This window comes from Triturus cristatus, chromosome 1_2 (assembly GCF_964204655.1).
Source record: "Triturus cristatus chromosome 1_2, aTriCri1.1, whole genome shotgun sequence".
In the NCBI taxonomy this organism is placed as follows: Eukaryota; Metazoa; Chordata; class Amphibia; order Caudata; family Salamandridae; genus Triturus; species Triturus cristatus.
In genome coordinates, this window is record NC_140580.1 from 768,617,772 (window position 1) to 768,689,860 (window position 72,089).

General features: G+C 45.6%; 1 long non-coding RNA gene across 2 annotated transcripts in view; it reads right to left on the reverse strand.

Annotated features, from left to right (window-relative positions):
• Positions 1-70,876: 70,876 nt before the first annotated feature.
• Positions 70,877-72,089, reverse strand: part of LOC146867999 (uncharacterized) — a 1,523-nt gene continuing 310 nt past the window's right edge. The window contains exons 2-4 of one of the 2 annotated variants that reach the window (XR_014966166.1): positions 72,086-72,089; positions 71,897-71,993; positions 70,877-71,339 (exon numbers count right to left, since the gene is read on the reverse strand). The exon at positions 72,086-72,089 is cut by the window's right edge and continues 81 nt beyond it. This is a non-coding gene — a long non-coding RNA (uncharacterized LOC146867999). Of the gene's footprint in view, positions 71,395-71,896; positions 71,994-72,085 lie in introns of both variants that reach the window. The other variant, XR_014966167.1, reaches the window with a different exon arrangement.

Sequence of the window (72,089 nt, forward strand, 5' to 3'; positions counted from 1 at the left end):
CTGAGAGTTTCCTGCGTGGTGTATAGAGGGTCATATTTCTTACTGAACGTTAGGATCCTTCCCTTCTCATAATCTGAGTAATCTCTGTTCATCTTCCTTTGTTTTCTAGCCTTAATCTCTTCCTCGTACTTAGTGAGACGTTCCTTCATGGAGTCTAGGATTTTCTTTAAGGCATCATTGTCCACCATCTGTTGCAAGTAGAAAAGAGAACCCTATGTTTGGGTCTTTCCTTTTGTCCGTCCTCCCCTTTTAACTACACTGAAACACGGATTGATTTGTTTAAGTATGTGAGGAAACTGAAACTCAAAAAGTGGTTTAAACTGAAAGGACAAGAACATGTACCTGGTAGGGATATTGCCAATAATGATGTCATGGGTAATCTTATGATCAATGATATTGATAATCTTCTGGTTTTGGCTGATTTAGCGCATGACAATACATCCAATGATAGTGAGATCCACACCACTCAAATCTTGAGGGATATGGATCTCACCCAAGGGGCAGCAGCGTGCACTAATTTCAGAATTAAATCTACTTTTGTGCCCCCTCTTCCCCACGACAACATTGACACTTTCCAGGACTGTATTGCTAAATCTTTAGTAGATCTTAGATTCAGCAAAAAATACTCGGGCAGCCGCACCAACAACTTATCCTACACTCAAAGACAGGCACTCAAAACTCTAGCCAGTGACACCACTCTAGTCATACGCCCGGCAGATAAGGGGGGCAATGTGGTTATCCTAGACAGAGATTACTACATTAGTGAAGCTCTAAGACAACTCCAAGACGCTAACTTTTACATAACTATATCTTGGGACATCTATAACTTGAGTATCACAGAGATCTGGGACAAACTCACTGATTGGAAAGACAAGGGCCTCTTAGTATGGGAAGAATTCTGCTATCTTAAAAGGGACCACCCGAAACTTCCCATATTGTACTTGCTGCCGAAACTCCACAAAGATAAAGTCAGACCTCCTGGTCGCCCCATAGTCTCTTCCATAGGGAGTGTAAGTGAACACATCTCTAAGTATGTGGACCATTTCTTAAGGGAATTTGTCATATCCCTTCCTAGCTACTTGAGGGACACTAAGGATTTTCTTGGTAAAATTGAGGAATTGACCTGGGAGCCCACCTACCTCTTTATTGTGCTGGATGTCCAGTCCCTGTACACAATAATCAATCACCAACAGGGGATGGAAGCCTGTGAGTATTTTTTGATGCAAAGACCGATCAGATACAGGGAACATAGCCGTATGATAATGGAAATGATCGATTTTTGTCTCAAAAACAATATTTTTTCCTTCAATGGCGCCCTCTACAGGCAGGTGAACGGTACTGCCATGGGTTCCTGCTTTGCTCCCAGTTTCGCCAATCTATTCATGGGCTACTGGGAGCAAGAAATAACAGCTAGCAGGACCCTGGAAACCGATCTCCAAAAAGTTGTCATGTGGCGTCGCTACATTGATGACTTGTTCATCGTCTGGAATGGTACCAGAGGTGAAGCTGAGGAATTTATCATGAAACTGAATACCAACAGCTACAACATTGTTCTGTCTGGGAGTATCAATGACATCAAAACTGACTTTCTAGATGTAGGACTGGAAGTAATACAGAACAAGATATGCACCACTCTTTTTCGGAAAGCGACAGCGGGCAACAGCATCCTGCATGCCCTCAGCAGCCACCCTGATACTCTCAAATGGAGTATACCTTACGGGGAGCTGCTGAGGGCAAAGAGAAATTGCAACAATCCCGATGCCTACTTATCTGAGAGGGATAACATTGTCAGCCGTTTCCTAGCCAGAGGCTATCCTAACTGGGTTCTCAAGAAAGCGAAAGAACGCGCAGAAGGGATTAATAGGGCGGATACCCTCAAAGACAGAGTAGAGAAAACTACTGAAGATACTGCTGATGCGGTCCGTGTGATTCTCACATACAATTCTGATGCGCATAGAATCCAACGCATCTTCGCCGAACATTGGGATATCCTGAAGTCAGATGGGGTGGTTGGCAATCTGGTTCCTGACAGGCCCAGCATAACCTACAGGAGGGATAGGAACATAAGGGACATAGTAGTCAGAAATGATATCACTGATCGCACCACTAATACTGGCCATGGCCTCATGGGATTTTTCCCATGTGGCCACTGTAAAGCCTGCAGAAACAGCACATTCAAAGACAATCTGACATATGGTGGGGTGTCCAAGAGGATCACACAATTTCTCACATGTAGCACCTGTTTCGTGATTTATGCCATTGAGTGTACGTGCGGACTCTGGTATATAGGTAGTACCACATGTCCTGCCAAAAAGAGGGTGATGGAACATCTGAGGGCTATTACCAACAATGACCCCAAATACCCCGTTGCCCGTCACTTTTTCGCAAAACATGGTTCCAACATCAACGACATGAGCTATTTTATTTTGGAGCATATACCTAGGAATCCCAGAGGTGGGGACAGAACTCTTAACCTCAGACAACGGGAATCTAGGTATATTATTGATTTTCAAACAAAGAGCCCAGGTGGATTGAACATGGACGAAGAAATGTCAATCCACCTAAAACAATGAACAACCATGTAATTGTAATTGCAGCAGGCTAGTATTGGTATATCTTTATCCTCATTGGCTTAGCTGCTGCGTTACTCTTCCAGCATACAGTGTTCTCATGCTCACCTATTTACAGCAATTTTTAGCTGTTTTTGCCTCTCTGCATTTTAAACAGTCTCTTATTCCATGTGTATGTTATGCTATATAACTTTTTAGTGTGTTACTTTTATGAGCTATGTTATTCGTTGCACTGACATGTTCATTCTTTTTGTATTATTTACAGGAGAGAAGGAAGGAGCCCTTCACATTGACTCACCGGCACGGGCATCCTACCCTTTTCCTCCATGATTTCACCCTTCACTAGCTCATCACTTCAATCCTCTTCACTGACGGTTCCTTGGTAGAGCATATGAGCACGTTCTTGGTTTAAGATAAGTCCTATTGATCTAAGTCATCACCTGCACATTTCATGTGTTAGAGCAGTACTATTTTAGTATTATGCTGACCGTTCTCGTTATTTAGCCCGAGACACTAGCATAACCAGGAGGTTGCCTGGGCACTTGCCCGGTGAGTGTTATTCACATGACCCATTTTTTAGTTCACGCATTTTTCGTGTTATGAGTGTGGGGCATCATTACTATGGCAACTACTCTTCACTTTGTATGCTACCTTTACAATTTATTTGGTTCAGCAGTGTAGCGTAAGGGACTTTCCGCACTTGAGGAGGCGGTCCTTATTGCATCATTTATTATAAATTATAACTTTTATTTTCGAATTTACTCTGAGTATGCAATGTTTACGTTTATATCAATGCGATTTACTGATTTTACCATTCAAAGACGGCCGCTACCTATGTTTGAACGTAGTCCCTTCTTCATTGTGATGACCTCGTATTTTCAATGCTTTATCAAGGACTGTTTTGCAACACATTGTCACACGTGATCAAGGCTTGTCGCCGAAACGCGTAGTGTGTATTAAACTCTTGGATTATTTACCTCGTGATTTACCTGTTCATTACTGAGAGCGCACAAACTATTCTTCTTTTTGTGTGGATATTATCTTTGCTGGCGTGCTCCGCTGGCGTGTGCGCCACCTCTCAAGGGTCCCAGCAGATCCGGAAGGAGCTTCTCTGTTTGTGGATATATATATATATATATAATTATAGATGGGTAACGGTGAATTACGGTGTTGTTTTTCACCGTGGGGTTCTTAGCGACAAATAGACAATGAGAGTGAAGCTCAAGTTGGCCATGATGTCACTCAGAACACAGAGGTAAATGACATTTTTGTAATTCATTTTTTACCCATCTATAATTTTATGTTATGTTTGGCTCCAAAATCATCTTCCCCTGCTTTGAAATGCAACAAAGTGGTAAAGGTTTAATTGGAAGTCATACATAACACAGCCTTTCCTTCCTGTCCCAAATAAAAAAAAAATTAAAAAACCTTACCTGCAATTCCTAAACTACCGCAATCACCTTCCCTGTCTTCCTACCTCTCCTGCGGCTGTGATTTCTGCTGTTAGTCGAATCAGACAAGCAGCACTGCTCTAACAGGCTCTCAGAGAGCCCTTTCAGTTTGGCCTGGGTGGCCTTTATGACATCACAACAATGGATAATTAATTTTGATATCAACTGTTGCTATGAGTGGGTTATGACATTTGGAAACTAAATAAACACTAGAGGCTCTCTATGAGAGCCATTCATAACAAACTACATAAACCAATAAGAGTAGAATCTACTCATAAAGTGCCACATAATCCTCCTATCTCTTAGGCATGCACATTTCCCTTACAGTCGAGGGTTGGAAGATACTGAATTACAGTCATTACCGCACTACCCTAAAATGGGAAACAGCAAATACCATGACCGCCTGACAACGCGTTGCCTTTGCAACACAGACAGAACAACTAATGCATCTGAACCACACATTCCATTTACAACGCAAGTCGTTACAACAAAATGCTTTATGTAAAGGGTGTTGGACTTTAAAGTCCAAAGCTTTCCCCTAGTGTGGGGACTGGATTTCCAAAAGTAAATTATACTATTGGGCGCCTTTCAGGCATTCATGATTGCTTTTGTGCCAGAAGTTGTCCCTTCCTGCACAACAGCATTCATCCCTGCAACACAGACACCCTTCCTCCACTGTGCAAGGGTGTCTGACTTGCTGCACGGCTGCTGTTTGTGCGCCGAAGCAGGGGAGAAGGACACAAATGCATCGTATCTTGCAGATATGAGGCATTCCTGCCCTTTTATTTTGACGCATGGCAGCGCAGCAGGAAGGCCTACTGAACTGCCATGCGTCAAAATATAGTAAATGAGGCCATTAATGTTTTGGTCACAATATACTTGTGAACAGATATTCATAACATCATATTCATTACATGTACCGCTTTCTTCAGGGTCTATTCACCTCTAGCATGCAGACTCCTGCAGACCTGTTGGTTGGCTGTTTGGTGCTGCGAGTATGTGCGGGGCATATTATCAAGGGCTGCCGATATAATTATTGCCGCTTTAGCGTCCGTTTTCGGGCGAAAAACGGCGATAATTATATCGCAATATCATCAAGGACACGCTAGTGCCTGTTTTCCTTACTTAGCGCCCGTTTCCAGCACGCCTACCATCGCAACGCTAAAGAGATGCAAAGTAGGCGTGGCTGTCGAAACAACACGGGTAAATATCGCAAAGGCAGCTTCACGATATTACCAACGAGTTGTAGCGATAATTTTAATCGCGCTAACTCTGCCTTAACCCAGGAATTTAACGTCTGTTAAATTCCTGACTAACGCATACCTAACATGGGGGGTGGATTGTGCAGCTAAGGCCACAGGGCCTTATTATCAAGACTATCGCCGTTTTCCATGGAACATCGCTGCAAAACCAGCGATGTTCCATGGAAAACCCCGCTATCGCTGGATTTCTTATCGCCATTGAGATAAGCTTTGATAATACAACGCTATCTCGGCTATTAAATCCAGCGATAGCCGGCGATAAAAATAACAGCGCTAAGCGCTCTTTGCAATATTTATCGCAACTCCTTGGTAATATGCCCCTTGCAATGGTAGATAAACACAACAGTGCTATAAACCCAGAATGAGCAGTGCGCTTCCCTTAGTAACCGTGGGAAGTTCTCATTGGCACATCCTGCTGCTTATCCGATAAAAAACCTGATAAGACACTGGCAGGACCAACTTGGCTCCCAAGACCCGACTTTAAACATGAGAATGAATTTATTAGGGGGTGGGACACTCCAAATACCCCCATGAAACTACACCCCTGGAAATTGTGTAGCAGTCTCATGGGCCCTTGTAGGATGATGCCCAGTTTCTGGCTAATGTTCTCCTAGAGTGATTCTGAGCAAGGCCTTTGGTCTTCTACATGACTGGGCTCGAGTCCCTGTGCCCTTTGGGTGATTTTTTGCAAGTGTGTTTCCTGACTTCGCATCATTTTACATGGGTATCGAGGGGACACTGTACAATCTGTGACATTCCTTAGGCACCTGGTGTAAGTAAGGCTAGTCCCTATTGTACCCAATGTAAGGAAGGGCTAGTTCAGGCCCTACTTCTGTTAATAAAGTCCAGGCCTGAGCGCTCCCATGAGATTCACTAAGGACCTTATTACGACCTTGGTGGTCAGACCACTGGCAACAGCTTCGGCAGATAGGAGAAGGCTGCCAAGCCAGCGGTATCCAACCACCGCATTTGGGAGCATATTATCAAGCAGGGCGTTAAAATTATTGCCGCTTCGGAGGCAGAAAACTGCCGCTAAAGCGGCTATAATGGGCTTGATAATATGCCGCAGAGAATTCCCATAGAAGCCCATGTTGACACCAGAACATGGGCTTCTATGGGAATTCTCTGCGGCATATTGTCAAGCCCATTATCTCCGCTTTAGCGGCAGTTTTCTGCCGCTAAAGCAGCGATCATTTTAACGCCGTTTCTTGATAATATGCCCCTTGGAGATTACTGCCGGGCTGAGCCACATGAGCGTCCCCAAATTATCGTGAGAAGAGCAGGCAAAATTGCTGATTTACAGGTTAATAATGCCGCCCCTGGGTCAATGACCAGACAGCTCATGTTAGGAGATGGCTGCAGCGAATACAGAAGCGCTGCAGTGCGAGACTTTACCATAGACTCTATCTCTGGTTGAAAGGGGACAGGGTTCCAGGGCCCTGGCCCCGGTCAGACGTGGACGGCCGCTGACAAGCATGATTAAGGCACTCCCTCTGTGTGTCTAACCAGCCATTGAATTTAAAGGTCTTCCTGGCAACATCTGGCCCTCTAACTGAGCCCGATGTGCCAGAAAAGAATTCTTCATTTCAGGGCCAGACTGGCAAACAGCTCTGCAGGCCCCAGGGGTGAGGGTGGGGGGGAGCGGCGGAGCTGTTTGCCAGGGCCTGTTTCGGCCAGTTATGTTACCAAAGGCCGATATTGCAGGCCCCGGTAACAAAAACGCACAAAACCGACCCCCACCCTGGCGGCTCGCCAGGGAAACGCCTGGTGCCTGCTATGGTCAGTCCGGCCCTGCTCCACTTCCCTCTGCACAATCGGCACTGAGCCGCGGCGGACCGAGGAAGGAGCACTAACTGCGGCCACGGCCCGTGCAGGCAACAGCGGTGGGGCCAGTTTGGTGGGGGATTCGACAGACGACTACTGGGGAAATATGAATTAAAAAATTAATTTTCCCTCGTCGTCGTTTGTCGAAATCCTGCCCCCCTCACCCGCCGCACCGCTCTGACCAGCACGGGCCACGGCTGACTAACTGCAAAGGTAAAAGATTGAAAAGTAAAAATTAGGGCGCACTTTCAAAAGATTTAAAAAGGTCACCATACAAGTGTGCAATAAACTATCGACAAGGAGCTATGCTGAGTATCGGGACAGCGTACCTGTCTAACCTTTACAAAGCTCCATTGCATCTAGGTTCAAGCTACAGAAACACCACATAGGAATAAAATTTCCCAAAAATGTCAGACAACTTATTTCACATCAAGCAATGTGACCCAGGCCCACTGAGTCACCCAATGGACGAGGGTTGTGTGTGTAAGAGAATGGGGTGGCCTGGAGCAGGCAGTGTCCTGCCAGTGTTGATTGCGAAAGTTATGAAGCAATTCTGCAGTCTCCGAACCCCTAATCTGGGCTTTGAGCACGTGCGCATTATCTGAGCATGACAGACTCTAAGGCAAACGCCGAGTATCGAGTTACTGTAACAACACGCGAGACCAGCACGTGAGGTTTACCGACTCGGGACAGTGGTGTGCAACAGACGAGGGAGGGGACGACGCAGCAAAGAACGATGAACAACAGCGATGAAGCAAGCAGGAAAAGGAAGGGAAACAGAGATGTGGCGTGACATTGGAACGAGAACTGGAGTTAATCGTCGACGATCATTAAAGACGTTAAACACCGAAAGAAAGTGAAAATAAATGAGTGTGTGACAGAGAAAAAGTGCAAGGGTAAGCGAGCGACGGAAAAATAATACAGTGAAAGTATGAAGAGATGGAAGACCAGATTGAGGAGATATTTATGGTAGGAGTATGGGAGGACACAGAGAGACAAGGAAGGAGCAAGAAAGAGGTAAGGAACATTACTAAGCATTGGCAAAGCCAATAGGTCTCGCCTATGGGAGAGCTATCGGCTTTGTCAATGTCTTTTATCCATGTTGTACAGCAGCGCTGCTGCGCAGCATGACTGAAAGAAAAACAAGCATTGGCATAGCCAATAGGTCTCGCTTTTGGGACCTTATAAGTATTTATTTATGCAGCACAATATCCTTGGTGCAAAAACATCAACTGTTGCATGGTTAAACACTTATAAGGTCCCAAAGGCGAGACCGATTGGCTATGCCAATGCTTGTTGTTTTCCAGTATGTCATTGACGTTTACAGAGTATGTGACTTACTACAGTGATGTTAAGCCCATAATGCCCCTAAACATGACTTTCATTTTGAGTATCTTTTATTACATGAGAGCTCCAGAGATATTGCTAGCCTTTGGATGAGGACTCACCCAAATTTTGGTAGAAGACTGATTACCGATCGAGAAATGTCCTCCCCGCCCTCTCCCTTTTTTTCCCATGAAGGGTGTCGTCGACTTTGAAGAGAATTAAATATTGGAGGTTGCGTCCCTTATTTATTTTTCTATTTTATTTTTTTGTATAAGCATTGTTGAAGTTCTACTTCAATTGCCAGCAAATGTTTCTTTAAGCAACCGTGCCACCCAGGAGACCATAAGCCTGAAGACTATTAATACACTCCGCTCTCTGGGAATATCTTTCTACAGCTATCCAGTGACCTTGCGCTCTACTGAGAGTAATGGGAAGGGGCAGAAACAGGGAAAGGGTAGAAAGGTCCAGAAAACAGTATAGTCAGAAAGGTAAACAAAGTAGAGAGAGAAGAGTGGTAGAGATAGAGATAAGGTACAGAGATAGGTGAAGCAAGGAGACAAGGTAAAGAGAGAAAGTTGAGGTAGGCATTAAGAAAGTTACAGAGAAGTAGAACGGAGAAGAGGTACATAAAGAAACAGGCATACAGCGATAGGTAAGGCTTTAGAGTAAGGTAGTAATTGCTAATGATAGGGAAATCACATGTATAGAGAGGGAGAGGGGTGTAGTACACCGAGTGGTGAAGTAAAGGCAGAGGTAACTTAAAAGGAGGGATAGGTTAGAAAAAAGTGGAAGTATGGAGGGCTAATTATAATCAGGAAGACAGGTGAAGTACTGGGAGACGCATGGTGGGAGGCAAGTTAGTGAGGGCGTGGCAACGTAGGCAAAAGAGCAATAAGACATGAGATATAGACCGGCGAGTAACGAGTAGAAAGAGAGAAGAGATGTAGAAAGAAAAGAGGTCAGGTAGAAAGATTGATGTGATGTAAAGAAAGAGGCAATGTTGATACAGTGATGAGAGGCACATAGGTAGAAAGAAAGATGTGAGAGAAAGAAAGAAAGGGGTAGATAGAGAGGATGACTTATAATAAAGGAGATAGAGGGAGAGAAGAGAGAGGATCTATTGTTTTTTAAACAAATGTATTGGTTTTCCGAAAAGCCATACAAACGGCCCCATGAGCACCATAGGAAAATAGCTGGGAAGGGGACATGTATTACAATTACATACATTAGTATTCTTGCGTTAAAGAGAGGACCTATTGTAAGAAAAAGATGGGAAGGTAGATAAAGTGTGATAGAAAGAAAAGATCTAGGTGAGGTAGAGGGCACATAAGTAGAAAAGAGCGAGTTGGAGAGACAAGGTAGTGATTGAATGGTGAGGTAATGTGAGTGGTTAAGAAGCAAGAGAGAAAGGTTGGAGAGCAAGAGAGAGATGAGGTAGAGAGAGGATTGAGGTTCTGAGAGATAGTCGAAGTAGAGAGTGGTGGGGTAGAGAGAGATGAGTTTTGGGGAAATAGAGATTGTTCCGTAGAATAAGACAAAGACGAAGCCAACACAGAGGTGAAGTAGACAAGGATAGATACAAGGAGGGGAGACAGAACAGTGAGATATAGATTAATGGAACTGTAGAGACGGTTGAGGTACAGAGAAAAATTGAGCAGCAGAGGTAGGTTGTATAATAAAACCCCGCAGGCATTTACCCCACACGTCTTTACAACACAGTCAATACCCCGCGTGTGATGTTACAGCGTGTTACTTTACCATGCACGTCGTTACAACGACTTGCTTTAGGGGGCGCTGGACTTTGGAATAGTACAAATTACTATTCCAACTCCAGTCTACGCAATAGTAGGGAAGGTCTTCGACTTAAAAATCCAACACCAGTTCAATAACTCGCCCCTACAGCAAGTCGTTGTAATGACTTGCGTGGTAAAGTAACATGTGGTATCGTCGCATGCGGGGTACAGACATTGTTGTAAAGGCTTGTTGTTGTAAAGACTGCGGGGTAACGTATGTATCCCATAGAGGTAAGCCAGAGAGTAGTGACCAGGCCAGGGAGGATTTAAAGAGAGGCCAGAGACAGTTAAAGAGAGGTGTGGTAAAGAGAGGCCTACAGAAAGAGAGGTGAGGTAGACAGGGGTGAGGTACACAGAGATCTAGAGATCGGCAGAGTGAATGGGAGACAGAGAAAGAAATAGGCGGCTAGGTAGAAGATGTGAGGTGAAGGAAGCAGAGAGACATCAGAGAAAGAGTACAGTGAAAAAGAGAGGGAGAGTGTGCTAGAGAGATGTGACAGAAGTAGACAGAGACGGGTATTAGAGAAGTGTGGTAGAGAGAAGTGATTCATGAGGTGAGATGAGACACAAAAAGATAGCAGGGAACAAAATGAAGTAGGGAAAGGTAATGTAGAGACAGAATAAGAGAAGTTAAGAGAGAAAGAGGGCTAGTGATAGGTTGAGAGAGAGAAAGAGACGCCTGACTTTCCTGATAACTATTAGTAGGTCGCCAAGGAAAGTGGGGGCCCTGGGCAGTTGCTCACGTTGCCCATACTTTAAAATTGATGTAGGTTTAACCACGGTTGAAATGCATAATTCATTTGAACGTGAGATTAAAGGTCACAAGAACGTGAGGTTAAAGGTCACATGAACGTGAGATTAAAGGTCACATACACATGAGATTAAAGGTCAAGTTTTCACTGGGTGATAATTTACAGGAAGCGTGGTTTTGAGGTTTTACGTTATCTAGAAATGTCCATTTAAGGAAGTAATTTGGACAGTATATTTGGGATCGCGGGAACGAGGCAGAGATGCAGGTCCAAATCATGCAGGAGCAGATCATTTATGAGTCCGGAAAAGGAAAATTATGGCATAGCTTAGGTTACCTATTATCTGGTAATAAAGACAGTTTAAGAAACCGAGAAGCTGATAGAAAACATACTTTGACATAATTTTATACTGATATTTCTTAAGAGAGATAGATACACTCATTCTGCTAATATCCACAACTAATGACATTCTTATGCACATAGGTACAGAACACAATTTAATGAATAGTCTCTACCGTCTCCAATAAAATTGTTCCTGAAAGTCACATACAATGTTGCAACCGACAGAACACAAGCATACATATATAAACTTCTTGTAGTCAAAGATGAACATCTTTCATTCTGAAAATCCTGGTTTTGTTTTAAAAACGTGTCTTATTCATCTCAGTGCCCATGTTATTCACTACCCGTATTGTGGGCTTCTGGAAGCACCTTCTTCTATCAAGAACAAGACGGCAAAAGTGAAAGCAGGGGTGCACGCACGCGCCGGCAAACACGCGAGTGGTGCGCGCGCAGCAGCGCCAAAAGTGAAAGTAATCACGCTCCAGATGGCGCCTCGGGCGCTGAAAGCTGACATCTGTGCACGTTCACGCTCGCGTGAACGCAAGCTTTAGGCCAGCAAAAGCTAGTGGGTAGCACTTTGAAAACCCACTTACTAAATGTCTCGCCTGAGACAGCGCATGCGCTTAATCAGGCGAGACCTAAAAAGCAGTATTTCGCAGCCTGTGCTGGCCGCGTCGTAGCGCTTTTTTCATAGCGCTACAATGCAGCACAGTGCTATTTATTCATAACTTTTAGCCATGCCGCTGTTCAAAAAGGTTATAAGACATTGACAAAACCATTAGCTCTCGCATAGACGAGACTATTGGCTTTGCCAGTGCTTGTTTTAGCAGTTTATGGGCCGCTTTTATGGCTCAGTGGAACGGTTTCTCCTGTAGTCGAAGCACTCTCAGGGTCGGTTGGCCATGAAACACTATGTAAGCTTTATTCAGTGATAATCAGTGTGTTTCTTGCACTGATTCCAGCTTAATCGCAATACTTTTTTACTTATAGTGAAACAGACTTAAAATAAGGCAACGTAAATAAAAGTGTAAGAAAGTAACGAAATGCAAGACTCACAAATTAAGGTACCGGTGGTTCTGTAACACATTAATCAAGGGAAATTGTCTAGGCAGTGAAAAGCGTCCATCAGTGATGACCTGTGTCTGGGCAGGCAGTCCACGTTATCACAAAGGACTAGTTGTGACTGCTGAGTGTTTGGCTGTGCCATACTCACACTGCAAGCACATATTGGCAGAAAGTGACATGGAAACATAGAGGTATAGGCACATCACATTTATCACCAATAGGACATACAGAGGCACACTCAACAAGCTGTCTCTCGGTTTTGCAGTCACTATGACAGGCGTACTACTCGCACAGGGGAATACCCTCATATACAAAGGAAGAGTTGTGCACATACACACATACGTATAAGCATCCACTCTTACTAGTATGCTCAGGAAAGTTATTTGAGCAAATGCACTGTCACACAATGCACAGTGATACATTTACGCATATGCACACACACAAATTCATGTGCACATACGAAAACAACAGAAAGCAGCCGTATGCACAGAGAGAGAGAGACGAACATAGAGACATTAACAAAAATAACCAGTCATGTTGACAGTTTTATATCAAAACGTAAAATTTCAGTCAACAAGCAGCGACGGGAAACAGCGTTTACTACGCGTTTGGAACCATTCAATGCCATTACCACGCATCGGTTACCACGCAATGCCTTTACCACACATTGCCTTTAGAGCACAAGCTTTTACTACGAATATACCTTTACCACACATGCCCTTACAACATCAGGTAGGTATAATTAAGGTAAGTGTGAGTGTATTTTCATATATCTATCTATATTATACATAGTTCAATGGCAAGTAGTGTATGTTCATCTGATAGTGGGCCTACTACAGGACTGATGCCTATTCCCACTGATTTTTCCCCATCTAAGGAACTTGGTTTTTTAGTAGAAGATCGCCGCCACACGCTGCGGCAAACTACTCAATCCAGGAGAGGACCAAACGAAGAAATGAGAGTAGAAAACAAAGACGGAAAGCCAAAAGGAGTAAACAACAGGGGAAAATGGAGAAATACAAAGAAGAGGAACTAAAGAATGATGTGTCATTAGACAATACTGTCATTAATCTGACCAATGTGAACCTTACCAAATCTGAGCTTGTTATATTATCTAAAGGACTGTCATTTTGTCCTAGAAGTTGTTTTAGGTATGTTCAAACCAGAATCGATGTTTTCAAATTCATAAGAAAACTAAAACTACTAAAACACTTCAAGTTAAACAAAGCTTGCAGCACTGCTGCTAAAATTGCGATTTCTGACAATGTTGGATCTCGGCTGACCGCCAGTGATGTAACGCATTTAAAAACTATACATGCTCTTGCGTCAACCAGACCGGAGGAGGCATCGCCATCGTACACAAGAGCACCATTCGCATCTCGACTGACTCCATCGACGTATTCAACGCCGCCGAATACCTGCACTTCCAGATCCACACCGACCCCAAGACTACCCTCAGAGGCACCCTCATCTACAGACTGTTGCAGGGATTCTGCTTATACACAGAACTATGCGTAGAACCCCAGGACCTCAGTGAGTTGTGGTGTACCAGAAACTCACCTCAGAACCCAGAACCCAGTATCCGGCTAGCATAAGTGTCCCATTCGTTATCCGAGATTTAGCTCGGCGGTCCCAATGAAAAGACAACCCAGAACACGCGACTCAGTACATACTCAGGAATGGTGGGAATCGGAAATACCTGTTCGTATATTATTCTCACATCAGTCCACAACAAGAATCAACAGAGACACGGTGAAAATAAAAAGAGTTTATTTTTATAGACCACGTGTCCTAATATGCAGTACTTTGGCTAATACAAGCAGACAAATGATTAAAATCAAAACCATCAACATAGTTACAATTCCATAGAATATAAAAGGGGTGATCATGTTATAATGACAGTGGATACTACCACTTTCCCTTTACTAAGAAGCTAATATTATTATTAGTCTAACAGAAGGTCTCTTAGGCTTGAATAGGGGACCCCATACCTCAAAGATCAGCTTAGTGAAATCACATCACAGGAGCATCAGGAGTCTTCTCGCAGGAAGGCTCGTCTTCGGTCTGAATAATAAACATGATGTCCGTGATATTAAAAGCACCAACTTTCAGGTATGTGCAGCTGCTCGTGTGTTATGACTAAATAGTGGGTCGATCAACCTAGAGTGGAAAACATGCATTGTCTAACAACTCAGACTGTTTGTCACATCGTGTGCAGACCAAGGTCGCTTCGCAGAGCTCGGGATAGTAACAACAGATTGCTCTCGTGTGAGGCAAAACTCGAGTCAGCAGTTCGTTTAAGCAATAACATGTGAACGCAGTGTCGTGTGCAAAGGCAGTAAGATGGCTTTCTAACATCTGACGTAGTTATGCTAACTTAACAATGTATGTACGTATTAAGGGAGTCCTTACGACATGCCCCCTTGATCGAAGCACTACTTAGTATGCAAGAAAAGAGAGAACGCAGAGTTCAAGCGCGACAGAGCAGAACAAGGCGTATCCAATTTAAAAAGGAACTGGTCAGTTCAGGCAAAGTTCGAACAGGGAAAAAAACCAAAAATAGAGAGAAAAAACAAAAAACCTCAAACGTGCCGTGGGAGGTGAAAAAATGAAAAAACGCCTCACCGGGCAGAAGTGCAGACGTACAGGGACAGTTCAAGACACGTGAGGAAAACACTGTGGACGAAAGTTCACTCAATCCATAAAAGTATATGCAGCATATGTGGCCACTGCTTCCAGCAGAAAATCATTGGCACGGCCACTGAAGGTTTCAGCCATCCAGTTAAGTAAAGAAAAGGAACATACGTGTTCTTCTATCAGCGGAGCCTCTAGCACCATCAGAGGGCAACCAGCGTGTACTTCCAAGTAACTCATATTCAAGAAGTCATATGCCGCTCTCACGATGTCCCAATTACCCAGGATACCATGTGCCGCACCGCAGGCCATAATCCGAACACCAGAACAGGCAGACTCGTGAGACACTAAGGGCCTCATCAGTCGATCAAAATCCGGGTCCGGAGACACCATGTTGGTTAAACACAAATCCATAGGCCATTCGAAGGGACAATCTAGGCAGTGGAAGACAGGTTGCACGCAGGTGAAGTAGGAATACCGGAAGGATAATCCATATGCCAGGCTCAAAGTCGCCAACGGCAGGACACCATAGTAATCAAGCATCCTGTCACGAAGAAGCTGCAGACGGGACAGGCTGACGTGTGGCACAGAAAGAGCAGCCATTCCGCAAGATGAAAAGTAAAAGTAGCACACCTGCCACTAGAGCCAGAATTAACGGGACACCTCCAAAGACGCTGGAGAAAATAGAATGAAAAAATGCCGGAATCACACCAAAAATAGTTTGGAAAGAGGTCACGAGGCCCGAGCCCACAAGTTTAAAAAAATGAGCCAGGCCAGTCGTGGACGAGGCATTGAAAATTGTTTGGATCAAAGCACCAAAATGCAGGGGGAGGTCAGTATTCAAAAGCGCCTGTACCTCGGTGCGCGTATTTGCTACGTGAAGGACAAATGTTTCCCGGGAGGAAGTCAATGGCACCTCCTTTTGGGACAATAGCGCTCTTATTCTGCTCATTTTGTCGAACTCTGCTTTCAAGGTTGGAATTGAAGGCCAGATAGAAGCATCCAGCCTCCCATGCGGGGGTGGAAACAGGACGTTATTGCAGCAGACAACCCTCTGTGTTACAGTTACTATATACGGGATCCCTACTAACATCCCGCAGCAAGCTTCATTGTTTAAAATTAAATAACTACCGTTTGCAAGCAGCGTGAAAGATGGCGTAATCACTGGTACCGGGATACCTTTGAGGACGCAGGCCAAATTCGGAGCGTGTACATTACAAGCACCGTGCAATTGAATGTGCCTACATACAACAGAATGATCAGGTGACGTTGTACATTCTTCACCCTTCAGATAAACCTCAGTACCGTCCCTTGTACATCTATACGTAAAGGGGAGGGACCAGACTTCATGTATGAAAGCGGTACCCAGCTGTTCATATCTACCCAGAGCATAGTGTTTCATACAAGAGGTAAACTTAAAAAGCGCAAACGGTAGACTTATCAATCCGTGTAAGAGCCACACAGCGGAATCGACTTCCGCAACAGAAAAAGGTAACGGCTCCAATTTCTCAATATGGAGCAGGGAATATGTAGCATCTTTCATGGACATGAACTGCTGTTTGTCAGTAAGGTTAAAGGGAAGAAATAACGATGTTGTATTCAGATAGTCCCAAGGGACCTTCCCTGCCTTCAATGTTTGTAATGTCCATGCAAACTGCATAACAGAACGCAACTGTTTTTGACCATGATACAACACAGACATATCATCCTGCACAATATCAACAATTGAAGATACAATATTATCTAATGTATAAATGCGAGAAGAAAGAGTGTTAATGCTGTTATCAATAACTGCTAATACTTTTTCCATATTAGCCTGATCAATAGCTCTCAATCTTGAAGCTGCCTCAATTTGCGACAGTTTCCATACTTCGTTGTAAATAGCATACGCCCATCTCTTGGATCTGCCACCCACAGGACCTTTAACAAAATCATTCAAATCTATTTTGTCATGTAACTTTGATAAATGAACTTTGACAGATGCCAAGGTGGAAAGTCGCAGCCAGGATTGACATCATTTCCCCACAGAGTATGTAGTTACTGTATGTGACGACTCAAACCGGGGGTCCACTCGATCTTGAGTATACCCCGGTTTCAGTCCTAGAAAACGACGTTGACAGGTATCAGAACTGCTTTGCCAAATTAACCATCCCTCACTATTAAATTTCGAAATATTGAAAGACGAATTGGAAACCAAGAACTGCAAAGCAGGAAGGGACAGATCTGTGTGATTATTCCAATGTGGGTAAGCACCCAGATCCGGCACAGAAGGCGAATTTAGTTTTTTAGAAGTGGCCAATCCGAAACAGGTGGTTTGGAAGATGGTTGCATTTAAAAACAACATATGATTTGGTACTAGACAGGCACGGTGTAAAGCTTCAGTTCCCTGAACCTGCCACGGTTTGGAACCCCAAACCGACTTAAGATCAATAGTAGCCTTCCATAGATCATAACCTTTGATTGACAACTCATCCATAAAGGACTTAGAATATAGCAATTTGGTGTGTGTCAGTCTAACCTTGGAGGCAGACTCAGGCTTAACTTTAAAATAAAAGGAAGCCGGGGCTGAAACACTGAAATCAGTAAAATAAGTAAACTTATCAACTAATGTGTGTGAACTGCCAAACGAGGGGGTGGGACAATGTTCCCACTGGGTAAAATTTACAAAATTTCTAAACAAATTTGATTTATGCAAGAAGTGATTGCCATAATGTTGAAAACAATACTGTTCCGCATAATTAGCCGCATTTTCATACAAATCCTCTGCATCAAAGGCGGCATAATATTTCAAATCTGAAAACAGTGCTTCAATGGCGTGTACATCCCAATCATCAGAACGTATGTTCTGTTTAACTACATCACCCATAGAAACACGAAATACATTAGGCACATTAATGACCTCTGTAGGCCCATGAATTTGAAATTTAACTGCATCCCATGCGATTCCATCCATGACGGGCCAGGCAGTAATATTCACAAAAGTCTGGTCCCTTTTCATGATGTGGGATGAGGAGTGGGGAGCCAAAGTTCCATTGATAAGTCTAATTGTCGATCTCTCTTTGAGATAATGGCCATCCACCAAACGGAAGAAAACTACAACAAATCCAATGGACATAAACAAAAAAATACCAAAAAGCATCAACCAGATGTATGTCCAAGGAGCTATCAAAAAATGTTTCTTAAACCAGCTCACAAAAACAGCAATGTTTGATGGGGGAGTTGAGGGCAAAGAGTTAGTGTCAAAGGAAAAACGGGACTGGCCAAGTGCTGTAGATTGTAAAACAGGCGAAGGTCCACGTGTAGGATAAGCATACTCAGTCTCATCGGACAAACCACCAGCCGGTGGTATCAGCAAGGGATCAGTAACTGAACGCATCTCGATTGCAACATCAGACAAGGTGGTAGAAGCAGGAACCATCATTGAATTTCTTTGCATTGTCTGGCATGAAACTGCCGGAGTCATACTAAGAAGTATCGGCCACTCGCTGAAGTTTGACATTGTCAATAGAGATGTACCTGTTTTCTTTGCGACCAGGAAGTGGAGGTAAAATGACTGTTCTTGTACCCTGCACTCCAAGCACTGGAACTGGTGCACGATAAGAGGGGCCGAACTCCTTCTTGTTCTCCACCTTCTCACGGACCAGATCACCAACTCGGGGTAGCCAGCCGACTACTGGAATCTGAACCTCAGCTTCAGACGTGGAGGGCAAATGTTCTTTTGAAAGAGAGTCTCTGGCTTCTTGTAGAGTCTGCAAAACAGCACAGTGATCATCTACGTCAAAGGGTGCGGTCGACGCCGCAATGTCTAGACCATCAAGGTCTGGAACAAACATTCTGATTCCGAAGAGCATCATGTACGGGGTCCGCCCACCCAGAGACCTTCTAGGGAGATTATTTAGTGCACGTTGAACGTTATACAAATGGGCTAGCCAGTTCCGGCCTGTGCCTAAAACACGTGCTGTCAATGATTGCTTTAAGTCACGGTTCATTCGCTCCACCACACTATTACCCTCAGGTCGGTAGGGAGACGAAAATTTGACAAGGACCCCCAAATTTTTCATAGCCTCCTTGTAAGCCTTAGAGGCGAACGCAGGGCCCTGATCAGAATGTAAGGTACCACACGCAAAAGTTCCCACAAAGACACGCAAATCCCTGATGACAGTCCGCGAGTCAGCACTCCTTTGTGGCCACACCCATAGAAAACGTGTGCACGAATCCACTGCAACCAAGATGTACTTGTACGCAGTATCAGAAGAAAAAGGACCGCAGTGATCTAAATAAACACAACCAAATGGCTTATTAGAGATGTACAGCTGTGTCTGTGGTGGGCGCGCAACAGTAGAAGGTTTAATCTGTTGGCAAATGTCACAATCAAGAACATAAGCGCGCGCTTGTTTATATAAACCAAACCACCAGTAACGTTGTTGTAGCAGAGATATTGTAGCTGACACACCGGCGTGGGCTGACGCCAACCCCTCGTGTGCAGCCAAGATCAGTGCTGGTCTGCAGTCCGCGTTGGGAATTATTCTATCACCAACGTCGTTAATCCTCACTAACGGGACGTTATCAGGACTTAAATGATAAATATACCGAGAGGGAAAACCCTTCGGGTAATCTCCTCCCTTCTCTGTAGCAGCAATAGCTGCCAAGATGTCATCATCAATCTTACTTTTGGATCTTGTAACTGCTGCCACTAAGTATGTAGCCACTGCTGTTTTCGCTGCCTCGTCAGCTAAGCTGTTGCCGACAGCATGGACACCAAGCCGCTGGTGACCAAGAGTGTGTATAACACTTACGAGAGGGAGACGTTCTTTAAAGTCCGCCACTCGAACCCAAAGCGTTTTATGCTTAATTGTGCTACCTTTAGTGTCGCGGTAATCATTCTGAGACCAGAAGTGTAAATTGTCATTGTAAGACTGGACACAGTAGAAGGAGTCACTCACTATAAGAGTAGTGACTCGGGGATCAGCAAACTCCAGTGCAAGCACCAGAGCCCGGAGCTCCGCCAATTGCGCGGTACAATCACCCAATGACTGCGTATGCACTGCATCAGATTGGAATTCACCATTTACGAATGTACCTACGACAATTGCGCAAGCCGCTGAATAAGCGTGCTTCGATCCAATCGCGGGTTGCGCAGACCCGTCAGTGTATATGACACAATGGTATTCTTCGAGCGGGCACAAAGACAGAGGTGCCGGATGAACGAATTCATATTGCAAGTACTCTTGAGTCTGTAATGAGGCATCAAAGATGTAAGTGACGTCTGGCGACGTCAGTGTTGTAGCCCATTGTATCCACCGTGGATGCAAAGCTTTAGAATTGGGTACACTTGCTTTAGTCACTGCCTCTAAAGCAGGATATGGAGTTACAACCAGAATCTGTTTCCCATGCGACAGTGCGCGTTCCTTGAGGATCGCCATCTGCACAGCAGTCAGAACTTTTTCGACCGTGGAAAAACGTAATTCAGCAGAGGTGTACAAGTGGGATTTGTACGCAATGGGGACTGTGTCGCCCTCATTAAACGTCAAATACGTGAACCCCACGGCGCCTGGTACTATTCTAATCACCAGGTTAGTGCGGTTATCACGTGTCAGCAAGTATTGTGAAGCAAGAAGGTCAGCCTGTAAAGACTGTAAAATAGCAGAGTGTTCTAGCTGCCAGCTAGACTTCGAAAATGAAGGCTGTACCAAGGCGTAAAGCGGCTTGATACGCTGGGCATAATCAGGAATGTACGTACGGCCGAAATTCAGAAAACCCAGCAGAGATTGTAATTTCTTCAGTGTCGTGGGAGCACTCAAGCGTGCACACTTTTCCAGAAAGTGGGGGGCTAACCCCTTACCTTCATTGTTGAGCTCGTAGCCCAAAAACAACACCGTATATTCTGCGATGTGTGACTTCGCAAAATTGAATTTGTAGCCATAGTCTGCAAAACTCACGATAATATTGTCAACGCGAGACAGATGCGGCATCAGCTCATCATCCGTAAGATAGATATCGTCAACATATGAGTATGCTTCGGGGTCTATTCTTTCTAAAAGAGAAACCACGCGAGCAGAAAAGACGCCAGGGCTATTTTTGTAACCCATGGCCAATCTTGTAAACTGTTTTTGTTTTCCGCCCGAAGTAAACGCTGTCCACTGGCTACTCAGTGTGGACAGGTTGTGGCTAAAAAAGCCATTGGAAATGTCAAGTGTCGTTTTAAATCTTTTACGCACGAGACTGTCGACCAAAGCCGAGCTATGTGCATTTTGTACCGCGCAGGTCCGGCAGTGGGAGTTTAGGTGCCGGTAATCCAAAACTAAACGGTACGAGCCGTCAGGCTTCGTTACAGTGAATAAAGGGTTATTCATAGGGGACACACATGTTTCAATAACACCCTGATATTCCAATTGTTCAAGGATTGCCGCGACGTGGGGTCTCGCTTCACGACGCATAGGATATTGAGGTTGAGGCTGGGGCATAGACCGCAATGGAATCTCATGGCAGGGGGACAATCTGTCCCATCCCACCTGAGTACGATACACCGCCGGCGCAAGCGCAAGCGCCCACTCCTCAGCATACACTTCAGCTTGGTCCTTAGGCACTGTGTGCGCAAAGGACGGGAGGATTACTTCCTCCCCTCTAGGAGCCTCTAAAATGAAAGCTGGGGGCTAATCTGCCTCCACTAGGAGAATATCATAGGTGGTGGTCAGATTATCCCAAAAAATCCCTTTTATTGTACGTTGTATGTCACCCTCAATTAATAAGACTATTTCATAAAGTCTATCAGGGGGAGCCACTCTGGTGTCAGCTGTTTCCACAGTAACCGATATATCAGTTGCTGTCACCGCCAGAAATGGACGCAGAGCTTGACGGACTATGGTAATTTCCGCTGCGCTGTCCAGGAGCGTCAGCGCCCATGTCCGGTTCCGAAGCTGTGTCCGCACTATCTGAGGCATACTTTGCCGTCAGAGCCGCCACTTTCTTCTTCTGAAACGGGGGTCTTTGTCGTGCAAATTCGTCCTGCTTGCCTTTACCCTCAGTCTGTCGGGGCTGGTCACGCTGTTGTGGAGCACCCCGACCTTTGCCACCGCCTCCGCCACCGGACTGTGTAGCCGATGTTTCCTGTGAAGAACGAGGAGAGTGCTGTTCAGAAACCTGAAATCTATCAGGAGACTTTATAGCAGCACGATCGCGCAGATCATAAGTGCGTTCACTACTTGACTGTACGGGAGAGGCAGGCCGAGAGCCCTGTTTCTGCTGCTGCTGCTTCCCCTGTTGTTTAACCTGCCATTTTTGTTTAGGAAAAAAGGGCCGGTCGTCCTTACCAGACGTTTCTGCCTTACCCTGCTGTTTTAGATCGGGATTCTTTATTACAGGCTTAACTCCTAAAGAGCTACGACCCAAATCCCGATATGCCTCTGCGATTATTTTCGCAAATTCCTGCGGTTTGTCCTCCTCAGGAATTCGTTTCAGTTCATTACGAACCTGGAAATGCAAAGCATCACCCTTCAGGTTACCAATTATCATGGTAGCCACCAGGTCAAATTGCCCGAGGAGCCGCATCCCTAACTCTATCGCAGACTCCGCACCATGGTTCTCTTGAACTCTTTTGATTACGGAGGGCAGCTGCAACATAGACGGAGTGCCATAGCACTGCGCGTACGTCGCTGCAAAGACCTTGCCCCAATTTGTACAATCATCAATGTGGGGGACCAAGTCCTTAGGCAAACTAATGGTGAGGATCCTGTGTTTCTCCACAGGAGTAGTATTCGGATAAACCGCTTCTATTTGGTCAAATTTTTCAGCAAGCCAAAAGGGGAAATCATCCCTAGTTTGGGGGCGCTTGCCCATAACAGAATTGACCATAACAGGACTAATGACCACCGCGTGATGATCAGTAGGCTGTCCCGCAACAGCAGGTGCCCCCGCCTGCATATTGCGCGACACATACTGCACTAACGCCCTATATACCGTAATGAGGGCAGTGTGTAGTACACGCAGCTCAGCCACCGTCACCGTGAGGTAACGGGGATGAGGCGTAAATCCGGCTAGTACCGGCCAAGTGGCCCCTGCAATTGATAAAGGGCCCATTCTCGGCGGTATAACCACATGGGGAAGGGCGCCATTAAACCAAATAAGATGCTGCCAAGCAGATATTGGTATTTCCTGTGTCCTATACGGCGTATAGTTCGCCGGCACTGCAGCGGCAGTTTAAGAATGAAAGGTGTCATCATCCCCCACCGCTGGAATCGTCACCCAAGAGTAGAACAACTCATAGGGATGAGCCGCATCGGCTCCCACCACAAAGATGACGTTCATACCAGTGTCCGGTACCCCATACTGCGTCAAATGACGTTTTAGAGCCGCACGGCTATGCGCCGCAATATCCACCGACATTAGGACAACACACGTGAAACTATCAGTAGCACAAGGGTTCACTAACCTTTTTAATTATCAAGCTTGAAAGAACCTATATCAATAGACCTAGGTAGGTTTAAATCCGTCAGACTTGTTATCCGGAAACAAGAGTGAGGGTGTTGTGGACAAACGCGAGCACTACTAAGGCGTTTCAACTCATAGACCAAACGTTAGGTGCGCCATGTTGCAGGGATTCTGCTTATACACAGAACTATGCGTAGAACCCCAGGACCTCAGTGAGTTGTGGTGTACCAGAAACTCACCTCAGAACCCAGAACCCAGTATCCGGCTAGCATAAGTGTCCCATTCGTTATACGAGATTTAGCTCGGCGGTCCCAATGAAAAGACAACCCAGAACACGCGACTCAGTACATACTCAGGAATGGGGGGAATCGGAAATACCTGTTCATATATTATTCTCACATCAGTCCACAACAAGAATCAACAGAGACATGGTGAAAATAAAAAGAGTTTATTTTTATAGACCACGTGTCCTAATATGCAGTACTTTGGCTAATACAAGCAGACAAATGATTAAAATCAAAACCATCAACATAGTTACAATTCCATAGAATATAAAAGGGGTGATCATGTTATAATGACAGTGGATACTACCACTTTCCCTTTACTAAGAAGCTAATATTATTATTAGTCTAACAGAAGGTCTCTTAGGCTTGAATAGGGGACCCCATACCTCAAAGATCAGCTTAGTGAAATCACATCACAGGAGCATCAGGAGTCTTCTCGCAGGAAGGCTCGTCTTCGGTCTGAATAATAAACATGATGTCCGTGATATTAAAAGCACCAACTTTCAGGTATGTGCAGCTGCTCGTGTGTTATGACTAAATAGTGGGTCGATCAACCTAGAGTGGAAAACATGCATTGTCTAACAACTCAGACTGTTTGTCACATCGTGTGCAGACCAAGGTCGCTTCGCAGAGCTCGGGATAGTAACAACAGATTGCTCTCGTGTGAAGCAAAACTCGAGTCAGCAGTTCGTTTAAGCAATAACATGTGAACGCAGTGTCGTGTGCAAAGGCAGTAAGATGGCTTTCTAACATCTGACGTAGTTATGCTAACTTAACAATGTATGTACGTATTAAGGGAGTCCTTACGACAAGACCCCCGGGACCACGCGCACAGTTCTGCGAAGACATCGCCGACTTCATCAGCCCTCACGCCCTCCCCTCCGCCGACTACATCCTCCTCGGGGACCTCAACTTCCACCTGGAGAATAACAATGACCGCAACACCACCACCCTGCTGGATAACCTCGCCAACCTCGGACTTCAGCAACTGGTCAACACCCCCACCCACTTCGCCGGCCACACGCTCGACCCACTCTTCTCGTCCAGCAAGCACGTCACCTTCAGCCACTCCACCGGACTTCACTGGACCGACCACAGCTGCGTCCATTTCAGCTTCAGAAAGAACACGGTCCACCATCACCCGAAGCAGGCTCCCCACAGAAACTGGAGCAAGATCACCGCCGACCAGCTCGCCACCTCCCTCAGCCAGAGTCCACCTGTCAGGACCACGGACCCTAACACAGCTGCCCTCGACCTCACGCAGTGGCTGACCTCCTGTGCCGACGACCTCGCGCCACTGAAGAACCCCCTCACCAGGCCCAGAAGCAAGAAGGCCCCCTGGTTCACCGACGAACTTAAGGACTCCAAGAAGGCCTGCCGCACCCTCGAGAAGGCCTGGCTCCTCAACAAGACCGCCGACAACAGAACAGCACTCAAACTCGCCACTCGCAGACATCACCAGCTCATCCGCACCACCAAGAAGAAATCTCTGCGGGAACGACTGGACAAGAACGCCCATGACAGCAAGGAGCTCTTCAACATCGTCAAGGAGTTCTCCAACCCCAGCACCGGCAACAACGACATCACTCCCTCACAGGACCTCTGCGACTCCCTCGCCTCGTACTTCCACCGCAAGATCACCAACATCCACAACAGCTTCGACATTTCACCCCCGCACCCATCGGTCGTACCTTCGCACCCCGCCGCCACCCTCCAGACATGGACCGAGGTGACCCCCGAAGACACGTCACGCATGATGAACACCATCCACTCCGGATCTCCGACCGACCCGTGCCCCCATCATGTCTTCAACAAGGCAGCCTCTACCATCGCACCCCACCTCCGAGACATCATCAACACCTCCTTCAACACAGCAACCTTCCCGGAGAGCTGGAAGCACCCCGAACTCAGCGCTCTGCTGAAGAAACCAACAGCGGACCCGACCGACCTCAAGAACTTCCGCCCCATCTCGCTCCTTCCTTTCCCAGCCAAAGTCATCGAGAAGGTCGTCAACAAGCAACTGGCAGCCTTCCTCGAGACGAACGGATCCCTCGACCCATCACAGTCCGGATTCAGAGCCAACCACAGCACCGAGACCGCCCTCATCGCAGCCACCGACGACATCCGAGCCCTGCTCGACAACGGCGAAACAGCGGCACTCATCCTCCTAGACCTCTCCGCAGCATTTGACACTGTCTGCCACCGCACACTAGTCCAACGCCTCAACGACACCGGCATCCAAGGGAAGGCTCTGGAATGGATCATCTCATACCTCTCCGGCAGAACACAGAGAGTACGCCTCCCTCCGTTCCGCTCCGAGGCCACCGAAGTCATCTGCGGCGTCCCGCAAGGATCATCGCTCAGCCCCACTCTCTTCAACATCTACATGAAACCCCTCGCTGCCATCGCACGCCAACACAACCTCAACATCATTTCCTTCGCCGATGACACCCAGCTAATTCTCTCCCTCTCCAGAGACCCCGACACCGCCAAAGCCAGCCTGCACGAAGGGATGACAGACGTCGCTGAATGGATGAACATCAGCCGCCTGAAACTGAACACGGACAAGACAGAAGTCCTCATCCTGGGACCATCACCCTCCGCATGGGACGACTCCTGGTGGCCCCCGGCACTAGGCACCGCACCTGAACCGACGGACCACGCACGCAACTTGGGCGTCATACTGGACTCCTCCCTATCGATGACCAGACAAGTCAACGCCGTCTCCTCAGCTTGCTTCCACAACCTCCGCATGCTCCGAAAGTTCTTCCGATGGATCCCGACCGAGACCAGGAAGACGGTCACCCACGCTCTCGTCACCAGCAGACTAGACTACGGAAACACCCTCTACGCCGGTACTACAGCCAAGCTTCAGAAAAGACTTCAGCGTATCCAGAACGCCTCCGCCCGACTCATCCTGGACGTCCCCCGACGCAGCCACATCTCGTGCCACCTGAGAGACCTGCACTGGCTCCCTGTCAACAAGAGGATCACGTTCAGACTCCTCACCCACGCACACAAGTCCCTCCACGACCTAGGCCCAGGGTACCTCAACAGCCGCCTCACCTTCTACACGCCCACCCGCCGGCTACGTTCCGCTAATCTCGCCCTCGCCGTCGTCCCTCGCATCCAGAGAACCACCGCTGGAGGAAGGTCATTCTCCTACCTGGCAGCTAAGACTTGGAACTCCCTACCCGTCCACCTGCGGATGACCCAGGACCACCTGGCCTTCAGGAAACAGCTCAAGACCTGGCTGTTCGAGCAGTAGCAGACCCCCTTCCCCAAGCGCCTTGAGACCCTTACGGGTGAGTAGTGCGCGATATAAGTTCCATGATTGATTGATTGATTGTTGGTAATTCAGAGGACGCGGTATGTTCAACTCAACAACAACTCTTAAATTTAGGCACCACGGGCAATTCACCAGCTGTCAGCCCATTTCGTCCTAAATCTACATTCATCCCACTCATGCCTAATTATGCGTTGGATATATTTAGTGACTGTGTCACTCAAGACCTTAAAACTCCTAATAAAAAGATTCTAAAGACAGTTAAACGTCAGAATTATCAAGAGCGACAATATTCCTCCCTAATGAACAAATTGAAAACTAATAATGAAATCATTGTAACAAAAGCAGACAAGGGGGGCAATGTTGTCCTTTGGTCTAAGAGTGACTATTTACAGGAGGCCTATTGCCATTTGAATAACGAATTATGTTATAGAAAGGCCACTTTTAATGACATCAGAAAGTTAAAAGACTTCATCCATGCTGAACTTGGACAATGGAAGAGGGATGGATTATTGAACAAAGATGAACACAGTTTCTTAAAAATTGAGTTTCCAACCACTGCAGTTCTCTATTTCCTCCCAAAAGTGCATAAACAACAAGAGCCTATTCCAGGGAGACCCGTCATTTCAGCCCAACGAAGTCTATGTGAGAACATATCTAAATATGTTGACTTTTTCTTACATGGATTTGTGGAGGAACTTCCGTCCTACATCAAAGATACGGGGCATTTTCTCTCTAATGTATCTGAGACAGTGTGGCAAGATGGTTACCGATTTATTGTCATGGATATTTGCTCCCTCTATATGAGCATACGTCATTGTGACGGTTTGCAAGCAGTTACATTTTATTTAGAGAAGAGAGATATTATTTTTCATCAACACAATAGTATGTTATTACGTATGATTGAATTATGCCTATGTAACAACTATTTTTTGTTCAACCAAGAAGTGTTTCAGCAACTGCAAGGTGTAGCTATGGGGGCATGTTTCTCCCCCAGTTACGCGTGTTTACACATGGGCTGGTGGGAGGAACATGTCCTCAGATGCATTTATGACTAATTGTATCAGACTCATGTCGTACGTTGGTGGAGATTCATCGACGACATCTGTATAATTTGGAAAGGGTCAATTGAATTGGCTAATGAATTTGTGAAGCTGATCAATATAAATAACTTGAATCTTGAATTCACTGCCCATATCAGTGCTGAACATATTGAATTTCTTGATGTTGAACTATATATCCATGACAACAATATTCAGACTAAAATACATCGCAAGAGTACAGCTGGTAATTCAGTACTCCATGCGCAGAGCTCCCATCCATATCATTTACTTAAAAGTATACCGTATGGTGAGTTCTTACGTATCAAGCGCATATGTAGTACAGATTTTGATTGTAACAACTGTCAGAAAGACTCATTTCAGAGGTTTTTAGCTCGCGGTTATACCAGAGACGATTTGGAAACAGCACTAGTGAAAGCCAACACTACTAACCGCGATGATTACCTTAAATCGGTAATCAGGACTACCACCATCAAATCCACTCCTAAAAACGAGAGTGAGTGCAGCGAACCTGGTTGCATTCGATTCATCACTACCTTTAGTAATCAGGACAAGGAATTGAGAAAACTGATTTATAAAAACTGGCCCATAGTGAAAACCGACCTTACTATGTCCCAATTAGTACCTGATTTACCTCAAATCACGTTCAGGAGAGCACCCTCTATGAGGGATGCCTTAGTTAGGACTAGCCCTGAGACTACCATTACGAGCACATGGCTATCTAATCGTAAGGGTTTTTTCAAATGTAGTTCGTGCCGAGCGTGCAAGTTTGGCACTAATACTTACGAATTTTTGGGCGCTTTTGATCTAACCCCCACTGCTCTTAAAGGCTTTTTTACGTGTAAAACTGACCATGCAGTTTATGTTCTTGAATGTTCGTGCAACTTAAAGTATGTAGGTAGCACGAAATTACAGGCATCAGTCAGAATTCTACAACATTTAAGGGCTATTGTCAATTCTGATTCAAGCTACCCTGTTGCCCGTCATTTTAAACTAGTCCATAAAAACAACCTGAACGATTTAAAGTATTTTGTGATCGATGCAGTACCTAAATTAATTAGAGGAGGCAACAGAGAAAAGCGTCTTAGGCAATTGGAAACCCAATATATTCTTTTATTAGACACTAAGATGCCTAATGGCCTCAACACAGGGGAAGACATGCATACTTTTCTTTGAAAATTATTCTAGGATACATCCGTCCTTGTGTGTGTTAAAAACTGTACTTTAATGCATTGAATACATTAGCTTTCTAGATGATCAAATTTTACTAAACTTATATCTATAACTGTTTTATGGAGATTACTCCATTTAACACCTCTACCTTTGGGGTATATTTAGACTTTTCTCCTTGGTCCTGAAAATGTGTTGGGTTGATATGTATAATTAATGAACTGCTATTTTAAGGTTTTTTAATCTTGCAGTCCCAGTTTGAGTGTTGAGTTTACTTAACTTGCAATTTATCCCGTCTGGTCAAGTTTCCCTCTTTGTTTCCTAATTGCTTTTGCTGCTATACTACTTTGCCATTTGCACATGTGTTGCCTATTTTGCACTAATGCACTCGCACTTTATCTCAAGTACTGTTGTTTCTAGTAGACATTGTTTGTAGTATGGCCACTTGATTATTTAAGCATTATTCCTTTATACTGATCTGATACATATATTGTTTATTCTGCGCATTTGCACAAAAGACGACCTGTGCCATACATGGCTATATTTGCACTGATGCATTTGCACTTTATTTTGGATATAGTATTCAAACTATGCAATGTCTATATTAATGCATTTGCACTTTATATTTTTGAACTGGTTTAATTAGTATGCGTGCAAATGTGTATTTATATGTATATATATATTCTTATGTGTATATTAATGCCATTTTGTAGTTTTCAGCTTTATTTTTATGAGGGAACAAAATTACATATCTAGACAGGGAAAATTGCAGGACGGTTTACATCGAATTTCCTTTATGTAAAATATAGGGCTCTATAGGTTTACGTTGAAGAGGGTGTTCCGCATGGAGAGATCTTTTTGTTTTATTGGATCCACTATTTTGATATTTTGAATCTCTCTGGTTGACCCATAAAGGCGAATGATAATGATATGCGAGCACAATATTTTACTTCAGGGTGAATTTTGACTGTGTATCCACTATGGTACAATTGAGTTTGACTTTGTCATCCAATATGTTTCTAAATTCTAAATTTTGCACAGTTCGAGTACTTCTTCTCTTTTTATGATCACCCTCTGTGTAATTTGGAAGTTTGCTGTTTTGTATGCCGCTATTTCATTGGCTTTTATATAAGGGAGGAGTCAACACTTTACTATATATGCATTGTATGGTTCTTCAGGTGTCATGTGATCAAGGCCGTGGCAACACGGCCGAAACGCGTCATGCCGATTGACTTGAACGAATAAACCTGCTCTAAAATATATTTCTCAGCGTGTGCTGGTCTGTACCTGTTCCAGTTATCTGCTGGAGTTTGGGAACTCTTTATGTTATATATATATATATATATATATATATATATATATATATATATATATATATATATATATATATATATATATACATATACATATATATATATATATATTACCTACTAGCGATCACCACAAGGTAGTTGAGGTAGTAATAGTTAGGTCTGCTTTTCCATAGAAAGAGCGTTTTTTGGTTTGCTAATACCTTTGGCCCCGTTTGACAAATCTTCACAAAATGTTCTCCAAAAATAAGTTCATCCACATCATCATCTCCTTCTTAGAAAGTTTCGGGCTGGTCCATCAAGCGGAGGCCGAGCATAAAACAGGGGGGACCCAAAATATAAAATCCCCATGCGTTTTCCATAGACTTGTTTAGGCGGGGCTACAGCAAAAACTGCTGAACGGAATGACACCAAATTCGGCAGGACGCTAGATCTTGGTCCGCAGATTGTGCTTTATGTGATTTAGTGTAAATCCGTTCTGTAGTTTGTGAGAAATTAAGGTTTAAAAATTAATGTATATCTGAAGGGTTGGGTCTGCAAGAGACATGAGATACTCTCATAGGAGCGCCAGTTTAAAATTAGTGTGCTGTGATTGGCCACAGGAGCTTTTCCCCCCTTGGGTATTCTTGCTTCCGTGGGAATCAGACTCCCGCGAGTGCTCCGATTGGCTGCCAGAATAATTAGGAAAATGTTGCTGGCAGCTATTGCAGAACTTGGGGACTTAGTCCCCTTCCCTGAAGTTAAAGAAAGCAAAAAAACATAGGGGGCCGGGTAGGGATACCCTGCCCCCTAGGCCCCGTGGGGGACCCAGAGGTTCCTCTCCTAGGGCCACAATGTAAAATAAATTGGCAGTTGTTGCACTATCCCAGCCAGGACCACATTCTTGAATTATAAGCCATGGGGTCTTCACCCCCGGGGCCACATTCCATAAGGGGAGGGGGGATTGTTTGTGGATGCCACTGGGTGGGCACCAGGGCACCCTATATATTAAAGAGAGGGATAAGGTTCTCCAGGGGCAAAATAGGCTTGAGGAGGAGGTTCACGGCTCACTCCCCTTAATTAACACATTGAGTCTTAGGGGATGGTGTCCCCGGGCCCGGAAATGGTTCTGGGAGGGGAGCCATATGCGCCCTCCCCTTATTAAATTGATTGGGCTCCGGGAGGATGGAACCCCAAGGGCCCTAAACTGCTCAGGGAGTGGGGCCATATGACCTCTCCCCTTTCAAATACATAAGGCCCTGGGGAATGGAGTGCCAAGCGCCTAATGAGGCTCAGGGAGGGGGCCTTGTGGCATGCGTCGTAAAAGAATGTGTGGATCAGGTATACAACCACAGTGACAGTGGGAGAAAGACAGAGCAAGCAGCGATGGATGGCAGGGGCAAGCAAGGAGGGGGCAAGCAGCGATGAGGTAGGGGGTGTGGGTGGGAAAGGGGTCAAGCTTGTGCTGCTGTTAAGTTACTCCCCTACCCAACAGTTTTGCTTACTTTATAATTTACCGATCGAGATGCATATACCCTCCTGGCCACTGTTTAGATCTACATGGTTACACACTCCATTCTGGACCCCTACAAAGGCCACTACACTGCTACGTCATCTAGATCCAACACTTACAGCATGCAGAAGCATGGAACAGAACTTGAGAACCCCCCCACATTATACCTGTTTTATAGCTATAGTATTATATGTGACAATGCAACTGTGGCGTGTTGCGAAAAAACATAAAAAGCTCAATAAAAGAGTTTCAAGATGACAGTAATTGTATAATCTAGCGACACAAAAGTGAGCAAAAGATCACCCAAAGGATCTTGAAAGCAAAAGCACATACGCAAGTAGCGTGTGCGTTGCCGCAGGCAAGACCTAACATTGAAGTACAGGGTAGGTAGTAGCTAAGATTAGTTAAGCAGGAATATTGGCACCAGGCCCCAAACATGTGAAGCGCCCTCTGCAGTCTGTTTTTTCCTTTCAATCTGGTCGTTGTGGGGCTTTATTCTTTGATTGCAATAAGGCTTTTGGCAAAAACATTCCATCTGACTCCATGTCATCAGGAACACTCATTTCCAATCCTGGATATTCCTTTAGAATTCTAAGGCATTCTGGGAGTTGTAGTCTTGGTTATTTCAACTCTCAGAGACAGGCAAAGAAAAAACAAGAACAATGCTCTGTTAAACAGGAACAATTGTGATTCAAAACAGAGTAGAAAATGAGAGCAGACAAAGAAGAAAACAGAGGGTTGATGTTCAAGGGGCCTTGAAAGAGAGTTTCTGCAAATACAGAGGTGAAAAGGGTTATCATTTGACTCCATGCCGTACAGACAAACTGGGCTTGACTGGGGAACCAAAGGCAGCCCAGGCAAAAATGTGCAAACCAACCCCACTTCCTTCATCTCCTCTCCAAATCTCTCTCTTTCCATCCATCCATTCTCTCAGTCTTTCTCGTTTCCTTCTCTCATCGCTTTCTCTCTAACTTCTCTCTCCCTCTCGTGCTCTCTCTTTTGAAGCCTCACTATGCCTGCTGCAGTTAAACTTGGGAAGCTGGTGAAAGTGAGAGAGGCACCAGGTCTGCCCGTCCGCCCAAAAAAATGGCTTCCAGGGGCTCCAGCCCACCAGAGAAATGCCTGGTGGAATAAAATCTCCCTCTGGGCCTGCTGACAACAAACTAGGGTCTCATTTTTGAAGAACTCACAGAGTGCAGCACAGCAAGTCACCGTGCTGTACTGCTCTAAGTGACAGGTAAAGGGCAGGAATGTGCCGTATTTAAGGCAATACAGTACAATTCTAGTCCTTTCCCTTGAGCTTTGCGCCCTTGTGGCAGCCTAGCACCAATGCAGTCACCCTTGTGCCTGCAGGATTGTTTTTGTGCAGGAAGGGGCAACTTCCTGCACAAAAAATCCTGGTTGGCATAGTTCTCTTTCTCTGTGTGCTGCAGAATGCAGCACACAGAAAGAGGAAGTTACGCCTCCCCTGAGAAGGTGTACGTTTTTGGTGCGACCCTAGGTTTACAAGTTCTTGTAAATCTGGGTATGCATCAAAATCCATGGAGTTGCATTGGAAAACCCACACAGCGCCCTTGGAGCGCCTACCAAGGGCCGAGTAATGCAACACATCGATTTGCGCTGCTTTACATTACTCCAGATTTTAAAGCCACTCAGAGCCACGTAAAGTGGCGTTGCGTGGCTTAAAAATTCTGACTTAGAGGTTTGCATCAAGCATGTACCACATTGCGTGGTGCAAACGCGACTCACCCCTCTCATAAATGAGGCCCCTAATTTCTGATTCTGGGCTTTGCTTTTGCAGATGATTGTTTTCTCATGTGGTGTCTAAAATGATTTAATGAACTAAACCAAGACCACAAGCCTTCAGAATGCAGTAATGTGGTAAATGAAAACCTGTAACTGAAATTAGAAGTCTATGTCACATGCAGTCATATTAAATCTCTGCAGTTATAGAATATTGCTGAGAAAAGTGAGGTGATGACAGCAGTGTTTTGTTGCCAATTTATGTTTTTAGGTCACCCATTAGACTAGATGTTTTGATTTTGCTAAAATTATATATAAGATTCTTGCTCATGGCGGCTGTCATTCTGCCCTTTCCATCCATTGGTTTGTTGTTGTGTTATTGATATTTTCTTCCACCCACTGTAGCACACAACATGGAGTAAGAGGTCAACCCGCATCAGCCATTGGCTAACTTCACTGTGAGTGATGGCATTCTTTCCTTTTGTTAGCAGTATATACGCACACCAAGTAGTTGTATTCAGTTCCAGGAATCACTATATCAATGCATGCTTTTTGAGAGCAAAAAATATTTTGCCGTGAGACAATATCTTTTTAAAATAAAGGCAATGGTCCAGCACCTCCACCATTAATTACTTATTGCAAACAAAAAAAATGACAACGAAAAACAAGCATTGACAAAGCCAAAAGGCTGGTAGCCAGTGAGAGACATATTGGCTTTTCCAATGCTCCTTTAATATAAAAGTGAACATACAACTCTATGCCGGATTTGCATTTTATGAATTAAAAAATGTACTGCAAAAAATGATGGAGAGGTGAAACAGAAAATAGATGGAGTGGGATACAAGCAAGGACAGTGAAGGGAAAAAGAGTGGGTAAAATGGACGAAGAGCTAAAATTTGAAACATGAATGGAGGCAAGAGACGATAATATAATCTTGGAGGGAAGCATGATAGGACGATAGGGGGCATTCAAAGAAAATGAATCAATAGAAGGGCACAGAATGAAAAAGCACCATTTGAAGAGAAGGAAAGAGGAAGAGAAGGGAAGAAGGCAATGCTTAATTTGAGCCAGTGGTTTCCCGTGCAGGCACTTAATTGTAAACACGGGCACTTGTGACAAGCTGCCACATGGTGGTGCTGTCTGAGATGACCACAACAAAAGTCAATTATTAATTCAATACACATTAAAACTGACCGGGGCATATCATCAAGGGCTGGTGATATAATTATCGCCGCTTTAGTGTCCGTTTTCGGGCGAAAAGCGGCGATAATTATATTGCATTATTTGCAAGGACACACTAGCGCGTGTTTCCTTGATTCAGCTCCCGTTTTCTTCACGCCTCGCTTTGTATCTCTAATGAGATCCAAAGAAGGCGTGCCTGACAAAACACCATAGGAAAATATCGCTTCCCTGGCTACGTGATATCATCAACGAGGGTTAGCGATATTTTAAATCCCGTTAACTATGCCTTAACGCAGGAATTTAACGTCTGTTAAATTTCTGACTAAGGCATAGCTAACATGGGAGGTGGATTATGGTGATACGACCACAGGGTCATATCTCCAAGGCTATCTCCGTTTTGGGGGGCAACATCGCTGGTTTTCCAGCGATGTTGGCCCACTTCCCTGGTTAGCGCTGGATTTTTATCGCCCTGGAGTAACGCGTTGTTGATAGCGCGCTAACCGGGCAATAAATTCCAGCGATAGATGGCGATACATATAAAAGCGCTAAGAGCGCTTTGAGATATTTATCGCCGTCTGTTGCTGATATGCCCCACCATTACCTGCCCCCAAAACCATTCTTATAATTTTGAGGGCCTGGAATAGCCTGAATTGTCACACTTGTAAAAGTGTGACGATTAGTAGTTGTGTTGCTACTATCATTGGCCGCATGACAGGGACAATGTGTGGTGCAAGCTTCAGTGGCCTCCTGACAAGAGCCCTGGCACTTATTTATTTACAAATTAAACATTGCAGACACTCCTAGTAGATGCAGTGAAGATAGAAAGAGAGAGTTGGATGCCTCAGACAGTGAGAGAGAGAGAGACAGTTCTTGTAAAATCAACTCTTTAGAAATTCAGGCGTACAAGCATTACAAATAAAATATACAAGCATTGGCATAGCCAATAGGTCTCGCCTTTGGGACCTTATAAGTGTTTAGCCATGCAACAGTTGCATAACTAAATACTTATAAGGTCCCAAAAGCGAAACCTATTGGCTATGCCAAGCGGCCGTGCGGCCCCGAAAGTGAAAGTGAAAGTGATCGTGATCAAACATCAAAGCGGCCGTGCGGCCGCGAAAGTGGATGTAATCGTGGTAAAGCGTGGCGCGCGCGCCCGCGCACATGCACTGTAGCTCTAGGCTGGCCTGGTAGCACTTTTTGGAGCCCTCTCAATAAGTCTCGCCAGACCAGCGCATGCGCTGGGTCAGGCGAGACCTAAAAATGGACTGGATGAGCTACTCACACTTTAAAGGCAGAATCTTAAGAGCTCTGTTAGTAACTGTGGATTAAATTTCACAAGGGACCGAAAGGACTGAATGTCTACAGGGAGGAAGGAACAGGGTGAGCGAGAGTGCGGAGAGAACAAGGGGAGAGGGAAGGAAGGAGAAAACAGGGCAAAGAGGAAGAGGACAAGCCCTGCTCTGCTCAGGCAAGCTGCTGCTAGTGCTTCTGCCTCTCCCCCCCCCCCCCCCTGGTCCAGTCAGGCTCTCCTCCTTCCTCACCATGTCTCACTCACTCTCCCGACCACATACATATGGGCCCCTGGAGGGCTGCCAGCTACAACTGTCACAAAACTTGCTAAAGCAGCAACCACGGCAAAGCCACTTTCCTAAGTATTTTTATTTCTAGCTAAATAGTTTCCGTAGGTGGTGGAGTAATTTCATTTCTCTGGGAGCGTGGCCAATAAAAACCCATCGACTGTGGTGCATTGCTTGACTCTCTCTGCAGAAACAGGAGGCTCTGGTCACGAGTCCACCCTATGTGAACACGCTTCCAAGCCTGGCCGTCAGCTCAACGTCAATCCCTGAACGCACAGGACTAGAAACAGAACCAGGCAACCAATTTAATGTTCATTCACTGACAAGTCAAAGGCAAACTATATTGATTTAAACATTGGCAGAGATCATCAATTATTAAAAAAATTATTTTATTATATGTACATGCCTCAAAAAAGATAAAAAAACATGCTTCTGCTTAAATGTGGCAAACCTATGCTTCCAGTAAAATTGAATTATTAAAAAAATAATTGCAAACAAATAGCCATTACATATAATTTTAATAGAACAGCATGGATGCATACTATCAGGCAGGTGTACTTCCAAAAGGGAAAAAACTCCTTATTTGCTTTAATGTATATCACTGAAAATGTCAATCTAATTGGCACAATGAAAAGGTACTGTTGGCTTTGAATTTCTGTAACCTGAACACAAACTTTAAACAAACAAGGGTGACTAACGAAAATGAATAAGTTTAAAACATGGAAAGAAAGACGCACTCTCAAAGTATAGCTTTGGCCCTCATCCATGTCACTGAAGAGCGCTTCTTTTCCAGGTGGATGTGCACATTTGAGCAGAAAAAAAACAACTTGCTCACAGTGCAAGAGAGCCAATAGATGAAGTGAGCTCACCCATTGCTCCACACTGTTTGCTGTGGTGAGTGAAAGAGAAATAAGAATGACAGTTGAATAGACCAATGAATGAAGAGACTGAAATCCCCGCTGTGGATGTATACATATATGTATGTATTTTTATTTATGACTTTTTTGATTACATGAGGATAGCAAGGCAGCCAAAGCTCCCTCTACACCAGACCCAAAAAGCTATACAAGAAAATAGGAAGGCCACGCACGGCAATTGCAGTGACCCAATTTTCTATTTATTACGCCCTTGTCGCAGTATATCATCTCAAAGTATGATGTCTGGCAGTCCACACCCTCACACCCTCGTCAAAACTAATCCAGGATCTAACATTGCATCTCAAGCACAACTTTAATTAGAGCATCTACAAAGATGTAAGTTGAGTATTTAAACAAAAGAATAACAATATTTATGCAACATGAAGCCAAGAAGTCAAGACAATATTATGGTGTCTTTCAACCAATCTGTGAAAACCAGCTCATAGTTTCCTTACCAGCCTACACCTCAGGCTTTGGTGGGATCCTGTTGGTTGCTTCTACATGATGGCAAGACCTCATTCAGGATCTACTAGCTTGTGTTTGATCTGGCATTCTCTTTTAAGTGTCCCTTCTGGCCCGGTTGTATTTCGGAACAACGAGTTCCTCAACCCCGCATACCTAAACAACCAGGTCTGTACAACGATTGCGTCTTAACCACGCATTGCTTTACCACGCATTCCTTTACCATGGTTGTTCGTGGTAAAGGCATGCATGATAAAGGGGTATGCATAGCTAAGGTAAACTACCCTGAACCCCCACCCCTGAAAACTACCCTGAACCCACACCCCTAAAAACGACTCCGAACCCCCACCCCTGAAAACTACCCCGAACCACCCTTTACCCCTGTAAACTACCCCGAACCCCCACCCCTAAAAACTACCTGAATCTCCACCACCTCATAAAACTACCCAGAACCCCCACCACCCCTAAAAATTATCCCGAACCCCCACCCCTAAAAACTACCCACAAACCCCCACCTCTGAAAACAAACCAAACCCCCGCCATTCCCTAAAACTAGCCCGATCCCCCACCCCTGAAAACAACCCCGACCCCCACCATCCCCTAAAATTGTCTCGAACCCCCACCACCCCCCATAAAAATACCCCGAACCCCCATCATCCCTTAAAACTATCTCAAACCCGCACCACCTCCTAAAACAACCACAACTCCCCCCCCAGACCTGGCCCCAGCCCCTCTTACCTTTCCGTGTCCGCTTGCTGACGCTCCTCTTTCCCCGCCCATTCCGAACTGCGCATTTGCCTTAATCACGCCTGTGCGTGGTTAAGGCAAAGTCGTTGTTCGGGCAAGCGTAGTTACGCTTGCAGGCTTCCGAAACTCGTAGCTGCGACCTCGTTCCAGATGTTTCCCTTCTGGGCCACCGTCATTACATCACATACATTGATGGCTAATAGATACAATACTCTGCAGTCCTGTTTTACTCCAATCTCATATAAATTGTTCTGGAAAAGGTTTCTACCAAACTGTAGTATATTGTCTGTGACATTCAGTTTTGCAACCAAATGCTACTGTTGCTTCCACTGCCATATTCCATGCGTTTTATGAGTCTGCATCCTCTCGCAAATAAAAGAACTACTTGACACATTTGAGCGGTGGTCTCTCCCTCGCTGGGCCAAAGCCCAATCCATGGTTGCAATTGTTTTGTGGCAGCTAATGTTGGCTTTGGGTGTCTCACACTGCAACTGTCCACACATGCAGGGGTATCTCTATCAATGTAAGGCAAGCATACCTCTGGCCGGAGTCTTTGGATCGTGCATACAACTTCTTTCTGACCTTCATGCAACATGTCCATGTTTATTTCGGGTGAATGAGTGAAATAAAATGAAAATCCAATTTGTAAAGCACAACCATATCACCCCCTTAAGGGTTTCAAGACGTTAGGGGCCTATAGTACGATAAAGTGAGCTATTGCCCAGAGTATATCAAAATAAGGGGGGAAGGAGAGGTTTAAGAGGTTAGGTTCACCCTCCAATTGTATACATAGATAAATAAATAGCCTGAACCTTCAGGTTATAGGAACCTAACCTAGGGGTGTCAGGAAGGCACTTGTTTCCCGAAAAAACACCAGAGGAAAAGAAAGGGGCAGAACTCTTCCTTTCTTGAGTCCCCTCACTCACCAGGGTTTCCCCACGGTGACATGCTTCATCATTGGGGTCCTCTCAGTCCTCTACGGACTGAGGCGTGCTGCAACTTGCAGATTACGTAGGAGCACTAAACAAAATTATGTGTGGTGCAAGTGTCGTGGTGTGGAGTGGAATAAAGTGAATTAAAATAATCAACTAGTGGGCCAAATATATTTTATTCTTGCTCCTAGCTAATTGGTTAAAAAAGTGGGTAATATGCTAGAATAAACTACTTTAATGGGTAAGTGTACCTAGCATATGGTCGACTAGTTTCGAGCTTCCCTAGCTCTTCCTCAGGACTACACTGGGACCAGCCCAGTGCAAGTACCACTCCTAGAAGACCTGATTCCGGTGCAGAGATAAGTGAAAAAACAAACAAACGCTGCGCCTAATAAGCATGCGTTAAGGAAAATACATACGTAATGTACGTCTAGTAAAATCTGTAGGATATAAAAATACAGAAGTTAGAGGAAAAAAGGAAGAATATGCAATATTTCTATAAAATACAATGGTGGTTACACTATACACCTGTGTTGGAATATTCGTTACTAATGTTTTCTTATTGTGCCACTATGTTGCTCTCCAGTAAGTACATCCTTCATGCGGGCGTTTCGCTATAACGTGAATAAAAAGTGTTTGTGAATGCACACAGTGCACATATAATCAAACAAACAAAAAACAAAAAACATGCGTCTGACATGACAAAATACACAAAAGACTGACAATAGTACGAAAATACATACATCTTAAAAGGCAATACTGTGCCTCATGGTCGACTGGGGGGGTGTGGACACTCGTACACCTAAAGAGGAGGTACAAGTGATTTGGTAAAAAATCAGGAGCGCCGTCTTGTTTGTAGACCTAGCGCGGGAGAAAATACGAAGAACAACGATCTCCGTTAGTTAGGGGAAACGGGTCTTCCCTCAGCGGTATTGTCACTCACTTGTACTTTTCAAGCCACACTCCGGAATCACCTAATGGAGACCTGCCTCGCCGACCGCATACTGTGTGGTTGCGACCCGGGTGCCAAGTTATCTACCAGGGAGGTGATTGAAAGGAATGAAGGACTTGCCGGTTGCGGTCCTCTTTCGTGGCCGCCATGTTGGGAAAGGAAGATTACTTAATGCAAAAGAATGAATGAGGAATATAACAATAATACACTAAAGGATCATTCGACATAGGCGCCACACCAAAAAATAGAAATTGAGTTTGGGGGCATGTGGGCGCTAGGTGTCTAACCTTTGATTGAAAAGAAAATAGTGAGAGACTGGTTCAGCCATTTTGGATCGGGGAGAGTGTGTCAGGTAGTGCAATACACTCTTCCCATAAAGTCGTCGTCCTCATAGTTGCATGGGTCGTTCAAAAAAGTATCGAGTGACCCATCGGTGCTTAAATAAGTTATTCAAACAAAATCCTTGCCCGGCCATGCCAGTTTCAAAATATATTAGTAACTATGGAAGAAAAAAGAGGTGAAACGTGGGTCGCGTTTCAGAAATGCGTATCTCCGTTGAGTGATGTCATATGAAAGGACCACCTGCTATGAAGAGTATTACACATTTGTCATTGATGAAAAAAGTTGCCACATTGATATTTCCAATAGAGATAGGTTTTTTCACTATGTTCATAGAAAAAAATGTGTATTTTGGGAAACACATGGCCAGATGGTTCAAGCCATTAATGAATAAATTTACTGAAAAGAAAAACTTAGTTTGAAGTGAAATGGCCCCATGGTATATCATCATTCAGGCCGAGGTCATCTGATCGCAGTTTGAAGACCCAACGTTGTTCTTTTTCATGTAGATTTTTTTCACTGTTGGGATGGTTACTGATATGTTCAAGAATGACCCAACTGAAGTCATTCGGTGTGTGTTGTTGTTCCAAGAAATGTGTGGTCATTTTGGTGTTGTTATGTTTACATCTGAAATTACTGCGGTGTTCAATCATTCTCGTGTTCACTTTTCTTGTGGTCATCCCCACATAATGGAGATTACACACGCAAGTAATGAGGTATATTACCCCGGTAGTGTTGCAATTCGTGAATGATCGTAGATCCCATGTAACGCCATTATTGCAGGTGACAGTTTTAGTTACACTGGTGAGGTGACATACGCTACAGTTGCCACAAGGGTAGTGTCCCTCTGGGAGTGGGTGGAGTAGGCGTACAGGGCCCACAGTCTTCGTTGGGTTTGGTCTGGTATGTACCAGGTAGTTCCTTAAGTTTTTCGCTTTTTTATGACTGAACATGGGTTTTTGCAAGTTCAAACCTCCACTATTCAGGATTCGCCAATGTTTCTTAATTATTTTGGTCACTTGATCTGATGCGGTATTGAAAGTCGTGATGCAGATTTGTCTTTTTTCTTTTTTGTCAGCTATTTTTCCAGGTTTAGGTTCTAGCAGAGCATCTCGGTTATTATTGGATGCTTGTTTTTGTGCTTTGGACACCAGATGTAGTGGGTAATGCCGTTGTACCAGTTTCTCGGATAGATCTTTAGCTTGGATTTTGTAATCCTCTCGTGTGGTGCAATTGCGTCTTAGGCGCAAGAATTGCCCGAAGGGGAGATTGTCTTTCAGGCTTCTTGGGTGGAAACTGTCGTACACAAGGAGGCAGTTTCTTGCCGTGGGTTTGAAGTGTGTGGTCGTAATCAGGCGGCCCTCGTGTGCTGATATGTTGAGGTCAAGAAAAACCAACTTAGATCTACTCATGGTAAAGGTACATTTTAAAAAAGGATCTTGTTGGTTGAGCCAGAGTAGGAAACATTCAAAACCTGTTTCATCGCCTTCCCAAATGAGGAGCACATCGTCGATGTATCTCTTCCATAACTTGATCTTATGAATGTGCGGATTGTTATTATGGAGGATCTTGTGTCGTTCCAGATGATGTACGTAGAGCCCTGCCAGGCTTGGCGCAAAAGTGCTTCCCATGCTCGTACCGTGCGTTTGTTTGTACAATGAGTCATTGAATTGGAAGAAATTTTCGGTTAGAGCTAGGCGACAGCATTCTAGAACCACATGTCTGGGCGTGTGGTAAGCCCAATTGTTTTCAAAGAGTACTTCCTCTAGAATATCCAGTGTGTCCTTATGTGGTAAACTGGTGTACAAGCTTTCCACATCCAGGCTGATTAGGATGCTGGTTGTGGGGTTGAAATCTAGATTTTGAATCAGACACAGAACAGCTTTGTTGTCTTGTAAATATGTGTCAGTCGCTTGGACTAAGGGTCTTAGAAATGCGTCTGTAAATTTCGACAAAGCTTCCAAAATTGAACCAATCCCTGATACTATGGGTCTGCCGGGTGGTGTAACCATAGACTTATGTATTTTAGGGATAGTGTAGAGGTAAGGAATAACCGGTTTCTTGTTCTCCAGAAAATCTGCTTCTTTCTTACTTATCCAGTCATTGATAAGAGATTCTTCAACCAAGTTTGCAATCTCTATCCTTAGCCGTTCAGTGGGGTCATTTTGTATAGCTAGATAGTTTCTTCTGTCGTCCAACAGCCTAAGGCACTCAGTTTGGTAATCAGATGTGTTTTGTAGGACTATTGCACCACCTTTATCGGCTGGTTTAATAGTGAAAGTTTTTTCTTTTGAGAGTTGGTGAATCGCCTCTTGTTCAATTTTACTTGTATTGTGAAAAACTCTTATAGATTTCGGGTCCAGCTCCCTGATTTCCTTCATTACCGCTTTTTCAAATGCTAGTAATTCGATAGGGAGGGTATTAGGTGGTGGTGTGAAGTTCGATTCTTTGTGTAGTCCTGTGTCCGTCTTGGATATAAGGTCTTGTTCTTTGTCTTTGAAGAATACTTCCAACTTAATTCTGCGAATGAATTCTTTCAATTCGCAGATCAGTTTGAATTTATCCAACATTGCTGTAGGCACAAAACCTAATCCTTTTTCCAACACATTTTTCTGAATCGGTGTCAAGGATAGGTTGGATAGGTTCACTACGAGGCTTAGTTGCTGCTCGTCGAGGGCAGATTTGGTGGGCCCATGCTCCGTGTGTGACTCCTCACTGATTCCAGTGGCTGACCCCATTGTACTTGCTGACCACGTCTGTTTTTTCCTCTTGGGGGGTTCTTTCCTCTTCCTAAAAAAGACTGTTTTTTTTCTTGGTTCTGAGATTCCCAATAAGGGTAGGGTTGTGGTGGGTATGGTTGCTGAAATGGTGGTGGTCCATAGAAGAATTGTGGGGGAGGGGGGCCATAAGGTGGGGCGTTGTGGAATGGGGACCAGCCGAACCTTGCTTCACCCCTGTTCCTAGGACGCCCTCCTCTTGGTCGTCTGTTTCGGGTGGTGGAGTTGTAATTTCCACCAGGATCTGAAAAATCAGAGCCTGTATCCGAGCCATCGCTATCAGTGTTATAACCCGGATTGCGGTTAGATGGAGTGTAGTCATCTCTCGTAAAGGGGTACATTTTTTCTTGTGAAAAATTCTTTTGGTCTTTTTTTAGTTTGATATACTTGGCATCTTTCAAGCCGATTTCAAATTCAGCCATGCTTTTGTTAAGTTCTTCCAATCGTTTTTTTAACTCAGCTGTGGTTTGATAAGTTTTTATTCGCGTTATAGCGAAACGCCCGCATGAAGGATGTACTTACTGGAGAGCAACATAGTGGCACAATAAGAAAACATTAGTAACGAATATTACAACACAGGTGTATAGTGTAACCACCATTGTATTTTATAGAAATATTGCATATTCTGCCTTTTTTCCTCTAACTTCTGTATTTTTATATCCTACAGATTTTACTAGACGTACATTACGTATGTATTTTCCCTAACGCATGCTTATTAGGTGCAGCGTTTGTTTGTTTTTTCACTTATCTCTGCACCGGAATCAGGTCTTCTAGGAGTGGTACTTGCACTGGGCTGGTCCCAGTGTAGTCCTGAGGAAGAGCTAGAGAAGCTCGAAACTAGTCGACCATATGCTAGGTACACTTACCCATTAAAGTAGTTTATTCTAGCATATTACCCACTTTTTTAACCAATTAGCTAGGAGCAAGAATAAAATATATTTGGCCCACTAGTTGATTATTTTAATTCACTTTATTCCACTCCACACCACGACACTTGCACCACACATAATTTTGTTTAGTGCTCCTACGTAATCCGCAAGTTGCAGCACGCCTCAGTCCGTAGAGGACTGAGAGGACCCCAATGATGAAGCATGTCACCGTGGGGAAACCCTGGTGAGTGAGGGGACTCAAGAAAGGAAGTGTTCTGCCCCTTTCTTTTCCTTGGGTGTTTTTTCGGAAAACAAGCGCCTTCCTGACACCCCTAGGTTAGGTTCCTATAACCTGAAGGTTCAGGCTATTTATTTATCTATTGCCCAGAGTCACATAATGCTGAGCTGCTGCTGTCGGCGGCGATCGAACTGTGAATCCCATGCTCCGGAGTCAGCCGCTCTGACCGCTACTCCATACCTCTCCCAATGATTGACAGTGCACCCTTCAAGCCTTACGAAGTAATCTTGTGGCTTTCAGAAAGGCCATCAAGACCTATCTTTTCCCTGCCCCTTAGTTTTTCTGGCAGGCTCTCTGCTGTGTTTGTCTTTCCTGCATTAGCGCCGGGACGCCCCCTTGCTGGGGCAGCTGTTGCGCTCTATAAGCTAAGATAACATAACATAACATAACATAATCATCCTTTTCTGCTTACCTAAAACAGATAGTATAAATGTTAAAATTTTTATTTGCGTCTGCTGTTCCGGCTTTTGAGGGTCCTTTCATTTTCCTTTTCTGGTAGTGTCCGAGTTGCATTGCATTTCTCAGCTTTCTCTGCTACCTTATCTTACTGCTCTAACAGTTCCCACCTCCCTCCCATCCTCTCAAATATTCTCGTTTTGGCACCAACAATCTGGCTCTTGGATCAACCACCTAACTGGCCCTTCTTGAGTCTTACAACTGCACTCATTCATCTACTCCCTCTTCTGGAGATTGAGCTTCCTTAGTACATCCTCTCTTCCTGCCTCATCCTCATTACAGTGGCAACGGTATCATGGGCTCAAAATGGTGTGGTACACAAGACTTTTGCACATGCCAAGTGACCCAATGAAGGTCATGAATTTGTATACAACGTGCTTATGAGATGTTCTCACATGGTGGATGTGATGGACCTTTTGGAGCTTACGTGTTGGGTGCATCGACGAAAACAGAGTTTGGGGAAGGCGAGGGCTAGCATAGCCCGCGACGCCATTATGGCCATTATGGCGGTCGCACTAGTCCCCGGGGGTTTAGGAGAGGGAGGGGGGGAGGCCGCGTCAGTCAGTGACGCGGAGCTCCCACCCAATCAATCGGCGAAAGGCGGCACGTTTGGACCCGAAGCACTTCTGTGCTTCCGGTCCAAACGTCCAGGCTGCGTCCAGGCAGACCTGATATTTACACTTTTAGCAAAATAATCTCTTACAAGAAATTATATACACATAATTGCATTGAAGATCATTCTCCGACAAATCACAATTCATAAACAGTCTCTTGTTCTTGCTCCCCACAGGATTGTCCACTGGGCCAGCCAAGGGCCCGTAACCTTTTTTCCTTAACTAATGGGTTTTATTAGGGTGTTTCACATGACTCAGATTTGTCCCCCATCTTACTTAGGATCTACCTCCAGCAACGCCTGACCTCGTCAAAGTCTTCCAAGTTCTGCTACAATCTTAAGATGGGATCCACATCTACACCAGCCTCTCCCAAGACTCTCAACCCGGTGCACATCTGGAACAACGACTGGGTGATATAGGAGCCTGGATGAATATTATCTTTCTGCAGCCAAATTAATCCTAAACAGAGTACTTAGGCAGGGCACCAGTACTTTCCCTGGGTATCCCTAATATCTTTGTGCTGCTGCTGCCCTCTGCATGAAAGGTGAAACACGGAGGTAACCGGCTTGCAGGGAAGCCATCCCATTAGCCTGATTAATAGTTAAGAATTCCTTCTTTCACTGAACAAACTCAAGCGTACTCTCCTACTCTTCTCCTTGAAGAACTATGCAGTGTTCACAGGCACAGTTGCAGTTCATTACTGCGATGCCCTGTACATCTAAGATCCTTACCGACAAGCTCCAAAGGGCCCTGAATGTAGCCGTTCGATCTCTCTGCGGTCTGGCGAGAAGAAACCCTCTCTCATGGATTCCTGCACTGGAAGATATTTTGTTTAAATCTGAGGCATTGTATATAAATGCCTGCATCGGTCTAGACCCAAATATCTGCCAGTGAAAATTAATTGACATGTCTCTATGAATGAACTGAGTAGTAAAAGTAAGACAATATTTAAGTTCCTCAAATACAAGTTCAGACCCTAATGTGCAATGCACTACCATTGGGTGTATTAGATCCTAAGGGCCTCATTTATTAGACTCCTTGCGCCTCCAGGACATCACTTTTTGTGACGTTCCGTGGCGCAGAAGCCTACGTGATATTTATCAGGCAGCACTAAGCCACTTTTTTTGGCTTAATGCTGCCTGATAAATATCAGTCCCTTAAACAAAGTTGTACTGCGTTAAAGGTGCGTGCAGTGGGTGCTGTGGGGGCGTTCCCAGCAACATCCATGGCCTTTTGACACTGCCCCAGATTTACGAGAAATCGTAAGTCTGAGGCAGCGCCAAAAGCTTACGCCTCCCTAGGGGAGGCATAAGGGAGGCACCCTTGCACCATGGTGCAAAGGTGCCTATTTTGGCGCACGGCAGTCCATTGTGCGCCGGCGCAGGGGAAAAGGACAGGAATGCACCGTATCTTATAGATATGGCGCATTCCTGCCATTTTTGCCGTAGGGAGGTGCAGGAGGAAGGCCTGCTGCTCTGCCCTACGGCAAAACCTCATAAAGGAGGCCCTAAACCTTTTCTGAACTTCTTACTGGATAATGTATTATTGCTCCTGGGTCTCCGTTCATCCTTGACAAAGGCTACATTGTTTCAGATATTGTACTTACTAGTTTTGTCCCTGATGCTCTTCCTGTGGACAAAGTAAGATAGCATTCATTGGATGTAGTCTGAAGGATACATGTGTGGGCGTACGGTACAGTGAGAAGTTGGCCTGGCATATGCTGTCTCCTAGTTATAGGAGACAAGGGACTGCGGGAGGCGGCAATTTGGAGTGCGTAAAAGGGCACCCACGGGCCACCGGAGGGGGCTAGGGTGCTGGTCTTTGGCACAATTGCTGTAGAGTGGTTGGCTCAAAAACGGGCCAAAGCACAACTTCCCCACTGGTCAGGGTCGTGTACTATGCAAGAGGTGGCCGGTGTCCTGGGGTATTGGGGATCTCGGCACCCACGCGGTCCACGGTGCCCAAACTCGTTGAGCACACTCACTGGCCTCTGGGATGCGCTGGAACCCCACCTCAAGGGTGCTGGAAGTCGTCAAAGTCCGTAGGAGCAGCGAGGTTCCAACCGGGTCACTTGCAGTGTTTCAGGTGCCTGCCAAGCAGGGGGACAACTCCTTTATCCCAAGGGAGATTTCTTCCGTCAGCTGGGCAGCAGCAAGTCGAAGGTCAAGACTGTTCAAGATTAATCTGAGGCTCTGGGGCCACGTTATTCACCTTTATCCCCAAGATTAGGGGAGTGTCCAGAGTAGTGTCCACCAATGAGTGGTGAGGCGGGAAAGGTTGGCTACACCCTCTCCCCTTTGTGTGTTTCCCGCCTGGGCGAGGGGCAGGATGCCCCTGAACCGGTTCCAAGCGGTGTATGCAGAATGAGGGCTCTGCAGCTGCCTACGTGCAACTCTGAAAGGACATTTGGTGCACCCACCCTGTTCCAATCCACATTATCCTGTCTGGGGAGATGCTAGCACCTCCCTGCCACAGGAGCCCTATTGTCCAGCTGGCGAGGCTGGGATTTTCCCCAGCAACAGCCAGCCAGAGTCATGTGGGTGGCGGGTAGTAGCCATTTTGTACTACATGTGCACTTTTAAATTGGTGTCTCAATTCTGCCGCTTTTCCCATATCGCCCCTCTAGCAGGGGGGAATCGTACCCTCATGCCCATGGCTGGACTGGGGGTATGATTCCTACATGTTTGACACCAAACACGATATGGTTCTGTGTAGCCATTCTCAAGTTATCACGCTATCGCGATAGACTTATAATGCGGTTAAGAGTATATGGTATGGCTACACTACAAACAACCCAGCAATGATTTTACGAAGGTTGCAGAGAGGCCCTACTCAAGTAGGGGTCCCCCCTCACACATATCTCAGCACCCTGCCCTGTAGGATTAGCAAGGCCTGCTATAGGGGTGACCGATGAGAGTACATGTGTTGTAATGGGGTGGGATATAGGGTACCTATATCCCTGTAAGGGGTGCTAGCACCACCTTACCCAGACTACAGTAGTGGTCTGGTGGTGTCAGTTTGTCTGGCTGTCCCAGGGTGGCACAATAAGTGCTGCAGCCCTGGTAGGCCTACTGAGGGACCCATGCCCTGGGTACCGAGGGTACCATCTACAAAGGACTGTCAGGGCATCCTCAGCATCCAATTGGTTTGTACCTAGGGTACTTCACATTAGTTTTAGGGAGAAAGCAGATAGGCTGGGGTCCTGGATAGCAGGAACCCAGCCAGACTAGTCAAAAACCACTCAAATACCAGGCAAAAAGTTGGGGGCAACCATTAGTCAGATACCACCTTCCTACATAACCCCCCCCCCAAACGAAAGGAGATAAGGCTAACCTTGTCCAGATAAGCCTTTATTTCCTGAGTGGCCATATAAGGAAGAACCTGCACTAGCATGGTTGCTCCCTGTCTCATGGTCCACTTGGGAAGTCCTATCCCAAGGGGTTCTAGAGTTTCTCCAAAGTCTAGGGGAATTACCTGTATTGGTTTTTGGTACAGAGGTGGGCTGGTGGGGTGTCTGAGTCTGGAAGTGAGGCCCTATTTGGGAAGGTCTCACTCAACCTCCTCAGGTCACTGGTCACCATGGAAGCCTTTCTACCCATGACTGTGTCATATCTGGCCCTAAGGGTCAACCTCTGGCTGCCTACAGCTGGGGGTTGGGTCCCTTTTGTTGGAATAGTGGAGGGCACTGGAAGGTTTGGGGCAACTATGCCCCAGGTTTCCCTGTGCACAACAACATCCATGTGAGGGGTACCTATACCTAGGGGTAAGGGGGATCCCTCAGTTTGTAGAGGAATATTCACCTGGCTAAAACTATTCTGCTGGGTGTCCCTAATTTGCTGATGAGGGGGTTCCTCTGGGCAGGGGCCCATTAAGGGTCCACTGACCTCCCTGACCTCTGCAGCCCTGGGCTGACTGAGGCAGGGTAGAGAGGGGCAGGATACCTGCTGCAGACTGGGTACCACCTTGGAAGGGTCCCCTGCCATCAGAGAGGTGGCCAGGCCAGGCCTGTCCACTTCTGGGGCAGTTACTTCACAAGGGGCAGGATCAGTTCCCTGAGAAACTTGACCCTTACCTTTAGTCTGGTGGGGGGTGGACTGTTCCTCTTCCCCTATGCTCTCTGTTTGGGTGGAGTGATCCATAGTTTCAGGCTTCAATCTTTTTACTTTCTCCTGGGGTGGAGGTGAGGCCTTCAAGGGCTCATCCACTCTCTCAGGGATGCCTACCATTTTCAAGTGGGCCTTGTGATCTACCTCAGCCCAGGCTGAGATTTCCAGATCATTCCTCAGTAGACAATCTACAGGCAAGGTTGGGGACACTGCCACTCTCTTTGGGCCAGTGACCCCTCCCCAGCTGAGATTTACCACTGCCATGGGATGGTCTGTCCTAATTCCATCTATATTGGTCACCTGGTAGCTAAACCCAGGTAAAAGCTGTTCTAGGGGCACTAGCCTCTTGGTCACCATGGTGACACAGGCCCCTGTATCCTTGTAGGCCACAGCCCTCTGACCATTGATCATGGGCTCTTGTCTGTACCTGCCCAAGATATTGGGATCCATGGTAAAGTTGGCAAACCCCATGCCACCATCACAGACTAGAGTTGCTTGTGCAGGGGACCTGGTTAGGCCAGAGTCCACCTGCGTTCCCCAAGAAAGCCCAACTAAATTTTTGAGTGCACTCTGGTGATTACTACTAGTAGTAACAGGAGGTGTTGGAGCTGCAATGGGAGGAACATTTTCTTTATTGTCATTCTTTGGACAGCTGGAGTCAGTTTTCCAGTGGCCAGGCTGCTTACACACATGGCAATATGGTTTCTTGTTAGAAGATGAAGTATTTTGGGACCCACCCCCAGCACTGGGTTTTTGGGGCCCTTCAGGGGACTTTTCTGTTTTATTATCCCCACCTTTCTCTTTGGGCTTGGTAGAATCTTTCTTCTGGTCACCAACTTGGTTCTTGGGCCTGATCCTGGTTCTGACCCATTTGTCTGCCTTCTTTCCCAATTCTTGGGGAGAGGTAAGATCAGAGTCCACCAGGTGCTGGTGTAAGAGTTGGTTATGATAATTATTAAGAATCTGCATCCTCATTATGAGATTGTACAATCCTTTGTAATCATTAACTTTACTGCCATTTAACCAACCTGCCAATGCCTTGGTAGTCCAATCAACAAAGTCTACCCAATCTTGATCCTGTGCTTTTCGGGTGTCTCTGAACTTAAGTCTGTATTGATCAGTGGTTAAGCCAAACCCATCTATTAAAGCATCTCTCACGATATAGTAATCATCTGCATCCTCTTCTCTTACAGAGAGGAGCTTGTCTCTACCTTTGTCTGCAAAGGAGAGCCACAGGATTGCTGCCCACTGCCCTACTGGGACCCTTTGTACTTTACAGGCCCTCTCAAGAGCAGAGATCCATTTGTGGATATCATCCCCTGTCTTATAGGGGGACACAATCTTGTGGAGGTTCCTATTGTCAGGGACTTTCTCTCTAACTCTAGGGGTTTCATTATTGCCACCAGGGGTCTCTAGACCCCACTTTCTTGAAGCTTTCTGAAGCTCCAGGGACTCCCTGTCTAATGCTAACTGTTCTCTCCTGAGCTGTAGTTTTGCCTGCTCAAACTGGGTCAGTCTGCATTTCCTCTCTTGGGAGGATTCTCTCCTCTGAGGAGAGGCAGAGGTCCTTTTGGATCTCCTAGAATGGTTGGACCCCACTGAGGGGGATCTGTTCCTTCTACTTGGATCCACCACTCTCCCTTTAGGGATGGAGAGAGTGCCTTTTGGGCCATCACCTCCATGTTGTGAGTGGTCTGGTTCTTCCAGGTCAGGATCATCATCCTCTTCCTGGTCCTCATCAGAGTCCTCTCTAGGAGGGTCCTCTTCTGAGGGGTGCCCACCCAACCTATCTACCCCATCAGACCCTAAAGTCTGCTTAAAGTCTGCTATGAGCAGGATCTCCCTGAGGCGTTGAGCATTGGCACCTTTGTTTGTCTTAAGTTTCCTAAAGGTGCACATCTCCCTAAGATCAGCAAAGGAGAGATGATCATATTTGTCGACTGGAACCCTTTGGGGTCCTTCCAGAGCCTTATGGGCACCTGAACCTAAAGACATTTCTAGTGTCGTGATAGTGGTGTATCTACCTACTCTAGGTGTGGCCTACTAAACCCTTTCTTGAGTTGTAGTCAAGGTGTGCTAAACCCTCTACACACAACTCCTAAGTTCAGTAGAACTTATTGTATTCTAAGCTTGAATTTATATGTACCTTTGGTACCAAGTGGCTTTCACTTTAGAAATTCAATTTGTTATCTGGTAAAACAATGGCAAGCTTGAATCCAACTGCTGCACACCAATGTGAGAAGTTGGCCTGGCATATGCTGTCTCCTAGTTATAGGGACACCTTGCACCAGTCCAATTCGACTCTTATTGATGATAGGTTTAAGATAAACTTTAAAGAAAGCTATCCTAGTGGTAGCTGTGGAGAGCAGCCTTCAGGCTAAGTCTTGAAGGAGTGTTAAGCTTATTGTTTTACCATAATAACCTCTTGAATAACCAAATGAAAGAGTAGCCCACACAGGTATATATATAAAATATATGTATTTATTCTAGACCGAATCCCACAATCTCTTTATGAGGCTAGTGGCAAAGTTACAATTCAAACAAGCATTTATAAACACAATAAATAGCACAGGAATCACTGGGCCCCAGGGGGCGACCAAACCATATATCAAAAAAGTGGTATAAGAACCACGACAATTCTACAGACAATGCCTAGGGCATTTAGGATCGCTGGCCCCTTAAGAATCCACCCCAGAAGATGAGGAAGGGGACCCACGGGAGGCGCGTGCAGTGGAAGTAGCTGCTATCGGGATCTCTATTATAGTCTATGGAGAATGTCACGGTTGAAATTACACAGATTAAAGTCACTTCTAGCAGGAGTACAAAGTTAAAACTTTACACTTAAGCTTTTGAGGAGCCCACTACCACGAGAGTACAGAGGTACCACTGTTACCTGCCCCAGGGAAGCCGGGTGCATAGGTCGATTCTGGTGTCGGGTCGCGGGCTGATTTTCTATAGGAAAATGTTCAAAAGTGCTGCTAGCCAAAAGCCTCGATGATGCCGTGAAGATCAAAGATGTGAAGATTGTAGAGAAGAACCTGAAAGCAGAGGGGACAGAGTCTGGGTCACGGCAAAGTGACCAGGAGGCTCAAAGCAAAGAGCCCTTCGATATCGGGTGCTTCAGGTGCGAAGTGGTGTAGCTTGGATCTGCAGCCATGGGCTCCGGGAGGCTTCAAGGAAGGTCAGCTTCCAGGGGGCAACTGTCCCACAATGGATGAGGGTCGCTGCGGTGTTAGTGTCCGGATTGGATCCACTAAGCCTTGGCAACCGCAACCCACAAATAATAAACAAATCGGCTACAGTGCAGACCCACGAGGTCTGGGAGAAGCCTCCTTTGGAGAGACTGTAGAGCAGTCCTAGAGCAACCAGGGGAACTCTTGATTGTTGAAATAGACCTCCGCTGGGGCCCACAAGTCGAGAGACAAGGGACCGCAGAAGGCGGCATTTGGAGTGCGTAAAAGGGCACCCACAGGCCACCGGACGGGGCTAGGGTGCTGGTCTTTGGTACAATTGCTGTAGAGTGGTTGGCTCAAAAACGGGCTAAAGCACAACTTCCCCACTGGTCAGGGTCATGTGCTATGCAAGAGGTGGCTGGTGTTCTGGGGTATTGGGGATCTCGGCACCCACGCGGTCCACGGTGCCCAAACTCGTTGAGCACACTCACTGGCCTCTGGGATGTGCTGGAATCCCACCTCAAGGGTGCTGGAAGTCGTTGAAGTCCGTAGGAGCAGCGAGGTTCCAACCGGGTCACTTGCAGTGTTTCAGGTGCCTGCCAAGCAGGGGGATACCTCCTTTATCCCAAGGGAGATTTCTTCCATCAGCTGGGTAGCAGCAAGTCGAAGGTCAAGACTGTAAAGTTCAAGATTAATCTGAGGCTCTGGGGCCACGTTATTCACCTTTATCCCCAAGATTAGGGGAGTGTCCAGAGTAGTGTCCACCAATGAGTGGTGAGGCAGGAAAGGGTGGCTACACCCTCTCCCCTTTGTGTGTTTCCCGCCTGGGCGAGGGGCAGGATGCCCCTGAACCGGTTCCAAGCGGTGTATGCAGAATGAGGGCTCTGCAGCTGCCTACGTGCAACTCTGAAAGGACATTTGGTGCACCCACCCTGTTCCAATCCATATTATCCTGTCTGGGGAGATGCTAGCACCTCCTTTCCACAGGAGCCCTATTGTCCAGCTGGCGAGGCTGGGATTTTCCCCAGCAACAGCCAGCCAGAGTCGTGTGGGTGGCGGGTAGTAGCCATTTTGTACTACATGTGCACTTTTAAATTGGTGTCTCACTTCTGCCGCTTTTCCCATATCGCCCCTCTAGCAGGGGGGAATCGTACCCTCATGCCCATGGCTGGACTGGGGGTATGATTCCTACATGTTTGACACCAAACACAATATGGTTCTGTGTAGCCATTCTCAAGTTATCATGCTATCGCGATAGACTTATAATGCGGTTAAGAGTATATGGTATGGCTACACTACAAACAACCCAGCAATGATTTTACGAGGGTTGCAGAGAGGCCCTACTCAAGTAGGGGTGCCCCCTCACACATATCTCAGCACCCTGCCCTGTACGATTAGCAAGGCCTGCTATAGGGGTGACCGATGAGAGTACATGTGTTGTAATGGGGTGGGATATAGGGTACCTATATCCTTGTAAGGGGTGCTAGCACCACCTTACCCAGACTACAGTAGTGGTCTGGTGGTGTCAGTTTGTCTGGCTGTCCCAGGGTGGCACAATAAGTGCTGCAGCCCTGGTAGGCCTACTGAGGGACCCATGCCCTGGGTACCTAGGGTACCATCTACAAGGGACTGTCAGGGCATCCTCAGCATCCAATTGGTTTGTATCTAGGGTACTTCACATTAGTTGTAGGGAGAAAGCAGATAGGCTGGGGTCCTGGATAGCAGGAACCTAGCCAGACTAGTCAAAAACCACTCAAATACCAGGCAAAAAGTTGGGGGCAACCATTAGTCAGATTCCACCTTCCTACAGGTACCCCTAAATTTTACATCGAGATGGCGCACTCAGGAGTTGGGTGGATCGGAGACAGTGTTGACCTCGAATCACAAGGCAATGTGTCCGAGAGACAATAAACAAACAACATTTCAAAATACAATCAAAGAAAGAAAGGACCGTCTCAAAAAGTGAGTTCTAGAGTGGAATTTAAATAACCATGAAGTTTTATTATATAATTCAAAAGGGTACAATAAAGAAATAATAAAGTGCAAATGCAGCAAATCTCATTTAAATGCATAAAATTATTTGTGATGAAGGCTCTCAGTAAAAGGAACAATGAAGAGTAATAGGCAAAATCAATAACAAGTTAAGTCTCAAATGTGCAGCAAAAACAGTAAGAAATTGGGAAGCATCCCTAGTAGAGACCTGAAAACATCAGGCTCATCCCCAAATTCATCGGTTTATATAGCCATATTCTCCATTGAAGCTGTTGGCTTGTAACGTAACTGTGGTGTGAGCAAAGAATTACATTTTCCACCTATCAAATTGCAGATTTGTAGAACGTCACCAAACCCTCCCCAGCTTAGCACTAACCTACTACATGAATAATGATTGTGCCCCTTTGACCTAATGTCATCCGGAGATGTCAGAACAAATTAGTTACATAAACAGCAGTGAACCATTGCGAATGAATGTAACACCGCTTGAAGCGGAAGGTCCATGAAAATCTTTACAGCAGGCCCTCTAGCAGGCTTTCTTCGACTAGTGTCATTCAGAAGTAAACAAATCCACATTTTGCTTTACTATATGCAGCAGAAACCTAAACAGAAATATGAAACTGTGACATCCATTTTGGGCAAAGTTGGAGTTTAGGCCTAATTGAGGCATTATTAGCATACTCCAGGAAAACACACTTTAAAAAGTTGTAGCCAATTTGTTTCAACTACATTAGCTTCATGTTAGTATACCCGTGAAGTTGAGTGCAAATTAATTGCTCTGCACACTATTAATAATGCACATTTTGAATAAAACATTTTAAAGCCTTTTCACATGTTCACCTCAACCAGAATTCAAGGTGTAAGAAGTGTTTTTGAAGACTTTGAACTGAGATGTTTAATCCCTCATTAGCTACTGTGAGTCTTTGGATTTTGACCGTCACATTGCACAGCTGATGAGTATTTTGGACTCATTGTGACATCAGTTGTGTGGCATCATTTAGCACACAATATGTTGGTGAAAAACAAATGTGCATAACTGATGGACGGCAAAATGGGCTTCTTTAACCACATTAATCACATTTAAAATTGCAAACACCCATTAGGTGAAAGCATTTTGTTAATCTGTTGTATCGCCTGTTGCGAATATGTGTATGCAGGGCCACTGGAATCATGCAGAAATAAAGGGCCAAATCATGTGGCAGCATTAACAACTTTAGTTGGCAAGAAAAGGCAAATTATGCAGCTCAATGCAAGACCACCTGTGACAGTATTATTTAGTTCTTTTGATTTTCCAGTACTTACTAGTACTGTCTTGGTGATGTTTCAACTCATTATTACCACCTTAATACCTGAATACAGCGATCAGCAGCTGAAAGGACTTAGGTTAACCTTTTCCAAGGGTCTGCCATTGTGCAGATCCATGTTACTGTGCCAGTGGCATGACACAGGCCCCCACAGCCCCCGCGGTTCGGTGGGTGGGAACCCCAAGCTCCAGGGGACCTCCTTAGCAGAGTACCCTGGCTGGAGAGCTCCTGATTGAGTTTGGAGGGGGGCACTCTACGTACCTTGCATGGGGGCCCCCTCAAGTTTCGTTACACCAGTGTACAGTACTTTTCATGTAACTTTGATTCATTTGAGCTAGAAACCTTTTTTTGTGTAATCTGAAAATTAGGAAGCTTTCCGTGGATTATGTGGCAAATGCTGCAAATTGTCACGACCGCCGTCATTCCTGGAGATTCGAGTGATGCACAAGGGTTCCACCTCCCGACGCCTCCGGCTCTGGTTATGGTAACACAGAGTACCAGAACAGTCAGGCGAGGGAAAAGGAAGAGGATGGGTACCGCAGGGATTGGGAGTTCTGAAAGGAAAGGAAGAGAGAAAACAAAAGAAGATAAACCACAACAACAACCTACTCTCATTAGGTCTCACTAAATGTACTGTGGCACCTCAAACACACTGTTACATGCACAGCGTTACAACACAAACTGAGAGGACACTCCCCCTCTAATTCCAACCTTCTATTCAGTCTCTTCTCCCTCTACTGTCCCCGGTTTGCCCTTCGCCTATGTACAAAAACCCACTCAAGCGAATCCCTCCGTGATGCTCGATGGCCCCTTTCCCTATTAAGTACTCTAACACAAATGTCTTGAACAGATTTCCATAAGACGCTTAATCAGAAAATGAAAGAGAGCGCTAGAGGCACCAATGTTGAGCTCTCCTTCTTCCCTGCATACTGCGAGCATAAAGAACCAAAGTCTCGTATTTCCTATTCCTACCGCGCCTACTTTTATGACCAACGATGGATAAGGAAATGTCTTGCAAACCCTCACGCCTAATGCGCTTACTTGCCAGTAGTTGAACAGCCTCCTTCTCGCTCTCGCTCTGGGGATACCTGAATCCAAGCGCTCCAAGGCGGCGCCCTCGCAGTCCGGTGGACAAAACGTTCTCCCCGAACTTTACGATTATCCTGAGGTCTTGGAACGCGGCGACGCTTACAGCAGCGTCCCGCGTGGGAGTTCTGGGAGGTCGGAACCAAACAATCCTAAGCCGGGTGTCTCTCGGCGGTTTTCTCAGCACGGCGACAAACCCGCTCCCCTCCGATGCAGCAGACGCGAACACTTGCGCCTTCCTTGCTCGGTGACGGGCGTCGAAACCAACGTGCTCCACAATCCAGTATTACGCGCCTCGATTGGCTCCTGAGTCGCGTATTTACTCTGTTTTGGCCCCGCCTTCGTACAGCCGAGGATTCTGGTCGTTGTAGTTCTCTGACGGCTGTACGTCCGGTAGGCGCTCTTGATCAGCGCCTGACAGTATGCCCCCCTTCCATGCGCCTCCTAGGACCAGGCTTGGCCGGGAAGCGGGCGTGAAACGAACGCACCGCCTCCGGGGCGTGAACATCCGAGGCCGGTACCCAGGAGTCCTCCTCTGCCGAATAGCTCTTCCAGGCCAGAAGGTACCACAGGCCCCCTCTCCAGTACCTGGAATCCAACACCTTCCTTACTTCATACTCCACCTGGCCATCGTGGAGTATCGGCGGGACCGCCCTCCTCCTAGCCCCGACCGCCGGCTTCAACAAGCCGCAATGGAACACCAAATGGATGCGCAACGACGCGGGCAAGGCCAATTTATACGCCACTGAGCCCACACGACGAACCACGGGATACGGACCTATGAACCGAGGATGGAAGATACTGCGTAGCTTGAATTTCGTAGACAGCCACACTCGGTCTCCGGGTTGATACGAAGGCCCGTCCTGCCTGTGGCGGTCCGCCCAGGCCTTGTAGACGCCCTTGGCTCGCTCCAGAGTTGACTTGAGGCGCTCATGGAGTTTACCCAGCTTTTGCAAATGGGCCGCCAGTGTGGACTGCTCCCAGATTTCCGCGGGGAAGGCCAACGGCAGAACCTTGGCATGATAACCATAGTTCGCCCGGAAGGGTGCTTCTTTGATAGAACAATGCCACGCATTGTTATATGATAGTTCCGCCAGCCAAAGCAGCGACACCCACGATGTGCTGGCTTCCTTGGAGTAGCAACGGAGATAGGTTTTGAATTGTTTGGTTAAGACGCTCGGTCTGGCCATCCGTCTGCGGGTGGAAGCTGGTGGACATAGCCACCTCCACTTGTAGCGCCTTACACCATGCCTTCCAGAACCGTGCGATAAACTGTGGGCCTCTGTCTGACAGAGAGGTGTGGCTCACTGGTGTGGAGAGGTGTGGCTCACTGGTTAGAGGCGGCAGACCCGTAAGCAGAGAATCGGCCAGGGACCAGGGTTCAATTCCCGACGCGGCAGGGTCGTGGACCAGGGTCAAAATGGACTCGATAATTCTCGCCTCGGTTCCTACTCTAACCAGGAACACACTCAGCAACTCTGGGCATTAAGCTTGCCTCATCTCTACAACGGCCCCCCACAGACGCCAGGGATGCCTGGTTTCACCTTGGAGATACCCAGAAAGGGACCATCTCACAGGGCTAGCCAGGACGGGTTCCCCAGCGGTCTACAGCGCCGGGACGCCCCGTTGCTGGGGCAGCTGTGCGCTTTACAAGTCTACAACATTTACATTTACATTTACAATCACTCTCAGGAATCCATGCAGGCGTACCACGTGCGACAACAACAGTTGAGCTGTTTGACTGGCCGAGGGAAGGTTCTTGCATGGTACGAAATGACCCATTTTTGTGAGGCTATCCACAACGAACATGATCGCATTGCATCCCTGGTCCATCGGCAGCCCCACCACGAAATCCATGCTGATGTTTTGCCAGGGCCCAGCGGGAGTCGGCATCGGTACCAACTTGCCTTTAGCTTTCGAGCGGTCTCCCTTGGCTTGGGCGCACACGTCGCACTGTTGTATCCCTCTTCTAACGTCCTCTTTCATGTGTTCCCACCAAAAGTGTCGTTGTAGAAGCTGAAGAGTCTTAGCGCACACGGGATGACCCACCAGCAGCGACTCATGACACCACGCGAAAGCCTGGCGCTGGAGCGCCACTGACGGCACAAAGAAACGGTCGCGAAAAAACGGCAATCCACCTTTCATACGCCGGTCCACTCCCTGTTCTTCCCATTGAAGCCACTGCTCTATGGTATAGTGTGTTCGAACTGAGTTCAGAAACGTGTCCGCCCTGATCACACATATCACTTTCTCCGGGGTGATGATCGACTCGGTGACTTCCCTGTGAGGCAATTGCTCTCCGCCTTGCCGGGATAGTGAATCAGCTTTCTTGTTTTCCGACCCTGGACGAAAGGTGATGACAAAGTCATATCCTGCAAAAAACAGCATCCAGCGCATCTGTCTTTGCGTAAGGTATCTGGCCGTCTTTAGGTATTGTAAATTCCTGTGGTCGGTATAAACTGTTACCGGATGTTGGGCTCCCCACAGATAATGTCTCCATTCCTGAAACGCCTTTCGGACTGCGAGCAACTCCTTTTCCGCAATCGTGTAGTTTGCTTCAGCCGGGGTCAATTTCCTAGAGAGGAAGGCTATGGGATGCAGTTGTCCTGACTGTGCCTCACGCTGCGAGAGTACAGCTCCCACCGCGATGTCGGAAGCGTCAGCTTCCACTATGAAAGGAGCGTCGGAGCGGGGATGCTGCAGGATCGGGGCTGTAGTGAATGCTTGTTTTAACTCACTGAACGCCTGCATCGCTTCTTGAGTCCATGTAAATGGGTGTCCTTTTCTTAGCAAACGAGTAAGAGGAGAGACAAGTTGTGAGAAGTGAGAGATAAATCTCCTGTAATAATTTGAGAATCCCAGAAAACATTGGACGTCTCTCACTGTCTTTGGGATGGGCCACTCCTGTACTGCCAACACTTTCCTCTCAGCCATACTCAAACCTGCAGGACTTAGGACCACTCCCAGGAATTCCACCCTCTCTACATCAAATTCGCACTTGCACAACTTGCAAAACAAATTGTTCTCCCTCAGCTTCTGTAGGATTTGTGACATGTGTGTGTGGTGTGCGCTAGAATCTTTGGAGTAGATTGGGATATCGTCAATGTATACCACAGTGGTTTTATCTATATACTCCTTAAGCACATTATCTAGAAAGTATTGGAACGCCGCTGGGGTGTTACACAGGCCAAACGGCATTACCCTATACTCGAAAAGGCCATATCGCGTTTTGAACGCCGTCTTCCACTCATCTCCCTCTCTTATCCGAACCAGGTGATAGGCCCCTCTCAAGTCCAGTCGGGTGTAAATGGTTACCTCCTTCACCTGGTCCAGCAAGACAGGGATGAGTGGAAGAGGGTATCTGTTCCGCACCGTGTTTTTATTTAAAACGCGATAATCGATGCATGTTCTCAAGTCGCCATTAGCCTTTTTGATAAAGAACGGGGGCGAAGCGGCAGGAGAACGGGAAGGCCTGATGAACCCTATGTCTACATAGTGGTCCAAATAGTGTCGCAGATGTTCTGTCTCCGGTTCAGACAAGGCATACACTCGACAAGAAGGCATAAGTGCCCCCGGGATCAAGTCTATCTGACAATCATACTCCCGGTGAGGGGGCAAGATTTCCGCCTTACTCTCGCTGAATACATCCGTATACTCGTCATAGGCTGCGGGGAGGACCGTTTCTTTCTCTGCCGCAGTGAGAATGTGATACCCTTGGGTGAGTGCCAGAAAGTGGGTTCTGTGAGCGTTGGCGCACTCCCTTTGGCAAAACTCGGTGTCAAATCCCACCGTTTTCCTTTTCCAATCTATTGTGGGATTATGGGTTGTTAACCAAGGCATGCCCAATATCAACTCATACTGGGGAGCCTCAATGATGTTGAAGGCTACCTCTTCCACATGATCCCACAGCGGTCCAGGTTTGGTCAGTGTCAACGGCTCCGTGACTTCCGTGATGGGTCCTGATACCAGAGGTTTCCCATCAACGGCCCATACCTTTACTGGACTATTTCTCGGAAACCGCCTTAACCCAAGCCGCTTCACCAACCCATTATTCACAAAATTCCTGGTGGCCCCGGAATCAATCATCACTCTGACCTCATGTTCTGCTGGTCCCACTTGTAAATGCATGATTAATACAACGTGGGATTCCGATGCTACCGAGTCTATGATCGCCAAAGATGGCAGCTGTAGCGTACGGGTCTTGCCTCCCTCTTCCGCAGTCATAGGTTCAGGGAGGGATGCCGGCAACGTGGTCACTGCCAATTTCTTCACCCCTGCATACCCTCCTTTTTTGGGTTTTACGGGACAATCCCTCACGTAGTGCCCTTTCTTTCCGCAGTACATGCATAAACCTGCACTCCTGCGGCTTTCTCTTTCGGCCCTAGACAAAGGGGCCCGGATCGCACCCACCTCCATGGGCTCTGCCTGACCCTCCGAAGCGGCCCCGGGGTTTCTTGACCCTCTCTCGGTTTTATCAACATGGGCATACACCCGCTCCCCCTTACGTTCGGATAATCTATGGTCTAGTCTCAACGTGAGATTCATCAAATCCGTGTAAGTTGAGGGCTGAGGATCAATTTGGGCCAATACATCTTTCATGTCGTCTCTTAAACCCTGATAATAGAGGGACATCCTTTTCTCCTCTGGCCATGCTGTTTCAGCAACGAGACGGTTGAATTGAGTCAGATACGACACCAGGTCCTGTTTCCCCTGTCGAAGCTCCAACAGTTCTCGGTCCGCCGAGAAGGTGGTGGCCCTTCGATCAAACACCCGCTCGAACTCAGTTCGAAAGGCATTCCAGTCTGACAGTAAGGGATCGTCATATTTGACCAAGGGCACTGCCCAATTGGCAGCGTCCCCTGTCATATACGAAATTGCAAAAGCCACCCTGGAATGGTTAGAAGGAAAGGAAGCGCGTTTGCATGAAAAGTGCAGGGCTATTTGTGTCAGAAAGGTTTGGATTTTGTGGGGATCCCCAGAAAACCTCTCTGGGCTAGCCAGAGGTATGGGAGGCGACACATTCACCTGTATAGGGGACGAAGACTGCGTGGCATTAAAGGGATTCCTACCCTGACGATCCACCCTGTCTCTTAGAGCGGCCGTCTCTGCCTTTGATGCGGCCATTTCCTGTTGTACCAACAGGAGAGCCTGCAACACGTCGTCTAATGAGGCCATGTTTGTGCGTCACTCGAATCCCAAGAATATTTATTCGTGGGCGCGTAATTCTGTCACGACCGCCGTCGTTCCTGGAGATTCGAGTGATGCACAAGGGTTCCACCTCCCGACGTCTCCGGCTCTGGTTATGGTAACACAGAGTACCAGAACAGTCAGGCGAGGGAAAAGGAAGAGGATGGGTACCGCAGGGATTGGGAGTTCTGAAAGGAAAGGAAGAGAGAAAACAAAAGAAGATAAACCACAACAACAACCTACTCTCAGGTCTCACTAAATGTACTGTGGCACCTCAAACACACTGTTACATGCACAGCGTTACAACACAAACTGAGAGGACACTCCCTCTCTAATTCCAACCTTCTATTCAGTCTCTTCTCCCTCTACTGTCCCCGGTTTGCCCTTCGCCTATGTACAAAAACCCACTCAAGCGAATCCCTCCGTGATGCTCGATGGCCCCTTTCCCTATTAAGTACTCTAACACAAATGTCTTGAACAGATTTCCAGAAGACGCTTAATCAGAAAATGAAAGAGAGCGCTAGAGGCACCAATGTTGAGCTCTCCTTCTTCCCTGCATACTGCGAGCATAAAGAACCAAAGTCTCGTATTTCCTATTCCTACCGCTCCTACTTTTATGACCAACGATGGATAAGGAAATGTCTCGCAAACCCTCACGCCTAATGCGCTTACTTGCCAGTAGTTGAACAGCCTCCTTCTCGCTCTCGCTCTGGGGATACCTGAATCCAAGCGCTCCAAGGCGGCGCCCTCGCAGTCCGGTGGACAAAACGTTCTCCCCGAACTTTACGATTATCCTGAGGTCTTGGAACGCGGCGACGCTTACAGCAGCGTCCCGCGTGGGAGTTCCGGGAGGTCGGAACCAAACAATCCTAAGCCGGGTGTCTCTCGGCGGTTTTCTCAGCACGGCGACGAACCCGCTCCCCTCCGATGCAGCAGACGCGAACACTTGTGCCTTCCTCGCTCAGTGACGGGCGTCGAAACCAACGTGCTCCACAATCCAGTATTATGGGCCTCGATTGGCTCCTGAGTCGCGTATTTACTTTGTTTTGGCACCGCCTTAGTACAGCCGAGGATTCTGGTCGTTGTAGTTCTCTGACGGCTGTATGTCCGGTAGGCGCTCTTTATCAGCGCCTGACACAAATACCTAATAATGCAGAAAATGTAGTGGCTGCAGGATCGCATAATTGCAATCAGTGCTTAATTTGAGCTCGTGGTTTCTGGTGCTCGGCACTGGCACTTAATTTTCAATGCCCGCAATTATGAGAGTCTGCCACATGGTGGCACTGTTTGTCTAATTTAGAGAGGAACACAACAACAATTGTTTATTAATTCAACATTGCTTAAAAATTAGTAATACCTGCTGCCAAAGCCATTGTAGTAGTTTTGGGGGCCTGGGAGAGTCCAAAATTTCACAACTGTAGGAGTGTGATGGTTAGTAGTTGTGTTGTTATGTAGTTATCAGCGCTGACAGTGGCAATAGGCAGTGCAGGCGGAAGTGAGCTCTTGATGAGGGGCCCTTCCACTTATTTATTTTTTTACAAATAAAGTACTGATTGCAGTGGCCCAATGTATATGCCACATGTACTAATTTAATGAATTGTAGAATGTGATTCCCTGTTACTTTAAATGGTCAAAAGCGAGTGACAACTTTGGAATAACATCAATAAAAAGAAGCCCAAATTACTTTCACTGGAGCCTCTATCCAGAAATAAAGGTTCTGTCTCTTAACTTATGTCATGATTTGTACATATTTTTTTCTTTGGGAGTCTTGGTAATAACATTACTCTTTTGATTTTTATATAGATTGCATATGAGATATCACACAATGGAAAGATGGAGGCAACGACTTGCAAGATTGAGCCATTTGTTATGGTGGGGGCCGGGGAAGAAAAGGTATCTCTTTTTGGGGATCGACAGACGACAAAACCCAGAGGCATAGTAGTCATGTGTATTATGATTCAGTTTCCCTTTGAAGAATCACCACCTTAAATTGGTTGAAGCGTTTGCATGTCTCATTGGCCTGGAGAGCTATGAACCGGGAGTTTAGGGCCTCATTTACATCTTGGCACTATAGATACTCCATTGCAACGGCGATGGAGTATCTGTACCATCATGACTGTGGTCCTCCTTACAAAGTTATATGCTGGTGGACCTTAGGTAAAATTACTGTGGAGACTACTCCTTCTCTGCTGTGATTAAACCCCTCAGGTGGCCCTACGGAGTAAGGACTGTACGAGGCAGACCTCTAATTCTGCCCACCTAATGGGCGGAATTAGAGGTTACTTTTCACTGTCCGTCACCGCCAGGAAAACACTGCATGAAAGGGGCAGTGAAAACTGCAAAATGCTCTCCTCACCATAGAGAGAACTCCTGTTGCGAGGGGAGCATTTTCTTTCTTATTTTCAAAAAGAAATTTCCACTTCTGGATTTTCTTTTCGAAAATGAAAAAGAAAACAGTTTGGTGTATGGCTCCACAATATTGACGGAGACTTGCACCAAATTGTAAACAGCATTGACAGGAACTGCCTTGATGTCGGTTTCTGACTATGATTTTAAGAAATGACTGTCAGCTTGGCAGTCAGTAGTAGTCAAGTCAAGTCAAAGAAAGCTTTATTCGATTGCTATATCAGACAATCATAAAAGCACATAAGAATGCATTAAAAACATATCAACGAGTACATTAGTTAAATAATATCCTGCGTATGTACACATAATCTCTGGTATGTTACAAGGTTAAAAGAAACAGTATTGAGTTAAAAAAATTAAGAAATATATCAGGCAGTACATGAGTTAAAAAGTATCCTACAAATGTACACATGATCTATAGTATGTTACAAAGATTAAGAAACAGTATTAAATTGAATCCTTCGTCTGATTAGAATCGAATTAAATAAGCATACTTTTCCTTTGACTCAGAACTTCCTTCAGAAAGATTACAATTCTAAAAACACTATGCTCGTTATCTAAGTGTTGCAGTGCAAGAAGAGCAGGTTGACATTGGTGAAGCCCAAACAATTTTAAAACTGGTACTAAATACATTTTCCTTACATGGGTATAGAATCTACAAAAGAAAACCACATGTATCATAGATTGGCTGGAATTATTGTCACAGGGGCAAGGTCGAAGGTTACGAGTTCAGTCATTCATTGTGGGTAAAGTGACTAGTCTATGAAATAACCCCAACCTAAATCTGGTTAATAAAAACCTATCATATATTCCAGGTACCAAAGTCAAATAAGGTTGAAGGCTAAAAGTGGATAAAATCAACTGGGGGTGCAGGACTGTTGGTTTCAGTATCTCGGAGGACATTCTAATAGAGTCCAGCAACAGGAGGCCCTCCTTTCGTAGTTCTTTTCTTGTTATTGTCCCAATAGTTCTAGGGTTATTAAAACAGTCTATACAGCCAATTTCTTGTAAGAAGTTGCGGACGTACCTTATCCATGGGATCTTTAAGACCCCTTCTAGTTTTAAAATATCTAGTAAAATATCTCTGTTTAATTTTGCCTCATCTTTAGTCCAGAGCCTGTGCCATAAAAGCACAGGCTCAAGCTTTATTAAATCAGAGATGAAGGGAAGTCCCAGCTCCACGTGACATATACATGATGATGTACTGTTGGGAACAGATAAAATGTACCTGAGAAAATGATTTTCTATATGTTGAATAGACAGCAAGTCAGTAAACCCTCAGACCCCTGCGCCATACACTGCTGAAGAGACACACTTTGCCTTATAGATTTTAATAAGCTCCTCAGGTGGCCTTTTTCCCAGTTTCCTGGCAAAGTTAGTAAGGGCAGAGGTTGTTCTTAGGAGTACCAATTGTTTCGCTGCTACAGTGTGTGCCCAAGTATCATTATGAGCAAAAAGGATTCCCAAATATGAGAACCTCTTGGTTACCCCAAACTTCTGTCCTGCCACAAACATATCTTTAGATTTCTTGACACCAGAGCCACATCGCATACAAAAGGTCTTAGAGCAGTTTACTCTTAAACCAAGATCTTCGATAAAATGGGAGAAACTGTCTAGCAGCCTCTGAAGACCTACTTGTGTGCGGCACATCAGCACCGCATCATCTGTGTAAAGAAGGACTGGAATTGGACATCCTGCCACCTGAAGAAAGTCATTATTATCCTTCAGTAGGGCTTCCTCCAGGCCGTTGGTATAGAGATTAAAAGGGAACGGAGCCAGGACGCAACCTTGCCTGACTCAGCTCCTAATCGGGAATGCAGCCGAACGCTCACCCCTCAGTCCATAGCGGACACGCACCTTGGCGTCGCAGTAAAAACGCTTAAGAAAATCAATAATCTGAACATCAATCCCCATGACTTTTAAAATAGACCAGAGTTTGCTGTGGATAACACAGTCAAAAGCGGCTATGAGATCCACAAACGCAAAAATAAGATCCACTTCTTTGCCCTTGTGTACTTCCCCACCAAGATAGACAGATTTAAACCCTGTTCCGCCATCCCCAATCCTGCTCGGAATCCGTATTGCAGGCCGGATAGGACAGAGTTCTCCTCTGCCCAGTCCTGGAGGCATTCTAAAATAATCCTACTTATAACTTTAGTTACTGCGTCCAACAAGGAGATTGGCCGGTAACAACCAGGTTCCTGTCTGTCCCCCTTTTTAAAGATAGGGATAATAGTAGATTCCACCCAAGTCGATGGAAAAGTGATGCTGCAGCTCGCGGTAATTACCTGGACCAGAATGGGCCCCCACAAGGAAATGTTTGATTTGAACAGATCTATAGGAACCCCATCCGGTCCAGAAGCCTTGCCACCCTTCATTAAGGATAGGGCCCGCGCCACCTCGTCCAGGGTAAATAACAAGTCAGAGTAGTGCAAAAGGGACAATCCTCCTGAGCAGAAATACACGTCAACATCGGGGTTTCCCTCGCCACTATATACTCTAGAGAAATGTTTGATCCATTCTTCCTCAGCGACTGCAATTTCAATGGAAGGACCAGCCTCGCTTGCCAAGAAAGGAGCTTTAACTACTTTACAAAAAGCTGCACTGTCTTTCGTTATTGAGGCCTTATGTAAAGCCTCCCAGGCCTCGTTTTTCAGGGTAGTTTTTCTGCCCTTCATAGCTTTTTTATATTCCACTCTAGCACTCCTCACGTCCTCTAAGTTTCTAGGAGTTTTATGTAACTCCTTTTTTAAAAGGGAGTATGCCAGTATACACCTGGAATCAAACCATCCGTTCGAGTGTCTGCTGCTGCTAGCACGTTTTAGGAGGGATTCTTTTATTGCGTTGGATATCGTCTGGAATGAGACCATGATATTATCTCGGGCAGCTGATTCATTCAAACAAGTCCCGATGGCAGATCTACATTTGTCCACCACTGTCTTTATTGTTGCTACCTGGTCCACCATGGACCAGCGCAGGGAATACCCATTCAATCTCCCGATCGCTATGTTTTCTAACAGCTGGTCATTTTGATCAAATCTAACTGCTCTACTCGAGGGTAATATCACTGACAAACACAGTGGAAAGTGATCGCTGAGAGAATTATCTGAGACAGTAAACGAGTGCAACCTATGCTCATAATTACATGATGTTAAAATGTAATCTATGGTCGTGTGAAAACCCCTACCATTAAATGTCCAAGGCATGGGGTGGGTGGATGACATAATTCATTTACAAAGCCCAAATTAAGGATGAAAATTAATTCATTAAGTTGCTCTTCCAACACGCTATGCCGAAAGTGGGATGAGCATGCCCCACCTTCATTCGGAACACCACATAAGTTAATAGCATTGGTGCATAGTGCACAGTTAAAATCCCCTGCCAGAATTAACATCAAGTCTTTTGCCTTATTTTTACAGGCAGATTTCAACGATTTGATCATATCTTTTACTACATTTCCCACTTTATCAGATGGGATATTATTGTAAAAGTTCGTCACGACTATACAGTGTTTTGTGTCCAAATCCAGCATGACCATTTGGTAGTAAGGATCACTAACAAACATCGTTATTACCTCCACTTAAGCTGCAAGATATATAAGTGCATAGCCCCTCCTTAGCCCTACCACTTAGACTGTCTATCGCTGAGGTGTGGTACGTCCTGTAACCATTCATTTGGGTCGCCTCTCTTGACCAGGTTTCTTGAAAGCATAAGACATCGAATTGCAAGACAAAGTCCCACCACAGAGTATTATTTAGCTTGGAAGAAATACCCGCAATATTCCGTGAAGCGATATTACAAAGAAGTAACTTACCAGCGACGGGGAAGTTAGTAGGGGTTATTATCCTCGGTGGTTCCTTACATGTGTTACTATGTAGATGGGAATTGTCTGTACAACCCACGGGATCTGTTAAAACTACTGATTTCAGAACTGTTGTCCCTAGGTCCTCATCTGTGTGACTTTTACCAGTGAAAGTGGGGAGGGAACAACCTTTTCTGCCTCAGACAAACCTCGATTACCCCTGGCTTCGGACCGAACAGGTAGGGTTTTGAGTTGACCATACTCCCCTGATTCCAGTCAATCTTTCTTTTCCAGTGATCTCAAGACATTAAAATGGTTGCTCACTGGTACCAAGTATCTGGGTTCCCTGTTACCCATGAAGTTTTTACCTACAGGCGCATGCCATCGTGGTATAAAATGTTTGGGCGGTTGGTAGAAAAATCAGAGTGGTAGGATGTTGATGTCGTTGGGATTCACAGACCCTCCCCTTACCTCCCCTCTCCAGGATTGTATATGCCAGAGCTGGCGAACTAAATGTTAAAACAACACAGTCTCCCTGCCAATAGTAAATTTGGCAGGTGGCACCTCCGTCAGAGGGACGGAGTAATTTCCTCCGAACTCCTAATGGAGAAACTGGCCACTTGTTATAATATAAAATAGGCCCATAGGGCCAGATGTACGACCATTGGATTTAGCGCCTCGCAATTTGCGACAAATTGCGAGGTGCAAATTGCAAGGTGCTAAATCCAATGTACAACAGTGTCAGAGACACTGTTAGCGATTCCCAATGGGGTCGCAAAATGCTAGGCTTATCAATATTCATGAGCCATTCACAATTTGCGACCCCATTGGCAACGGCCAGCCTCAGAGGGATGGTGGCCTGCTGGGGTCAGCAGACCACCATGTCTGTGACTGTTTTTCAATAAAGCAGTGTTTTTTAAATGCAGCCTGTTTTCCTTAAAGGAAAAAGGGATGCATTTAAAAAAGAAAAAATGAAACGTTTTCATTTCATTTTATAAGGGCAGGTAGTGGTCCCTGGGACTACTGCCTGCCCTTTAAAAATATTTTCCCCTGCATTTACAAAGGGGAAGGGGTCCCCTGGGGACCCCTTCCCATTGGCGAGTGCTTTACCACCCTTCTGAGAAGGGTGGTAAACTGCGACTGCTTTGCGACCGCAATTGGAGGACTCACTATTAGGAAGGGACGCCCTCGGAACACCCCTTCCTAATAGCGACTCGCTATTCCTATTTTACGAGTCGCAGATAATTTGCGACTCGCAAAATGGGACTAGTACATGGCCAACTCGTTTTTGGCGGTCGCAAAAGAGTCTGAAACCCCTCTGCGACTGCAAAAAACGGTCGTACATCTGGCCCATAGTCTTTTGGCAGGGTAGGCCATGCAGGACAGGTCAAAGGGTAAAGACCAGACAAAGCGCAATCTATTATTGCTCCGAGTTGGGGATTGAGCACACAGCTAACAACTGTGTCCCAACAAAAACATTTGTTACACACACAGGAGCAAGAACAACTGAATCTTCTGGACAAGAGGGACTTTCAGAGTCTTTTCAGGAGACATGCATGATTAACAGTAGTCAAAGCTGCAAGGAAACTACTGACAGAATGGCTAAAGTTCTGAGTGCCAAACGCAAGACCTGAATAAGGTTCTAGAGCATACAGACTACATATGACACAGGAAATCTGGCTCAAGTAACATTTGAGATGAGGCAAAAGAACACCTGAAGGTGAACTGTGCAAATAGAAATGATGGATCTAAACCACAGCTGGGACGACGTACAGAAACCAGCTCAAGACAAACAGAAGTGAAGGTGCTTTGTTGGTGCCAATGAGAAACATGAAGGAATGTCCCCACTCTCCTAAATTTTAATGGGCAGTAGCTCCATCTATAATAACAGTGTCACCCACAGAAGAAATGAAATCACAGTTATTTATTCATCATATTTTAAAATTCATTACTTTTTTTTGTACAAAAAATGTTTTTCCATAAATATTTTCTTTTTTTCACGTAAATATTTTAAGTGAATAAATGTAAATACACAATAAATACACCATTCATATGTACAACAAGCAAATAATCACAAGACAGAACAAGCCCTAGAAAAAAAGAAAAATTGACAACACTATACAGAGGATCAACTCACTACCAAATAGACCATGACTGAATAATAAACCTACATAAATGTGAAACTAAAGAACTATCCTAACAGGACAAAAAGAAAAAACATAAGATAGAAAATACAAAACCAATACATCACATAAAGCACATATAACGACAAAGGTGAAAAGTGCTGACGCGCGTTTCGGAAATGCCACTGCTTGAGGTTTCCTTCATCAGGGCGCAGACTTCGTCATTTTGGTTTGTGGCCAGGAAAAAGCCTTCAACAAACAAAATACACAATGTATAGTGTATGAGTAGGGCTACAGACAATTTCTGTGGGGAAAAATATGTAATACATGATATGAAGATAAAAGCTGCTATACTAGTCAAAATGAGCAAGAACCTCAAATACAATAAGGAAAACGACAACAGTCAAAATAAAAGTGGATAACCCAAAGAAAAGTGCATTTTCGTGGACAAATTCCACCTACACGGATCCAAATCAAACGCCCTTAAAATACCCAAATAGTGAAAGAAGACATGATCACCCAGAGGAAAATAGATCAGGAATATAAATCTGTATATATAGGGACAAGGTAAGAAAAAAATGAAAAGCATGAGACAAGAAGATACAAAAGAATAGCACCAAGAGCTGAAATACCTGAAGACATGAAGAGCAAACAGATAAAAAATACATAACAATGACAAACGATGATGACTAACAAACACTCGAGCAGAAAAAATTAAAAAACAAAACCATAGGCTATAAAGAAAGCCTATTGCGCACAATGCAGAAAGAGAGGCAAGGGGGGAAAAAACGTGAGCCAATACTCACAATCTCAACTACTCCAATAGAAATTAGCTTCCACCTTAATTCATCTGATATTGCTGAAATGGAGATCTCTACATAGTATCCGCAGGAGCCAAGGTATCTACAGACAAATAGTGTATGAAACAAATGTGAGAAACTATATGTAAGGACAGATAAGGAGTAACATCAACAGGTCTAGATACGACAGAATACCTGT